Source organism: Heloderma suspectum, chromosome 3 (genome assembly GCF_057233095.1).
Source record: "Heloderma suspectum isolate Gila_16-S chromosome 3, 16-S_ref, whole genome shotgun sequence".
NCBI lineage: Eukaryota > Metazoa > Chordata > Lepidosauria > Squamata > Helodermatidae > Heloderma > Heloderma suspectum.
The window spans coordinates 147,263,086-147,335,174 of NC_139460.1; positions in this window are offsets into that span (position 1 = coordinate 147,263,086).

Below are 72,089 nucleotides of genomic sequence, written 5' to 3' on the forward strand. Positions count from 1 at the left end.
TATGTCCAAATTTCAAGACAGTGTGGAAAAAGCATGAGATACATAGTATTTATATTAATTGTCTTCCTATTCCAATAACACTCCACTGTGTAGCAAAGCAATCCAGTGCAATATGAGGCATCTTCGGGGTGTTGGCTGGGGCAGAGGTGGGCGACGTGCTGCTGTCACTAGCAGCACCATTAGGCCACCTGTCTGTCCCCTAATCCAGATAGTGCATCCCGGTGGAGTAGGACAGCAGAACGCGGAGGCCAGTTGCAGTGCTCGGTCCCTGTTCGAGGGGGACGGCATGGGCAGGTGCAGTAGTTGCACTCCTTCCCAAGGCAGAGCAGCATCTCCTTCTGTAGCGGAAGAGGGGAGCCCATTGATGGACATTAGGTCAGAGGTGTCTGATGTCCTCAGCATGGTGGAGGGCGAAGAGGAGGAGATCCTCCAGGGTGTGTTGGAGGAGGAGCAGCAGGCAAAGGCTCCAGCACCTGACCCCTCTTCCATTGTTCCCCCTTCTCATGAGGTGTGCCCCAGAGTCAAGGCAGGCAGTCTGCATCTCCTCCTCCCCAAAACCTCAGGGTAGCATTGTATGGGACCACTTTGAGTTGGGAGCGGATCCCAGCACTGCCATGTGCCGCCACTGCAAGGCAACTCTGAGCAGGGGGAAACAGCCCCTGCAGCCCCAGTAGCCTGCTCCTGCACTTAAGGAGGCAGCACCAATTGGTCTTGCTTGGGGAAGAGGCCCCCAGTCCCAGCAGGCCAGCAGCAGGGGCAAGCATAAGGCGGGAAGTGCCTCCAGAACTCCTGAAAGCTCTCCATCTTTCACCCCCAAGAGGCTTAGGCAGGCCACCATGGAGGAGATGGGGTGGGGGGAGTATAGGTCCACTGGTGGAGGTTTCCAGTGTTCAAAAATCAGTGGCCCTTCTGGGCTAGGCACTGACCGTGTTCATTTGAAATACATTCAAAATACTCATTTAGTGTGTGCTAGAAATAAACAAAAGCAGATAAAAAAATAACCTCCTCCAGCCTGCCTGCCAGGTAATGTGTGTATTCAGCCATAGAGAGGCTGAGCCCTGCGATTTCTCCAAATGCAGGAAACTGGACTGCATAATTTGTGGTATTCAGATTCTTCTGAATAAGGGTTGTTTTGCACTTCAAAGAAACCTGCAGCAGAGATTAGGGATAGTGACCTCTGCTAACACACCTTCCTGCCTGAGTTTGGTCTGAGTTTCTGGGAATATCAAATTCAACCTGTGCCTAGCACACAAGTCAGTGGGCCAAACTGCCTGGGCTTTGGTGGGTGGGATGCCCTCAAGGGAGGCTGGGGACAGGCCCAGGTTTCACACATGTCTGTGAAACAGAAGTTATGGCTCTTTGTTTTGGGAGTTTTTGTGGAAAAAAATCAAATTTCACCAGTGCCTTGCACACAAGCCAGTCAGTCAAACTGCCTGGACTTTGGTGGGTGGGTTGCTCTTGAGGTGAGCTGGGAGGGGCCCAAGTTTCACATGTGTACATGGAAACAGGGAGAAGTTACAGCTCTTTGCTTTGGGAGTTTTGATGGAAAACATCAAATTTCACCTGTGGCTAGCACACAAGCCAGTGGGCCAAACTGCCTGAAATTTGGCAAGTGCGATGCCCTTGAGGGGGGCTGGGCGGGGACCAAGTGTCATGCACATCCATGGAAACAGGGAGAAGTTATGGCTCTTTCTTTCTGAGTTTTTGTGGAAAAAATGAAATTTCACCAGCACCTTGCACACAAGCCAGTGGGCCAAACTGCCTGGAATTTGGTGGGTGGGATGCCCTTAAGGGGTGCTGGGAGGGGCCCAGGTTTCACACATGTCCGTGGGAACAGGGAGAAGTTATGGCACTTTGCTTTGGAGGTTTTGGTGGAAAAAATCAATTTTCACCTGCGCCTAGCAGACAAGCCAGTGGGCCAAACTGCCCAGGCTTTGGGGTCTGTGATGCCCTCGAGGGGGCTGGGACAGGCCAAGGTGTCACATCTGTGTGTGGAAACAGGGAGAAGTTACAGGTCTTTGCTTTGAGAGTTTCTGTGGGAAAATCAGATTTCAATTCCATCTAGCACAAAAATCATTGTGCCAAACTCTCTGAAATTTTGGAGATGGCCTCCTCTCCAGGTGGGTGGAGAGGTCTCCAAATTTCTTGCCTGCATTTTGAAAACTAAAAAAGTTATGACCATTTGTGTTTCCCCATGCAAGTCTACGGGAAAATGCCAAAACTGGGTGATCCGGATATCCGAATCTCGCTTCGGATTCTGATTCAAGTTGAAGCAGAGGTGGTCCAAATTGATCTGAGGTGGATAGGGGTTATTTTAGAGGATCCAAAGTGGCATCTGAAGTGGGTCCATGCACAGCCCTATCACAAACCACCCAACAATCCTGAAACAGCCCTTGGGTTCTGGGTGGTTTGTTAACTACCCCAACCACCCATCCTCACTGGGTTCAGATGTCACAATAAGCTACACCACGAGGGGTAATTATGCAAATCCAGCTAGCATGTGCAAGGGGGTTAACAAGCCACTGTGGCTTATTAACCACCTTGTGATCGTGTGCACCAGGTCACTGTCTCTGTATATGGAGGTTACATTTAGCTAAATAGCCTTTGAAAGAGTTATTCTCCATGATTTTGTATACATCTTTTATTGAAGTCATGTAAATTAGTTTTATTTATTACATTTTTATTAATTTATTACATTTATATCTCACCTTTTTTCCTCTTGCAAGGAACCCAATGTGGCTTACATGATCCTCTCCTTCTCCATTTTATCCTCACAATAACCTTTTGAGGTAGGTTAGGCTGAGAGTCAGTGACTGGCCCAAAGTCACCCAGTGAACTTCATGGCCAAGTTGGGACTAGAACCCAGATCTCCCGACTTCCAGTCCAGTACTGTCCCATTAAATCTTACCCTACGTTGCCATTTTACTTCATATTTCACTCTCAGTTCAATAAAATGAACCTTACCATTGCTGCTGGGCTCCTGTGAGTTTCTTCCTGCTTACATATTTAACATATATAATATTGTAAGTGCATTCTGCATTTCTCTGTCTTGAATATACCACAAATCCATGTGACTGGGTCATCCAGTGATTTAATATCATGCAGAGATTTAGTATTAGTAACTATGCATCTGTAAAAGCCTTACAATACTTAATATGCAATACGTGGAATACAAATATCAATTTCATGGCAAATGCATAGCCTAACCATCAGCACTCTAAACCAAAATTCAAAACAGGAGAAGAGTTCATCTGAAGAGCTTCTGGCGGCCAGCAGCTCAAGGCTTTATGACATCCCCTGGTCTCATTGAAGACTCTTTGGCTCACTGCTATGCATCATTCTGTCCCAATGCAATTAGATTGCTAATAACAAAGGCCTACTGGCTCAGGATTGCTGTCTCAAAACAAAGCATAAAATCCCATTCCTAATAGGCAAAACAGCAAGCCAGTTGCCAAGGGTTGTTCCAGTGTCTTCTTTTGGAAAGGGTCATGGGAATCAGCATGGATGTAGTAAATCTGCAATAATTAACAGATGTCATAAGTTTCACAATAGCAGTAATGCTGTTTCATATACATGCAGATACTGTATTTTGGTGCTGAAGGATAGTATGGCTAGATCTACACTACTGCTTTATAGCAGTATTGAAGTGCTCTGATAACTGTTGGGGCACATTGCACATTTGATAGATTCCTTTTGTAGTGTTATTTCCACTTTTTATTCCACATTATCCAGTATATCACAACAAATGTCATGGTGTGTCCTAGGAGGAATAAATGCACAAGGGGGATATAGCATCACCATGATGGGATTGTAATGATATGACACAAGGTGTAGATCTGGTCTCTGCCTAAACAGATAAGACAGGATCCAGCAAAGAGTAAAATAAGCACTTGTAACTACCCCGCAACTTTCCTATTTCAGCACTGACTGCCACATTTTTCAGAGCCATGTTCCAGGGAAAACCTCACCTACTAGGAAGCAACTACATTTATATCTTTGTCTCCCTGCCACCTCTTTCCACCATTTTTGTAATACAGATGCTTAATGCTGAAGCTCAGCATACACATGTGTCATGGACTTGCAGTGCCCTGTTCCTTGGGTGGAAGGACAAGATAGTGTGCACACCCTCCATTTTGATTTTCCCTTCCTGAAGCCTTTCCTGCTGCAACCAAGTGGAAATCTTTATTTCTCTGGCTACCTCCACTAAACCAGCCTTAAAACCCTCTGGGTCACAAGTATCTACTTCAGGTAGTGTGGGGATTGGCTCTTAGAGGTGGGGTGGGTAACCCCCTAAAAGGGGCCACAACATTTGAAATAACAAGTTTTTACTCAAGAAAAATGTTAATAGGAAAAATGTTTTAGAATATGAATGGGTACGCGCATGAACAACACAAAAAGACATTGCATGAGCAATAGGGTAATAAAACAACCAGGGATAAACAGAAGGCTAAACTAATGAGCTCTTCAAGCTAAACTAATTAGACTATTTTATTGAGGTTCCTTAACCAAGCAATATCTTACTGTCACTGGTCCAGGTCTCTCACTCAGTTTGTCAGTTCCAGCAGCTCTTTCATCTAGGACTCCGGCCTTCTTCCCTTCCTTTTCTCTCTCATCTTCTCTGCCTCTTTCTTTCTTTCTTTCTTTCTTTCTTTCTTTCTTTCTTTCTTTCTTTCTTTCTTTCTTTCTGCCTTTGGCTTTTATCTTCTAAGGCTCAAGACCCAGAGAGAAATTGCTGTCTCAGCCCCCCCGGATGCCAGTCCACGGATCCCTCGCTTGCCTGACTCAGCACATGCCAAGTTCAGAAAGCACGGGAATCCCTGATTCCTTGCCAAGCCACAAAATGGCAGCTTGCCCTTTTTCATAAAGGGTGATTTTATGTAAATGGCAGCCATAAAGTGGCCATTTACGCAAGATTACAGGCACAAATTTATGAAAAAGGCCAAGCTGCCATTTTTACACAAAATGGTGGCTTGGCAAGGGATTGGGCAGTTGCACGCTGTTCGCGGATGGCGAGCAAGGGCAGCCGGTCGTTCGGTGGGAGTCCAGTGAGCGGTGTGTGACTCGGACTGTAGTGAGTTTGCTAATCCCCTATCCTATACCCATGTATTTGGGAGTAAGCCTTATTGAGTTCAATAAGACTTACTTTTAGATATGTAGAAGACTGCACTGTAAAATGATTTTGAAGACCTTCTGTTGAATTTTATAATCTCCTTGCTTCTTGAGCTTATCTTCCTGACTTCTATAACCTTTTGACCTCTAAGAAAGCAATGCTATGGTCCCAGGGAGAGAGTCCCAGGGATCATAGGAATGCTGAGAAGAGAACCCTTCTGAGGTTGGAGACAGTGCTCTGACCTCAGAAGAGGACATTGGAGATCCGACCCCCCTCCCCCAGTCCTCACAGCAGGCATAGAAAGTACCACACCAGCTGCTCTCTGAGGAGGATGGAAGGGGGTGTTCTGGTGGATGGGGAGGGGAGGAGACTGGAGAGGCCAGGATCCGAGTTATCTTGAGCCTCCTCCACCCTCCCCCACCAAAGTGGCCTCACTAGAGGAAAAAGTCAGGAAAGATGGGGGATGGAAAGGCAAAAATCACTTCCACCGCTCCTCCTGCCCTGACAACTTCACCGGAGCAGGGCATAGGAATCTCTGAAGCCTCTGAGTTTGGAGGCTTCTGAACAGTGAGGGCATAATTGGTAGGCTTGTGCCCTAAACTATTAACCTTTTGGGTGAAACTGACACACAGACACACACACACACACACACACACACACACACGATTTAACCCCATAATATGCTTCAACCAAACTAAATGTAAAAAAATGGAGGACAGTTCTGTTCCTTCATAGCATCTCAGATCAAGTTCCTGGTAAAGTTGCTCAACTATCACTAGTTGTGATACCTTGGGCTCAAATGGATTTCCCCCCTTTTTTTTTCTTTCCTTTGGGGCCAAAGGACTGCTATCTAGTGAGTGTTGATTTTATGCAGTTGTCCACAAATTATGGGTAGGTTTGGTGGCCAACAATCACTCCTTCTTCTGACAGGGAGTTTAGGTGGTGAGTGCTATTAGGACGGAATAACCAAAACAGGGCCACCAAGAAACAAGAGGGAAGTATTAGCACGTTCAGGGTAAATTCTATGGTTTTCAGAAAAACAAAAATACTTAAAAAAAACCACATAAGGGGCAACTTCTTCCTCAAAGTGGCTCAGTGAGGACTGAGCATGGTACGGAGCCACAGAATGGAGACTAGGGATGGCCAATCTCACTCCTGCCCGTATTATGTGCTACTCGCCTGACCTCTGCCGGCCATCTGGCACTGTTTGCCCTGGGCGGCAAGCTCCCAGGTGGTCCACAGGTGCCCAGTGAGCAGTGAGTGGAGTCCCGCTGTTCTGCCAAGCCACCATTTTGTGGGAAAAAGCAGCTTGTCCTTTTATGTAAAGGGCCCATTTGTGCAAATGGCGGCCATAAATAGTCTCATTTACACAAAATTACCATGGTAAATGTTCTAAATAGTCTAAATGGTCTAAAAGTGGCCTGTAATTTTGCGTAAATAGGCCAATTTACAGCCACCATTTGCACAAAGGGAGCCTTTAGGTAGAAGGATGAGCTGTCATTTCCCACAAAATGGTGGCTTGGGGGAGCAGTGGGGACTGCTGCACTTGCCTGATTTGGCATGCACCGAGTTGGGCAAGTGCAGGGTTCCATAGATTGGTGTCTGGGGGGCTGAGCCGGTGAGAAATTGCCAGGCCTTGAGCCCAAACTGGACACCTGCGACATCCCTAATGGAGACTGACAGATAAGAAAAAAAGTGGAAAGCCTTGCTTGACTGGCTGGAACTCTGCACAGGAACACTCCTTTTAGGAGGGAGGACAGACTTTGTTGCAGCTCCCACTTTGTTTTTCTAGTAGTCTGAAAGGCTCAACTTTCTTGCTTCCTGTTTCATAAGAATCAACATAAGATTCTAGAAGAATTACAGCCATGCTGCAGCAATTCCACTGTGGCTGGGGTGAAATTTCAGTGATCCCATGGAATCACATTTTCCCATGATCCCATGGGAAAGGCTCCCATAATCAGCCTCCATCATGAAATAATGGAGGCTGATTATGGGAGCCTTTCCCATGGGATCATGACCCCCCCCCCCCCGAAAAGCAGCTCCCACATGAATTAAGGTAATACTTAAAGGGCCACTAGGTCCATTCCTTTTGTAACTGCCGAGGAGTAGAATCTACAGGGGCTAAGAAGAGGGTGCTGTGCCTGTGTGTGTATGTGGATACGGGCGCACAGAGCAACACCTTTCTCCTCACCATTGACACTGTCACTGTGTCCTAGCATAAGATGTAGTCTGGTGCTTGTTTGAAAGAGCCACTCTCTACCTCCCTGCATTGCTGACAAGTTTTTTAAAAACTTAATACTCCGATGATGGAGTATTCTAGAGGTTTTCCCTGCTGATTGCTGGAATTGAATTTATGGTTGCCACTGGTGACCTGGTGACTGTATTTGTGGATCCCTGATTTTATGACTGTAGTGTGTTGATTATTTTGCAGTATTATTGTGTTTTTATTATGTTTTGTGGTTTTTATTGTTTTATTGTTTGGCTGTTGCTTTGGGTGCCATTTGGCAGAGGAACATGACTCATAACTTTAATAAGTAAAGCGGGGGGGGGGGTAATTGGGTGGATTTGCACCACAAAATAATTTTCTTTTGGGAAGATTCAATAAATATGCAGAGACAGTGCAAGACATTGAAGGCACAGTCCTAGGCATGTTTAGACAAAAAAAAAAAAAAGTCCTACAACTCGCAGCATTCCCCAGCCTGCATGTAGGACTTTTTTCTGTCTACACATGCATAGGATTTAAATGAGACCATAACCTTATTAGCAGAGAGCAGCAGAAACATCCAGAGCGCAGGGGAAGAGACTGATCACTACCACACTTGTCTCTTTGGGAGCCTTGAGAACTTCACCAGCATGAGAGAGTGGACCATGGGAGAGATCTGCTGCAGGGTTTAGAAACCTGGCTGCTATTTTCTGAACTTTGTTTTCCTGGCGCAGCTGTTGTCATTCGTAGTGTTTATTAAAGCATTAATGCATAGGAAAGATTTAGTTTACTGGGCTGTGCCTTACACACTACTGAAAGATAATAATTGACATTGTGTTGCAGTGTTTGATTTTGCCTATTTTGTAATTAATCTGAAATGTTATTATGTTAGTATCAGTGAAATGGGTGTTTATGATCGTAATGAGGTCCTATTTTAATGATGTATTGGTATGATTTTTTGCTGTTGCACTGCTGTTTTGTTAGTCGCTTTGGGCACTTTTTGTGGAAAAGCGGCATATACATTAAATGATGATGATGATGATGATGATGATGAATCAAGTAATGCTAATAAAAGGATGATGCACATGCTCCCCCACCCCAGGTTTTCATGGAATGTACAGAAGGCATAGTAGGAGTTGAAGTCCAAAACATCTGGAGGGCACCAGGTGGGGGAAAGCTATCTTAACACAATCCTATAACTATAAGGCAAGCCATAGTATTATCTTCATATTATGGATAGGAGTATTAATTTTTCCAAAATCATTTGTACCAAACTAGATTACAAAAAAAAGTCACTTAAAAAACTCAATTGACTGTGCATCGAAAAGATTCCACTTGAATGCCTTTGCCATAAAACTGCTATAGCTTTTGAAAGATAGTCCTTTTTAACATCGCATTTATGCATTCATAGTTTATTAATGGCATGGAATTACTGAAGGGTAAAGATATACAAAACGGAAATGAAAACAGAGTGGGTGAAATACATTTACAAAGTACATCGTTCCCAGAAATAACCTTAAACAACCTTTGGGGTGTTTTTACTAGTGTTGTTACTGCACAGGCCTTCTGCTGTCTCCTAAAACAGAGGATTTAAGATTACATTGTTACCTAGAAATATATGGTCAACAATTAGTATATACATCATCAGGCTTTGTATTCAATGGTGCCACGGGTAATCTGTGTGAGAAGGCAGCGAAATTCAACATGAAAGTTGAAAGAATCCGGTAGGAAGAATAAACAGAACTGTTTGCTACACACTTGACTGACCTGAAATGCACACCTTGCTCCAACTGTCTTCAATATTAGCACAATCTTATACATGTTTACTCAGATGTAAGCCCCACAGTTTTCAGTGGGGTTTTCTCCCAGGTCTAAATATGGACAGCATTCCAGCCTCAGTGGTGTGGTGTCCCCACCACTAGCTGAAGTAATGATGAGTCTGCAGTGGACTTCCCCAATGTGGGAAATGTGCCCATCAAACCTTTTGGAATGCAACTCCTATCCAGCATGACCAATGATCAGGGATAATGGGAACTGTAGTCTAAAACATCTGGAGAGCACCCACTTGGGTAAGGTTTTGTTATAGTTTGGAGCTAAGGTTCCTAACTGAAGGGGGGGGGATGACCCAGTCTGTTTTTGAACTCTTGGTTAGTTGTCAGATATTTTGGCATGGGGTAATGGAAGGACAGAAATGTGGCATGCTTTCAGAATTTTATTTTCTTTCTTTTTAATAAAGCAGAATTATTTTTTTTATTAGTCAAACAATGTTTTCACTTCATGTGCTTGATTAAACAGTGTATCTAGCCCATGCATACTGAGATAGGGATGCCTGAGGAATTTGATCTTTGAGAATTCCAACATAAACTGACTTGATCTGCTGCACCTCTCAGATTAAAATGTATTTTAAATGCATATTTTGAGATGTAAATATATTAAGAAATGTATATTTAAATAGCATTTAAGTTCAAATTTCATGCACGTTTTGTTAAAAAAAATCATTATGCTCAAATTATAACATATCATGTACCAACATCAAACATATTGAGAATAAGTCCTGCATCCAAATGACCAAGCAAAATGCTCATCATTGTAATGTTCTCCAAGAAAACGAATAGGCCCACACTCCTCCCATCCAGTTGCTGGTGTAGGTCATCCAGGCCCAGCAAGGTGACCAAAGCACTCTCAGTCCCATATCCCAGCTGAAAGCCTGATTGAAATGCATCCAGATAAGCAGTTTCATCCAGATGGATATGGGGTTGCAATGCCACTACCTTCTTGATCACCTTAGCCAAAAATGGTACATTTGAAGCCTATAGTTAGACAAATCTTCTGGGTCAGGGAAGGTTTCCTTAATAAAGTTCTTATTACTGCTTCTTTTAATGAAGAAGGAACAAGCCCCTCCACAAAGAAGTATTAATCATTTCCCTTAGCCAAGGCATCAGTCCTACTTTTGCTGATTTAATCAGCCAAGAAGGACAAGGGTTGAGTACAAAGGTGGGGGCACTCACCACTCCTGATACCCTGCCCCATAATGTTTTATGTACATGTGTATGTGTTGTTAAGTTGTGAACATTCAATGTAGAACTGCAAACTGATCTGGAAGTAAACCAGAGATCGTTCACACTGTGACTGGGGGATGTACAAGATGAACAGAGCAAGAGATTCTCTTGTTGTTGTTCAGTCGTTCAGTCGTGTCCGACTCTTCGTGACCCCATGGACCATAGCATGCCAGGCCTTCCTGTCCTCCGCTCTCTCCCGGAGCATGCTCAAGTTCATATTCATTGCATCGGTGATGCTATCTAGCCAGCTCATCCTCTGCCGTCCCCTTCTCCTTTTGCCTTCAATCTTTCCCAGCATCAGGGTCTTTCCCAGGGAGTTTTCTCTTCGCATTAGGTGGCCAAAATATTTGAGCTTCAGCTTCAGTATCTGTCCTTCCAAGGAGCACTCAGGGTTGATTTCCTTTAGGATTGACTGATTTGACCTCCTTGCAGGCCAGGGGACTCGTTAAGAGTCTTCTCCAGCACCACAGTTCAAAAGCAACCATTCTTCGGCGCTCAGCCTTCCTTATAGTCCAGCTCTCACAGCCATACATTACTACTGGGAAAACCATAGCTTTGATTAGACGGACCTTTGTCGGCAAGGTGATGTCTCTGCTTCTTACTATGCTGTCTAGGTGTGCCATAGCTTTCCTCCCATGGAGCAAGCGTCTTTTAATTTCATGGCTACTACAGTCACCATCTGCGGTGATCTTGGAGCCCAAGAAAGTAAAATCTGTCACTGCTTCCATTTCTTCCCCTTCCATATGCCAGGAAGTGATGGGGCCAGATGCCATGATCTTCGTTTTCTTAATGTTGAGTTTCAAACCAGCTTTTGCACTCTCCTCTTTCACCCTCCACAAGAGGCTCTTGAGATCCTCTTCGCTTTCTGCCATTAGGGTGGTATCGTCTGCATATCTGAGGTTGCTGATAATTCTCCCGGCAATCATAATTCTGACCTGTGATTCATCCAACCCAGCATTTCTCATGATGTACTCTGCATATAAGTTAAATAAGCAGGGCAACAATGTGTAGCCTTGTAAGGGCATCTCTACGCCAGCCTAAAATCCTGCATTTAAAATGGAGCTTTCTGCTTCTGTTTTAAATGCAGGATCATGACTCCCTTTTTCACATGCTTCCTTTCCCCGCATCCCTTCCCCCTCCTTCTCCCTGTTTCTGAGTCTTCCATTATCTTTCATTGATCTCGCTCCTCTTCTTGCTGCTTTTCCTCGTTTCACGGCGGAAACTCAAGCAGAACACAACGGGATAATTTGATAGCTCATTATCTGCAATCTATTTAAAAATGGAACAAAGGGCATTTAGTGCAGGAGACACCTTGAATGATCACAGCAGCATGTAAAGAGCCCACAAACTCCTGTGAAGGAGCCATCTCAGTCGCAGGATAAAAGCTCAGTGTGAAGGAGCCCTAAGACATTTGAAAACAGCTTGGAATTAGGCCAATAGAGAAAGTAAACTGCTGCTTTTAGTCTTTGTTTTTGTGTTCTTTGGTTTGCTGGCTTCACTTTGTATTTATCTCAAATGGTTTTGATTGACTAAATGCCCTGCTGCATTTCAAACTCTGATCACTTGATTTCGATGTTGCATTCATTAATGATCTTGTCTGTCGATAGAGACTTCCCCTTTCAGTGTAGGATAATGTCAGGTTTTGTTTTGCTTTTTTGCTACTGAAGAATAAATCAGACATGTACATCACATGTGAGCAGAAGATTCCTATTGATGTGTACATGAAGACAGCACATTTGTCTGCGGCTTGCTTAAGTACAGTCTTAAGAAATGCCCTGCTCTAGAATGCCAGCCTGAGGCAATTCACAAAATCTGCATGCAAATCTGTCCCTTTTGCCATTCTAAATATGAAATCCTGGCCAACTGCATTTATTATGCTATGATTCCTGACAGCTTTAGTACATCCAAACAGACAACATTAGTATTGCATCCACAATAGTATTTGGGGGAATATCATTCATACAAATTACTTGTGCCCGTTATTGTCAAAGTTAAAAATTCCTTTTGCCTTTGATTTTTTAAAAGTGTTTGGAAATTTCCTCTGGTGCACACTGTGACATGTCTGGGGCATGTTTTTTGGAGCTTATAATTACTGAATTGAACCATTTGCACTGGTTACCAGTTTGTTTCCAAGCACAGTTCAACATGCTGTTTATTCCCTAAATTAGCTTTCCTTTCAGAAGTATTGAATGGCAACTCCCAGCATTTGTGACCATTGGCCATGCTGGGGCTAATGGGAGTTGAAATCCAAAACATTTGGAGGGCACTCTATTGAGGAAGGCTGGCCTTCATGATTTGGGATCAGGATATTTGAAGACCACTTCCTCCACATGAGCCTGTCACCCTGTCCACCCTCTGTGATCATCATCAGAGATCTCTTTCATGTTGCCATCAGACTCAGGTTGGTTAGGACCTGAGACAACTCCCTGTCCCAGGACAGCCGATTGGTCTCTCTCTATTGGCACTTTGGCATGCCATTAACCCTTTTTGTTCCTCCATTCCTTTGGTTTAGCTTCTCTTCCCCCCCATCCCCCCACTTCTGTGATTTTAATATCTGTCTTCTGGTTTGTAGCTTGGTCTTTGTTATGCGGTCTGGACGCTGCAGTTGGTTGGTCCAGAATAAGGTTATTAACTGGGAATGGGCATTTTGACCATTTTATACCTGTGCTTTGTCAGCGACACTGGCACCTCCTTCTGGGCCTAGTTTAAACTGCTGTCTTTTTAAAACCCTTAATGGCTTGGGACCAGATAACTTGAAAGATCAGCTTTTCCTGTATATGCTTACCTGATCCTTAAGATCCTCTTTAGACCTGCTCTATCTCCACCATGTGAAGTGCGGCAGAAGCTACTACAGTTAGTAAGGGCCTTCTCAGTAATGGCACCATGGCTATGGAACAGCCTCCCCAGGGAGGACCACTAGCACCATCTGTATGGTCTTTTCAGTGCCAGGTGAAGACTTTTTTTATTCATCCAGTCCTTTTAAACAACCTGCATGTTTACAACCTCAGTGTTTCAATTTATGATTCATGTTTTATTGCACATCTATGCTATTAATTGTTTTACTTCTTCCTCTGCCCCAAAGACGTTTTATGCTTCCTTTTACTGATGTGATATTGTATTTTAATACTGTACTTATTATTCATTTAATTTTCTATAAGCCCCCCAGAGAACATATGTTTCTGGGTGTCATGCAAATATAATAAAATAAATACATAATATTTATTGTTTATTGTATCTTAATTTAATTGATATTGTAAGTTGCCTTGACAAGATATAAATGTCATGATAAATCAGTAATTAGTGAATAAAAATCTAAGAATCAACTTGCTGCATCAGGCAAAGGTCTATCTAGTCCAAGTTATACAGCAGGGGAGGACAGCCACTTTCACTGGGGGGGCAGATTACCCACCCCAGACCAAGTCAGGGAGCCAGATGATGTCATGGGGTGGAGCCTCACACCTGAAGCCCCACCCCTCCCATGATGTAATTTGCCCCCACCAAACTTTTTAAAAACCCTCCACACAAAGACAAAGGTAGGCATGGAGTTTCATGCATCTCTCTGTATGGAGAAAGGGCTAGGGCCAGGGCTTGCAGGAACCGACTCCTGGAAGCCCTGGCTGGCTGCTCCTTCTCATGCTGCATGCCTCCAAATCAGGATGTTAGCAGCATGGGAAGTGGTGCAAGGGAACCATTAGCTGATTGGAGGTAAGAAAGTGATTCCTCTTTGTGCTGCTTGCTCTCAGGAGGTGAGGGTTTGGGAGGTAGAGATGGCAGAGAATTCCGCCATGGATCTTGGTGAGGCTGAATGCCAGTGCATTCGGCCCCCTGAACTCCGTGGCAGGACGGCCTGCCATTCCCCCACCCCCCCGCGGATCCCCCCCGGGATGAGACTTACCTGGGGCGGATCTTCCGGGCAGTGTCGGCTCCGGCGGCGGCTTTGGCGGTGGCAGCTGCGGCAGCTGGTCTTCCGACCGGCTGCCGCCGCCATTTGCAGTGTTGTAAAAAAGAAGAAGACAAAAGACGTGATAGGCTACGTAAATCTTTACGTAGCCTATCACGTCTGACTTAAAAAAAAACACAAAACGCGTGTAAGCAAATGGCGGCGGCTACAGCTGCCTCCATTTGTGTTCCTTATCTTTGGCCGTCTTAGTCTACGTAAATATTTACGTAGACTAAGATGGCCCAAAATAAGGAAAGCAAATGGCGGCGGCCATAGCTGCCACCATTTGCGTACGCGCTTTTTTTTTTTTTTTAAGCCAGACGTGATAGGCTATGTAAGGCTTTACGTAGCCTATCACGGCTGACTACAGGGACACAAACGGCAGCGGCTACAGGACGCCATTTGTGTCCCTGCTAGCCAGCAGTCGGATGTCCGGCTGCTGGCGGAGCTGGCCGGTGGCTCCGCGGAATTCCCGCGGAGTGGAGCCGGCCGGCGAGGATTCCAGGGGGAGGGACGGAGCGCCTCCCCCCCCACAGTGGAACCCAGCAGAGCCAGATAAGAGCACTTCCGTACATCCCTATTGGGAGGGCAGAGCCACGGAGGGTGCTCAACCCGTCATGGCCCAGAGTTTGCCCTCCCCTGTTACACAGTGCCTGCGATGGCCTTTTTAAAAAAAGGACTAGCAAGTTCATGGGGGATAATGTCTGAACATGAATGGGAACTCCGTATTCATAAGAAGTCTGCCTCTGATTATCAGATGCTGGAGACAACCATGACCAACAGGCAATCTTCATCATGCCATGTTTGTGAGTGCCCAGAGGCATTTGGCTGGCTGCTTTTGGAAAGAGAATGCTGTCGATATTGGTACATTTCTGTCAGTTCTGATACACTACTCAGTCACTACTGATACGTTTCTAAACGAGGTTTCCAAGAGTGAGATCCTGTCTTGTTTTAGCAGAGGATTAAATTCCTATATTTAGAGAGAAAGGAGCTTTAATTGCTTCTGTAGAACTGTACAAGTTTGTTATCCCAATCTGTTATTCAGTTCAAATGGTAGCAAAGCAAACGGAAATTAGTTTTGGAATATATATATAGTGGTTATATATATATATATATACACACACACACACACACACACACATATAGTGGTGTGTGTGTGTGTGTATATATATATATATATATATATATATATATATTGGTGTGTATATATATATATATATATATATATATAGGAATATATATATAGTGGTATAGTGGTCTGTGCACACCCCATGGGTCAAAGTTTTGACCCTGATGCTGTGATTCAGAAAACATCCTGATTTGGCTAAGATTGATTCAGAGGCCACCAGCTTCGACTCAGGTCTGTATCCAAATTTCAGTTTAAAAATCCACATCTTAATGTCTCCTATTGACTGTCACTGGAACTCTATAAGCCGGTTATAGTTAAGCTATAGACAGTTGCTGTTTTTCAGAACTGGATGAAATCTGTGGGCATAGTAGTCTCTTATAGAATCATAGACTAGTAGGGTTGGAAGGGGCCTACAAGGCCATCGAGTCCAACCCCCTGCTCAATGCAGGAATCCAAGTCAGACTCGAGGATTCCCGACAGATGGCTGTCCTCCAGCCTCGTCTTGAACACCTCCAGTGTGGGAGAGCCCACCACCTCCCTAGGTCATTGGTTCCATTGTTGTATTGCTCTATGAGGGGATTATGCCTGCCAAATAGGCGTAGGTTGTTTTGTGTTATGCAAATTTATTTATTTATTTATTTATTTAAAGGGGGCTGCTAACCTCTTTTTTTTTTTGCAGAAAAACAACCCCTATCTCTGTGGGGATAGTTTCCCCTTCAGAGGGGATCAAATCTGCCCAGTTTCAGGTGAATAGGCGCAAGGAGTTTTGCGCAAGAGCTGTCTTCACAGTTTGGGAGTCCCCCCCCTCACAAGAGTTCATTTATCCCCCTACTGTGTGAGTGTGTGTGAGCGAGTGTGTGAGAGAGGGTGCATTTCTCAGCTAAATATGTATGACATCTTCTAAATCTGAGCATCCTTTTTTTAAAGTTATCTGTAACCTTTCTCTGCCTAATGTGCCTATAAGAAATAAACACATTTACAGGAATGAGAAAGTAAGTCTAAACTAATTAAAAAGTTTGTGAAATGACTGGAAGATTAAAAGAGTCTCAAAAGTGATATCATTAATTGGACATTGTGCATGGCTTTAGCACAATTTGTTTCTTCTCTCTTTCTCCTGGTCCCCTTGTACACCAGGAAAGGGCATTCAAATGGGGTTATGGCAATGTCTGGTGTAAGCCATATCATGAAGTTAATTATCCCCAGCCCATGTCATTAGTTTGGCCCAAGGACAACTTTCTCTCTGTTGGGGAAGATGTCCAAAAGCAATTAAAATAAACCTGATAGGATATATTACTGAATTCATATACTCTGGTCTCCAAGGCAAAATTTGGACACCATGTAAGCATTTATAACTTGACATTCAGAGGCTCAGAATGCATAGAAATCTTAATCACAGGACGTGTGTGTGTGTGTGGGGGGGGTAGTAGTAGTAGTAGTAGTAGCAGCAGCAGCTAATTAGTGCAATCCAAATCACATTTACCACAGAGTAAATCCCATTAAATGGAGAGGGACTTACTTCCAAGTAAACATGCACTGGATTACGCTGTAAGCCTGCCAACGTAAATCTTGAGAATAAAGAGTGTATTGGAAGATTGGGCTATTTAGGCTGCAATCCTATCCCCACTTACCTGAGAGTAAGCTCCATTACACTCAATGGGACTTACTTCTGAGTAGATATGTATAGGTTTGCACTGTTAGTAGCGGGAAGGTTCCTATGGGAGAAGTCATTTCCTAAGGGCCAAAACAGACATTACTTAAATCCCTATGTAGCACCTAAGTATTTTTACAATTATTTTAATTCTAGAGTAGATGCAAGGGGCCTGATCGAGACTGCTACCCTCTACACCTACTCTAGAAAGTGAAAAAAAAAATAGCTGCTAGATAAGGATGTAAAGTAATGTCTGTTTTTTTTGGCCCCAAGTATACCGGGTAGAAGATTTAAGTCAGGATTGCACAGCTTGTGACTCCTCAAGGTGAATGTAGCCCTCCAGCTAGGTATATAGGAAACACTTACCTTATTCCGCGCCGGGGCATCCGTGGTGGGGAGGAGGCACTCCATCCCTCCCCCTGGAAACCTCCCTGGCTGGCTCCGCTCTGCAGCGACTTCATGGAGCTGCTGGGCTGCTGCAGCCGCAAATGGCGACCATCGTAGCGGCCGCCATTTGCATCCTTGCAGGCAGCTGTGATAGACTATGTAAGTATTTACATAGCCTATCACAGCAAAGAGCAGGGACGCAAATAGTGGCCGCTACACCATTTGCGCCCCTGCTCTTTGCTGTGATAGGCTACGTAAGTATTTACATAGCCTGTTTCAGTAAAGGCAGCCACGCAAATGGCGGCTGCTACTCCATTTACGTGGCTGCCTTTACCATCATAGCCTATGTAAATACTCACGTAGCCTATCACAGCAAAGAGCAGGGGCACAAATGGCATAGCGGCTGCCATTTGAGTCCCTGCTCTTTGCCGTGATAGGCTACGTAAATACTTACATAGCCTATCACAGCTGCCTGTAAGGACGCAAGTGGCGGCCGCTACGATGGCTGCCATTTGCAGCCGCAGCAGCCCGTCCACGGCCAGCCAGGAGACCAGCCGGAGCTGCCGGAGCCACCACCAGAGCCGCTGCCGGAGATGCCGGAGCCGCTGCCGGAGCCGCCGCCGCCACTGCCACCTCCGCCCCAGGTAAGCTCCATCCCGGGGGGATTCTGCGGGGTGGCGGGGGGCGGGAGGCCATTCCGCCACGGATTCCAGGGGGCTAGATTCTAAAGAATCTGGCCTCACTGGAGTCGATGGTGGAATTCTCTGACATCCCTACCTCCAGCCATGTATAGCAAATAATCCCCTTGTATTTGCAATCCCAGATAGGTAGCAAAACCCAAAAGATATAATGAGCCCCTGGTGGGCCACTATACATGGCTGGTAGGGTGTGTTCAGCTAATTGTGTCACAAATTATACAGGCTACGTTTAACATTTGAATTGTTAATCTCTACCACCAGCCAAAACGAGGACAAAGAGCCAAATATTGGGGACAGAACTTGCCAGAGGATAGGGGCCCAAATTAGGAGGTTGATACTCTTTGTGGAGGATAAGGCTATCAATGATGTGTATATATTACCTCTGGTATTCCCTAAATACCATTTGCTGGGGAACATGAGCAGGGGGCACAGTTGCACTAATGTTCTGGTTGTGGGCTTCCCAAGGGCATCAGTCAGGTCACTGTGTGTATTTAATGCTGGATTATGTAGGCCTTTGGTCTGATCCAGGAGATCTTTTTATGTTCTTACCCTGTACCTTTCTTAAACTGGATATGGAATGCCCAGGATGCATTCCATATCTCACTCACCTGGCTAGATCTCGCTTTGTCTTTCAATCCATAATCAAGCCTTTTCTGGTTCATGAAGTTTTCTTTAAATATTTTTTCTGATGCTGATTTCAGGGACTATTGCTGCTGCTGTCATATTTGTGTGTTACTAGTGGGAGACGTTGAAAACTGTCGGAGAATTTTCCAGTTAAGGTACAGCTGATTGATTTGCACTGGTGATATTTAAACAAGCATACTAATCTACAATACGGAAGGACAAATCCTGCGTTATTATTTTTTAAAAATTGAAGTTCTTTCCATTCCATTTATGGAGACATTATGAATTTTGGTAAGTTCTTATAACTGAACAAATTTCTTAGCCTTCTGCACTGGTCAACAGTTATTCTCAACATGGAGAGGACCATATTTTACCTGCCTGCCATATAGCTGTTAAAGATGAGGAACCTGTCCAAAAAAAGAGGTGGCAACCCTAATTCAGTGCCACACACAAAAATGGTTGAACACATAGGAATTCAAATCCAGGCAATATCAACGGGACCTTCTCAAACTGGGGAGAGGTAATGAGTGGGGTACCGCAGGGCTCAGTCCTGGGCCCAGTGCTCTTCAACATTTTTATTAATGACTTGGAGGAAGAGGTGCAGGGAATGCTGATCAAATTTGCAGATGACACCAAATTCGGTGGGATAGCTAATACTTTGGAAGACAGAAACAAACTTCAAAGTGATCTTGATAGACTGGAACGCTGGGCAGAAAACAACAGAATGGCATTTAATAGTGATAAATGCCAAGTTCTGCACCTAGGAAAAAGAAACCAAATGCACAGTTACAAGATGGGGGATATGTGGCTCAACAACACTACAAGCGAGAAGGATCTTGGAATTGTTGTAGATCACAAGCTGAATATGAGCCAACAATATGTCGTGGCTGCAAAAAAGGCAAATGCCATTTTGGGCTGCATTAATAGAAGCATAGCTTCCAAATCCCTGGAAGTACTAGTTCCCCTCTACTCAGCACTGGTTAGGCCTCATCTGGAGTACTGTGTCCAGTTCTGGGCACCACACTTTAAGAAGGATGCAGACAAACTGGGGAGGGTTCAGAGGAGGGCAACAAAAATGATCAGGGGACTGGAAACAAAGCCTTATGAAGAGAGATTGAAAGAACTGGGCATGTTTAGCCTTGAGAAGAGAAGACTGAGGGGAGATATGATAGTGCTGTTCAAGTACTTGAAAGGTTGCCCCAGAGAGGAAGGCCAGGATCTCTTCTCGATCATCCCAGAGTGCAGGACACAGAATAATGGGCTCAAGTTACAGGAAGCCAGATTCTGGCTGAACATCAGGAAAAACTTCCTGACTGTTAGAGCAATACGACAATGGAACCAATTGCCTTGGGAGGTGGTGGGCTCTCCCACACTGGAGGCATTCAAGACGAGGCTGGACAGCTACCTGTCAGGGATGCTCTGACTTGGATTCCTGCATTGAGCAGGGGGTTGGACTCGATGGCCTTGTAGGCCCCTTCCAACCCTACTATTCTATGATTCTATAATCCTATGATATCCTTCTGCCTGGATTGATGAATTTGTCAGTTTTGCTTTTCCCCACATTCACTGATTTTTGTTTTAATCTCAAGTTCTTTTTGTCTTGTTTAATGGAGAAATGTGTGAATGTTGGTAAGTTCTTACATAAATCAAAAAACCAATCAAAATTTTCACCCATCATCCCTAATATACAAAATAAGCAACAGTAAATATGAATCAGTATTGCATATAAAGCAAGTTTTACCACTGACTGCAGTGCCAGTTTGATGCTCTACGGTTCTAGAATGCTTCATTGTAGAGGTTACTTACACCTTCAAGGGCACTTGGGATAGCAAAGGATTCATAACTACATATATGCTCCAGTGGTCATTGATTGAGTAATAAATCCAAACAAAACATTTTATGCTTTACAGAACTATTTTAAGATAAGGTCAGAGTTTAGAGTAAAGGCCCAAGCCTTAAGGTCACAAATGGACTCTGTGAGACAAATGTACACTACGTATGAAAAGACCGTGGATTCAATACAATTGTTAATAAGCATGGATAGGAACTTTTGTATCAGAACATGAACCATGGTGGCCCAGTTCCAGCTAACATGAATTCATTGTGGTTAAATCACATTGGGTTGGATCCAGACTTAATCATACTTAGGAGTAGATAGACCCACTAAAATCAATCGGACCTATGTTAGTCATGACTAACTTAAGTTTCCTTGATTTCAATGGATCTCCTCTAAATATGACTAAATCTGCATCCAACCAATAAAAGCAATGGACAAACATAACTTATACTGTGGGATAGTAACTGATCATGCCTTTTATTGTTGCAGATTTGTAACAGACAGTTCTTTACCCCTGGATGTGCCTGCATGATTGCTTCAGGCTTTGTAGCATTTAACCAAAGGAGTCCCATTGACTTTGATAAGACAATGCAAAGTAATTTTAAAGATTTATAGCTTATGTGGACTTACAATGTTTACTTTTGGAGGAGAAAAGAAATATAGGTGTCAGAAACCTTTCCATTCCAGAATGGAACATTCAAGGAGGCTACACATCATATAGTGCAAACGTTAGTGCTGTGCTGAACTCTGTTTCCTATTTTGTGAGTTTTTTCCTCTCCCTGTAAAAGAGGCATTGTTTTTCTGCCTCTTTTGTAGGGAGGAGGGGAATTTTGAATAATCGTCGCATTGGGGCAGGGGGCAGGGTTTCCACTTACCTTTTCAAGTGTAGGAGGTGGCCGAGGGGGGATGTTTTCTTTTTATCTTTTGACTTTAAAATCACCCTGTGTGCTGTTGCAGCATTGCAGGGGGTTTTGCACAAAGGCTTTCAGCCTGGCAGCACTTCATGAACTCCCATGAGACCACACAACATTGTGCTCTTTCATAGGCATTCAGGAAGAGCTGCTAGGCTGAAGAAGCCTCTCTGTCAAGAGGCCCACCCTGCTGCAAATGCACTAGTGAAAAAGAAACATTGATCAATGGGTAGATACTAACCTATGTGGCTGTTTCTTCAAACATGATTAGTTCGTTGAAGGACTTCAGAACACACTGTTACACTGATTGGTTTAAGAAACAACTAAACAACTAAGGGATTAAGTGATAACATTCCACAAGCATGAACATTGCATGAACATTTCCTTCAGAAAGTAAAATCAGGCCATGGGCAGAAATGGTTGAGTTTAGATGCTTTAGGGAGCAATCCTATGTCCCCTAGACAGAGGCTGGGGGACATAGGATATTTCCGTTTCCTGGCTCTGAGCTCAGAGAGGGCTCCGAGTGCCGAGCCAGGAAATCATGCTCCCTGCACCCTTGCAGCCAGTGTGGAAAGAACCATGCTGGGTGCTGCTACGAGCTTGCAAACATAAGTTCGTAGGCAGTGAAAAGGGACATTCCTGGGGCAGGGAGAGGAGGAGACTGGGGATGTGGGACTGTGAGGTATCCCCAGCTGTCCCCAGCCTCCCCCTTCCCCTCCCTGAAGCATTATTATTATTATTATTATTATTATTATTAAATTTATTAATCGCCCATCTGTCTGGTCACCCAGCCACTCTGGGCGATGTACAACATACAATAAAACAGTTTAAAACAATAAAATTCTACAATAAAAACATTTTCTAAAATACCCTAACCCACCCCAAATGCCTGCCTGAACAACCACGTTTTTAATGCACGATGGAAGCTCATTAAAGAGGGGGCATGATGGAGTTCCCTAGGGAGGGAGTTCCACAGAGTGGGGGTCACCACAGAAAAGGCCCTCTCCCTCGTCCCCACCAGTCTAGCTGTCCTGGCTGATGGGACAGAGAGAAGGCCATCCGAGGCTGATCTTGTTAAGCGGCCTATCTGGTGCTGCTGGAGGCGCTCCTTAAGATAGGCTGATCCACTAGCATCCACTAGGTGGGTGAAATCACCCATCTAGCTAAAATGAAGAGTGGGAGGCATCACATGTCTGCGCTGCATATTCATCAGCCTCCAAGTTGGAAGCTTACGAGCACCCAGGATTGCATCCCTAGTCATGCAGAGGGTGCAGGTGCTTGTAATCAATGTCAGTTTGAATAACAAAAATACTAATGTTGGTTAGATAGCAATCCAAGCTCAGTAGATATATGAGCGTTACGCACATAATAGATTCTACCAATGGACAACTGAATTCTGAGTTTCAGTGGCATCCCTAAACAAAAGCAGCAACAATACATCAAACTGCAGTGCCAGAGGAAGAAAATAACTCATATAGAAGTCAGGCCAAAAGTCTGCCCAAATAAACAAACAAAGAAATCTTCACATGGTGACAGAAGACTATCACAATGGGCCAAGATTAATCTTTTGGGGCAAGCGATTCCACATGACACACTCTGCCACAGAGATGACCCTTTCCCTCTTTTTCACTAATCATATATCGGAAGGTGGAGGGACACACAAAACAGCCTGTCTTGCTCACTGCAGTGGATAGGCAGGATCATACAGGAAGAGATGATTCTTCAGGCCAGATCTACACCTCATGTCATATCGATACAATCCCATCATATATCCCTGTTGTGCTTTAGCATGCACAATGACACCTGTTGCAGTATTTTTGAATAATACGGAATAAAAAGTGGGAAATAACACTAGAAAAGTGGTATACGGAAAGCGTAGTGTGCCCCAGTGCACTTAAATTCCGATAAAAAGCACTAGTGTAGCTCTAGCCCTTGTTCCAATGTCTGGGTGTTAGTGGGTCATTAGGGAGGGACACATCATCAAACCCACTTTCATCCATGGCTTCCATCAACTGGAGAAGCCCAGAATGCTTTCCACCAAAAGCTGTTTATTGCAGTTTCAGTCTAGTTACAGCACTGGCTTGACTATTATAAGGGTCTGTCTAGTTTCCCTGTGTAACATTTTAAGGCACAGAGTCCTTCCAGACTTAAATAAGCATGGGCCAGTTCTGCCCCCTCAGGCTTGGTTCCTCTGGCTAGCCCATAGGCAATTAGCTCCTCTTCCTAGAGTTCTCCTTGATGCTTTTCACCTAGCAAGACATCTCTTCCCACTTTCTACCATCTCTACCCTTGGCTCTGATACTCTCCAGAAGGATAGAGGATCTCGCATCTGGGAAGCTTGCTCTTCAAGGAGTATTTTGTATGTGTGTGTGTGTGGTGGTGGTGGTGGTGGTGGGGTATATAGCACTGCCTGTGCAATTGTCCAAGAATTCCCCAGACTCTTGTAATCTTTCTTGAATGGTGGGCATCCAGCTTAAAAAATGTCACATTATGGCTGTCCATTTACTTGGTACAGGACCTAAACATTTCATACAGTGCTGGGTTACCTGTTTTCGTTGGAGAATATCGTATGGCTCTAAATTGTGCTTCAGCTGACTTAGAGCTGGATAGATCATGCTTTTCTTTTTGCTTAGGGGAATGTAAATGATTTTGCCTGGCCTTGATTTCAAGTGTCATCAACCAAAAATCCACTTTTAATATACTACTCACAGTATTTTCTTTCAACCGCATCACTCATATTTTCCATGTGTCGCTTTCTCTTTGAAGTGTTGCCCTAATTATTGACCTGAACAAAACCCCCAAGAAATATCTGTTGAAAGTCTATTAAGGTATATGCTTGAAAGCTACAAACTGCCTTCCCCCTTTCCCTTTGAATTTTGTGACTTGTTGAATCTTTTCCTCCTACTAGATAATAGGAAAAATGTTAATGTCGGCAAAGTATGTGCACAATAAATAGCCAAAGCTTTAATCCAAATCCATCAGCTTTGCTCTCCCTCCTCCTCTTTTTCCTTAATTGTCCTTCAGATGCTGTTTATTGCCTCATCTAGTCTTTTACCATGAGCATTATCTTCTCAGTAAATCATCCAGTCTAATCATTAAAACACAGAATTAGATTCAGCAATACGACTAATGCATTCATCACCTTCACTTTTATGACATTTGCCTGGCTTTTGAATGGATGTTCCTGAGGATCAGCTCTACATCTTTATCAGTTGTTTATCTAGAAGGATATATTATGGGTGATTTTGGAAACATATCTCAAGTGCTGGGCTTAAAGCTCTCGGTGTTCATAAAGCACGAGTGAATAGCATGTTGAAGTGTATCAGGATACTCAAACCAGCACTTACTTATTGGACTCACAATAATTTTATAAATTATTATAATTATGTTGACATATCACACACAACTGACATTTGAAATCCCTGCTCTCCCATTGATGAATGAGCAGCAAAAAGCAAATGAATTCACTAAAGCAACAATTACAATACAAATGAGTATTTCTTTTAACTCCGCAGATCATATATATAATTCAACATTTTAAATGTTAGCTGGTGTATGTGATCTTCAAGTGGAAAAGGAAGAATATGTAAGACAGATAGAATGCCTTCCTAAAAAATGGGTTGGATCCAGATTTAGTCATAATTAGAATAAACGTATTGAAATCAATGGAACAATCACCTCGTAAAGTAGGCCATTAATATGATCTCCATATCTGTTGTATGGGTAGAGGAAATGCTGTAAGAATCAGCAGGACGCAAACACAACTGTTCTTTATTTATCACACACAGAAGTGAAGAAATTAGCAGAAGCTCCAACCACTGTTGCTACTACAGGAGCTGTCAAGGTTCAAAACAATAACTAAGCCACAGTAACACCCCCCCCCCCCGAGATACATATATTTCTCCTCCCTTAGCTATCATAGTCTTCCAGCCAATGAGGAGGTACCCTTTTACGGCACGGTCTCTGCACTCAACTAGTAGGTGTACCTTGCTCAGATGACTTGCTTTCAGTAACTGCCATAGGTAAGGAAGGAGTGCTCCCATCACTTAGTGGTTCCAGTGCTTCAGCTGGTGGTGAGAGAAACACATCAGTTCCAGATAGATCTTCAGCTAGGGATGGCGGAGAATTCTGCCACGGACTTTAGTGAGGCCGGATTCTAAAGAATTCTCTTGGGAAGGCTGGATTCTCTTGGAGTCCCTGGCAGAATGGCCTCCCCCCCCCATGGAATCCCCCCAGGATGGACTTACCTGGTGGTGGATATGGCAGCTCCGGTGGTGGCTCCAGCAGTGGATGAAGTGGCGGCGGCAGCTGCTGCCGGGCTGCCGTGGATGCAAATAGAGGCCATTGTAGCAGACGCTATTTGCGTCCCTACGCTAGCCCGTGATAGGCTACATATATATTTACATAGCCTATCACGGCTAAAGCAGGGACACAAATGGCGTCCGCTATGCCGGATGCCATTTGCGGCTGCCGACAGGCAGCAGCGGACAGCAGCGGATGGCCGGTGGCAGGTAGGACCTGGCCGGCACGGATTCCCCCGGGTGGCGGAGGTGAGTCTTTCATTCTGCTGTCAATTCTCCGCCATCCCTAACTCTCACCAGAACACCTTCAGCTCGTCAACATGGTGACACCACACTGACCCATCTGCACACTGGACCTTTTATGACACAGGTCCAGTGACCTCAATGATAGAGGAAGGAACCCACCTTGGTCCAGCACCATAGTTCCTAGCAAACACCTGATCTTGTGGAGCAAATGAACGGAGAATTGGAGCTGAGAAGGCAGCATCCAGAGCTCGCTCCAGTTTGCTTTGTAAGTCTTCAGCTAAATCTGGGTGAAGACCGTCAAGGTAAACTTTTAAATTGCCACCCCATAAGTAACTCTGCAGGATTGACTCCTGCTGTTGCAAAGGAGTAACATGTTGAGCAACGAGAAACTTGGCAAAGAGTGTTGGCCAGTCTCCTCCCGCAATGCTCTTCAGGGCATCTTTTGTTGTCTGCACCATCTGTTCTGCTTGGCCATTTGCTTGGGGATGATGAGGTGCAATGGTGACAGCCCGAATAAGGTTCTTGTCTGCAAATGATTTAAATTCAGCAGATGTAAAAGCAGTCCCATTGTCTGAGACTTAGGGATGTCCAAGAATTTCACCACGGACCCCAATGAGGCCGGATTCCAAGAATCCGGGCCCATGTTGGAATGGAGCACTCACCTCTGGCTCCCCTCAGAATCTGTACAGGTCGGCTCCCTCCCTGCGGCGATCTTGCAGAGCCAGCTGCCAGCTCTGCAATGCTGGTAATATGGCCAGCTGCCATTGCCGTGCCTTATCGCTATGTTAAGTATCCGGATGCAAATGGCATATTGGGTGCCATTTGCGGCCATGAAGCTGGTGGATTAGCCTAAACAAGGGATGGCGGAGAATTCCACCATGGATTTCAGTGAGGCCTAATGCACTGGCATTCGGCCCCCTGAAATCCATGGCGGAACGGCCTGCCCCCCCCCGCCCCCCCGCAGATCCCCCCCGGGACAAGACTTACCTGGGGCGAATGTTCCGGACGGCGGTGGCTCCAGCGGTGGCTTTGGCGGTGGCTGGTCTTTCAACTGGCTGCTGTGGCCGCCATTTGCAGTCTGGTCTTAGCTGTGACAGGCTACGTAAGTCTTTACGTAGCCCATCATGTCTAGGTAAAAAAACAACAACAAAAAACGGCATACGCAAATGGCGGTGGCTACGGCGGCTGCCATTTGCGTTCCTTATTTTTCACTGTTTTAGTCTACGTAAATATTTACATAGACTATTACGGCGAAAAAAAAAGGGGAACGGAAATAGCATAGTGGGCGCTATTTGATTTCCTTTTTTATTCACCGTTTTAGCCTACGTAAATATTTATGTAAGCTATTAGGGTGAAAAAAAAGGAATGCAAATAGCGTCCACTATGCTATTTCCGTTCCCCCCCTTTTTTTCCCACTGTAATAGCCTACTTAAATATTTATATAGGCTAAAACGGCAAAAAATAGGGAACGCAAATGGTGGCTGCTGTAGCCGCCGCCATTTGCATACGCTGTTTTTTTTTGCTTGCTGTGATAGGCTATGTAAATACTTAAAACCTGCACTCAGCATCCTTGAATCTCCACAGAGAGCACTGATGTGGTCCTCCACAGCCTGAGCAGGAATAGGTAAGCCAGGGCCTACCTTCAGATTTTATGCATTTCTTGTGTTCTGTTGACCTTGCTGTCCAGAATTCTCAGCCTGCTTGCTCTGGCATTGACATCATCTACATCTGTCTTGAGTTCTATGACATATAGTGATGCAATCTCACTGGCTAATGCCTTTTCTTGAGCCATTGCAAATGTCAAGTTTGGCTCAGACAGGAGGCGTCCTAGTGCTTCATCATAAACCCCACAGACAAGGCGATCCCTCAACATATCCTCTAGAAAATCCCCAAAGTTGCAGTGTTGAGAAAGATGACGCAGTTCTGCGATATAAGTGGCAATGCCCTCTCCAGGTTGCTGCATTCGTTTGTGAAATTTAAATCTCTGCACAATAACTGATGGATCTGGTGAGAAATGTATCTTCAGTAATCCTAAAAGTTCATCAAATGTGCTAGTTTTGGGTGAGGCTGGAGCAGTGAGAGATCTTGTTATGGCAAACATCTGTGGCCCACAAATGATTGAGAGCACAGCTCACTTTTGTTCAGTATTAGCTTTCTTATTTGCTTCAAGACAGAATGGAAGCCATTGCATAAGAATCCCAGGAAGCAGGTTCACTAACATCAGACTCGTCAATATGTCCAAAGCAGCCATTTTGATTTTAATTCTCTCTCTCTCTCTCTCTCTCTCTCTCTCTCTCTCTCTCTCTCTCTTTTTAAATGCAGGAGTTCCTCAAGTTCTTAAGTGGGTCTAGCTGACTTTACCAGCTAGCCGTGTAAATGGATTCACAGTCCTTGCTGCCTGTATAGCTCTCAGGATCCCACCTTCGTTGCCACAAAATGTATAGGTAGAGGAAATGACTGTAAGAATCAGCAGACCGCAAACACAACTGTTCTTTATTTATCACACACAGAAGAGACAATTTAGCAGAAGCTCCACCCACTGTTGCTGATCCCAACTCTACAGGAGCTGCCAAGGTTCAAAACAATAACTAAGCCACAGTACCACCCCCCCCCCCGATACATAACAATATTGTAGATAGGAATGGATAGGGATGGTAGAGAATTCCACCATGGATTCCAGTGAGGCCGGATTCTTTAGACTCCAGCCCCCCGGAATCCATGGCAGAATGGCCTCCTGTCCCCCTGCCCCCCCACGGAATCCCCCCGGGACAGACCTTACCTGGGGCAGATGCGGCGTATTCAGCGGCAGAGGAGGTTCAGGCGGCAGTGGCTCTGGCAGCGGAGGCTCCAGCAGCTGGTATCCTGGCCGGCTGCGGCCGGGCTGCTGCGGCCGCCATTGTCGACCTTGCAGCTGTGATAGACCATATAAGTATTTACGTAGCCTATCACGGCTATCCCCCCCCCCCAAACACCTAACCTACGCAAATGGCCGCTACGGCGGCCGCCATTTGCATTCCCTATTTTCCGCCATTCTAGCCTACGTAAATATTTATGTAGGCTATTACAGTGAAAAAAGGGGAATGCAAATAGCATAGTGCCTAGGGATGTACGAAACTCACTTACCTTTTACGTAGCCTAGAACGGCGAAAAATAGAAAACGCAAATGGCAGCTGCCATAGCTGCTGCCTTTTGTGTATGCTGGGTTTTTGGGGGGGTTAGCCATGATAGGCTACGTAAATACTTACGTAGCCTATGACAGCAGCCTGGCTGGAAGCAAATGGTGGTCGCTATGGCGGCCTCCATTTGCATCCGCACCAGCCTGTCCACGGCCGGAAATCCGGCTGCGGACGGCCCTGGCCAGCTGCTCTGAGGAGCCGCCATGGAGCGGAGCCAGCTGGGCAGGATTCAGGGGGGGGGAGGACCGGATCACCTCCCCCCCCATTGAGGATTCCGGGGGGAGGGATGGAGTGCCTCCCCCCCACCGCGAATCAATCCGCGAAAAGGTAAGTGAGTTTTGTACATCCCTAGGAATGGAGGCTGAGGCTGAGAGAGAATATCTCTGCCAGGGCTAGTTAGTAGTTCCTATGCAGGTCTAAGATTTGAACTGAGAAGTTTCATACCTTCCACTGTTTCACAGATGGAAATAGGTGCATGGTTGTAGCAGCTTTATTCTCATGACAAAGATCACTACCTGAAGCAACCCATTCCCAATATACACTGCTAAGGTGCCACTTTGTTGTTTGATCTGTTCTGCCTAGTTCCCTCCATACGTGTTAGGCTGCAACTCTCATCAATAGCTGGGAATGATGGGAGTTGTGGTCCCAGGCATATGGAGGGCACCTGTTTGAGGAAGGTTACTGTGTTCATTTATTTTGGAATACCCTAACCTCCTCTGATTTTATAACCCAAGACAGTAGCCATGTTCTAGAATTCCATGACTATTCCTGAGCTGCTTGCTGGAACCTTTTGCTCCCACTTGGCACCTCCCACTAGTAGGAGTGGCTAAACTAACCAGCAATCAAAAGCTTCATGTGCTACCACCACCCATGATAATTATCTGCCACCTTCTAATCTGCCTCTTTTGAGTAAGTTTTAATTGGTTTGTGGCATCGCAATTTGAGATTTTCTTGGATGAAATTGATTATCTGGATCCTTTTCAATCTAGGTTCAGCCTGGATTTGAGATAGAAACAGCCTCAGTTACCTTGGTGGATTAGCTACGCTGGAGTGATCCAAAAATATACTAAGGGTGCCTATGCATATTTAGAGAGAAAAAAGCCCTAAATCTCCCAGCATGCCCCAGCCAGCTCTAAACATACATTGGATTGCATCCTAAATAAATAGAAAAAAATGGCTACTCAAAAGTAAGCCCAATGGGACTTAATCCCAGGGATGTGTGCGTGAGATTGCAGCCTTATTCATTTTCTAAGTCCTTTTCATTTAATTTAATTTGATCTGTTTTGTCTTAGCTGGTACTTTTGTGCTGCTCTAATAAATTCTGTTGCTTTTAACTTTTTTAATTATGTTTTGACATTCTGTAAGCCAGCCTGGGAATTTGATTGAAGGGTGGGGTATAAATTCTTTAAGCGTGTAATCCTATGCATATTTAGATATAATATACATAGAATTGCACTCTAACAGTGCAATCCTATACATGTCTATTCAGCAATAAGTGCCATTCAATTTATTTGTACTTATTCCAGGTAAATGGGTATAGGATTGCAGCCTTAACAAATAAACGAATAAGTGAATAGGATTGGCACAATGTGTTTATACTTTATCCCACATTATATTTCCAAGATTTCAGTACACCAGATAATGATGGTTTTCATTATCTGCTTGAACTAGATCCAAATTGTTTTCTAACTGCTAGAGCCAAAAAGTAATCCCCCAAGTACCATAAGTTCTAGCTTGTTCAATTTTATATGGGCTAGTTCACCATGTATGCTACGAAGTTCAATGTCCAAGGACACTCACTTTTGTTCTTGTCAGAATTCATACTTGATATGGTGTTATTTACAAAAGCTTTCCCAAATAGCTAACCATCACAACCTACACAACCCCACTGGAGAAAAATTAAGTACAAAATTAAATTTAAAAGAATTAAAAAGAAATTAAAGAAGTGTAACATCAGTCCAATAGCAGACTGAGCTCATGAAGACTAGTCCTCCACAACCTTGATTACATTGTCTGAAAGTTATAAATCGCATTCCCAATTAGCTTTAAACGTGTACAAGTGGGACTGCAGCAAAATGTTGCATGTGGAGTGTTCTTGTTCATGGATCTCTCCTGACAGTCATGCCCTCTTCCAGAATATTCCATCACATTCCCCTCCTCACATCTTTCTGTTTCACCCTCAATAGTCAGTCAGCACCCTCGGCCCAGTGAACATGTTCAGTCTTCATTGGACTAGTTTTTTTGTGACTCCACCCTTTAGGGTTGTTTTTTTTTTTTTTTTAAGAGCCAGTGTGGTATAGTGGTTAGGATATTGGACTGGGACTCAGGAGACCTAGGTTCTAGTCCCCAGTCAGCCATGAAGCTCGCTGGGTGATTTTGAGCCAGTCACTGACTTCCAGCCTAGCCTACCTCACAGGGCTGTTATGGGAATAAATTAGAGAGGGATTATATTCATGGTTTTGGGCTGTTTGGAGGAAAGGCAGGATAAAAATGTAACACCTTTTTTGGGGGGGGGATTTCTAAAAACCTTGGAGTTCCCCTGCTACCTCCATCTTGTTTGTTGATGGTGCTGTTTTAAGTACATAAGGATCAGCACTCAGAGAATAAGTTTGCTATTAGTATATAGGATATACTTAGAAAGAATTCAGAGCCTTTGGAGCAGTCCCTTCTCATCAACTTCAAATGAGTCTGCTTCACAGAATACAGTTTGGAATAACTCTAGTGGAAACTAAGCAATCAAATGTTGAATTACTTATTTGAAAACAACAAAGTTTGAGTGCAGTATTTTTGATAAGAGTTGCAGTACACTGGGCTGTATGGAATGATTAGAAACAAAAAAATCCATTAGATTTCTTTCTACTGGAAAGGTTATGAAGTTGCTAATGGGAAAGATATAACTGTAGGAAGCCAGTGTGGTATAGCGGCTAGAGTGTTGGACTGGGAGCCGAGAGATCCAGGTTCTAGTCCCCACTCAGCCATGGAAGCCCACTGGATGACTTTGGGCCAGTCACAGACTCTCAGCCCAACCTGCCTCACAAGATTGCTGTTGTGTTGTGAGGATGAAATGGACAGGAGGAGGATTATGTACGCTGCCTTGGGTTCCTTGCAAGAGGAAAAAAGGTGGGATATAAATGTGATAAATAAATAAATAAATAAGCAAGCAAGCAAGCAAGCTATTATGAAGGAGGAGTAAGGGGGTTAAGAGGGGTTGCCCCCAAATGCCCTACTCCCTGTAGTGTGGGCAGCAGCAAACAAATTACCCAGTAGAGCTCCACCACTGCTTAACATCGAAACCCAGCCTGAGCCACGGGATACTCAGACTTTCAGGACACACTTGGGGCACAGAAATAAGGGCTCAAGCTGACACCCTCTATTTCCCACCCCAAGCCCCGAGCTCCAGATAGTTGCAAAATCAAAGAAGGAGGCTCTGAATTCAATACTGAGGCTTAAGTGGAATAAAGCACACACAATCTTTGAAATAGATGGTAGGTTTATTAACAACAATAACCATAACCAATAAGGAAGGGGGAAAGGGGCAAACAGCTGTACCAATATCAGAGGAAATCAGAGAAAAACCAAAGCTATCAGAGAAACCCTTTAAAAAACAGAGAAGCCTTTTGAAGCAATGCTACAGGGAAAAACAACACAGTACTACCTATCCTATCCTTTGCAAAGTAAATGTCTTCCTATAGGACAGATCCAAAAGTTCCCAGGGCAAAAAGCCAGTTAGTAGATGAAGACAGAAGATCAAAATGAAGAACAGATTGAAGACCAAACAAAGACGAAGACCAAATGGCAACAGTAGCCCCCCTAGGGGGCTAGCCCACCCACCGAGCCCTTGAGATATGTGAGGCGAGCTTGCATAGCCAATCACTGTTGAGCTGGGTAACTATCTTGGCTTCCAGGATGGGGTGGGGAGTGAAAAGGTCTCACTGAAATCCAGCTGAGATCAGTCCGTCTAATTTTGGCAGAAATTATTGAAGGCCTCGAGACTACAAAACCTTATGATAATGCATGCGGGTGGTTTTAATGAGTGTGTGCCAGCCCCTCCCCATGAAATGGAGCTTGTTATCAGAAGCTAAATCTCAAAAAGAAAATGGATTTCTCAACAACTGTCTTGGTCTTAGAAGTGTCACCCAAATTTCACTCAGAGTAAAACTCAGAGGAAACCTGGGTGTCCCTTCTCCATGAAACATCAAAGGAATTTTGAAGGAAGCCAAAGAATTTCAATAAGAGCAGTGGACCAGTGGTGAATTTTGCACGTCTTTGCCCTCAAGTGGATATATTCAGGGAACCCTTGGCTAACCAGTGGAAGATATTTAGCAGGTACAGAATGGTTTCTATCATGACCTTTAACCTCTGCGACAAATTGGGCACTTTCCTTCCAAATGACATCCATGATAGATTGTCTCCTGGCTCTGTATTGATTTCTACAATTGTCAGGAGTTTGCTTTCTTTGCTGTTGAATATAAGGGAACCAGACTGCTAATTTCAATAAGCATGCATGACTGAATGTACCATTTTATTACTATGTAATATTTTTTGCCTGGTGGCATTTAACTTGAAGCCAGGCCATTAAAGATTCTAGATTTAATCTGCTTGTCAGTGTGCTTTATGTTAGGTTAGTTTGCACTGCAAGATTCAATAAGGATTAGGGATATCTTTCATTAGCTTTTCTCCATATACCGTTAACTCCCATTTTATTAACATGGTGTAATATTGTGGTGGTGAAAGAACCCCACAAATGTAACATGAATTTCATACACACACACTCCAGTGCAAATTAGAAGTATAAATATGGATGTCCAGATCTGGGAAATCTTATAACTACCGCAAGTGCTTCTGTAAGCCAGGACCAGGGCCTGGGTTGGCTTCTGCCAGGTGGACACAATTCTCTCTATTCTCAAAGTCAGTCCCCAAATGGTAATATGGAGACACCAATACTCTTAGGACAGTATCCAACCAACGGTGTCACTCTGCAAATGCAAATAGTGCTAGCAGAGCTCTGCTGAATCTTTCCATTGCTCACCTGCTTGAACATGATGCTTGTGCAACTGGTTGTGCAACTGCTTGCACAACTGGTTGTGCAACTGCTTGCACAACCACTTGTGCAACTGTGTTTGTGCAAATGAAACTTTAGTTGGATCCTTCTCTTGTGCATAGTTTAGAACCCACTTTCCATTAGCACAATGTCATTTGTGCTAGCAGAATGACTCGGTTGGATACTGCTCTTAATGTTGCATCTCTCATGGTGCTTTTGTAAGGATTGTTAATGTATTATGGCCCGATCCATCGAAAGCTAGTCATGATCACTAGGACATAGTCATTGCTGAAACAGTCAACCTCCTTCTGGGCTGCACATCTCATTCAGGTGAAAAAAGTAGGTCCAGAGTGTGTTCTGCAGAATGCGTCAGGCTGACAACATGTTGAGATAGCCCCATGGTTGTCAAGGCAGACATGAAGCCTTAAGCAGGGCCTACTATTTTATTTATTTATTTATTTATTTATTTCATTTCATTTCTATACCGCCCAATAGCCGAAGCTCTCTGGGCAGTTCACAAAAATTAAATCCAAGCAACACACAATAAAACAATTTAAAATATACAGAACATTAAAACCACAATATAACAATACAACCACAATAAAACCTAGCAGCAGTGCAGGAGTTTAAAATACAGATTTAAAACAGCAAAGCTAAAAATTTAGAAAGCTAAAATGCTAAAATGCCTGGGAAAATAAAAAGGTCTTCACCTGGCGCCGAAAGGAATACAATGTAGGTGCCAGGCGAACCTCACTAGGGAGCTCATTCCAGAGCCGGGGTGCCACAGCAGAAAAAGCCCTCCTCCTAGTAGGCACCTGCCTCACTTCCTTTGGCAGGGGCTTACGGAGAAGGGCCACTGACGATGATCTTAAGGTCTGGGCAGGCACATATGGGAGGAGGCGATCCTTCAGGTAACCTGGCTCCAAGCCGTTAAGGGCTTTAAATGTTAATACCAGCACTTTGAATCGGGCCCGGAAATGGACTGGCAGGCAGTGCAGCTGGAAAAGTACTGGCGTAATATGAGCTCGCAGGCCAGTCACTGTTAACAATCTTGCTGCCCTATTTTGGACCAGCTGAAGTTTCCGGACCGTTTTCAAAGGCAGCCCCATGTATAATGCATTGCAGTAATCCAGATGAGAAGTTATCAGAGCATGGATAACTGTAGCAAGGCTATCTCTGTCCAGATAAGGGCGTAGTTGGTATACCGGCCTAAGCTGATAAAAAGTGCTCCGTGCCACTGAGTTCACCTGTGCCTCAAGTGACAGTTCTGGATCCAAGAGCACCCCCAAACTACGAACCTGATCCTTTAGGGGGAGTGCAACCCCCTCCAGAACAGGTTGAATATCACCTAGCCGGGCAAACGAACCACCCACTAACAGTACCTCCGTCTTGTCTGGATTGAGTTTCAGTTTATTAGCCCTCATCCAGTCCATTACCGTGCCCAGGCACTGATTCAGAACAGTCACTGCCTCACCTGGTTTTGATGTAAAAGAGAGGTAGAGCTGGGTGTCATCTGCATATTGATGGCACCTCAGCCCACACCTCTGGATAACCTCCCCCAGCGGTTTCATGTAGATGTTAAACAGCATGGGGGATAAAATAGAGCCCTGTGGAACCCCATGGCACAACTGCCATGGCACAGAGCAGTAATCCCCCAGCACCACCTTCTAGAATCGGCCATCCAAGTAGGAGCGGAACCACTGTAGTGCAGTGCCTCCTAGTCCCAACCCAGACAACCTATCCAGAAGGATACCATGGTTGATGGTATCGAAAGCCGCTGAGAGGTCCAGGAGAATCAACAGGGTTGCACTCCCCCTGTCCCTCTCCCGGCAGAGATCATCCCACAGGGCGACCAAGGCAGTTTCCATTCCAAAACCAGGCCTGAAGCCCGACTGAAATGGATCTAGATAATCCGTTTCATTCAACAGTGCCTGGAGCTGTCCTACAACCACCCGCTCAAGCACCTTGCCCAGGAAGGGGATGTTGGCCACTGGCCTATAATTGTTAACATCCTCTGGGTCCAGGTTAGGCTTTTTCAGGAGTGGTCTAATTACTGCCTCTTTTAAAGCGGCAGGCACCACTCCCTCTCTCAAGGAGGAATTTACAACCTCCTGGACCCAGCCAGACATCCCCTCCTTGTTTGATTTAATAAGCCATGAAGGGCAAGGGTCAAGCACACAAGTGGTCGATCGGACTTGGCCAAGCACCTTGTCCGCATCCTCAGGCCTCAGTAACTGAAACTCATCCAATAAAACTAGGGAAGCCCTGGCATGGAAACTGAAATCCCCAGTATACTTTTATAACATCACATAAGAGACCACCTCAGCCAGCTCAGGCAGGGAGACTGCTTGGCAGCAGAGTGGTCAGTACACCAGCCAAATCCCTGATCTGTTTCTCTGCCCTGACATCAGATACAAACTAGGGATGGCGGAGAATTCCGCCACGGATTCCAGTGAGGCTGGATTCTTCAGAATCCGGCCCCCCGGAATCCATTGCGGAACGGCCTCCTGCCCCCCCATGGAATCCCCCTGGGACAGCACTTACCTAGGGCGGATGCAGCGGATGCGGCGGCGGTGGTTCTGGCGGCTGCGGCAGCGGCAGTGGCTCCGACAGCTGGTCTCCTGGCCGGCCGTGGCAGGGCTGCTGCTGCTGCCATTGCTGTCCTTGGACCATGATAGGCTACGTAAGAATTTACGTAGCCTATCATGGCTAACCTCAAAAAAACACAAAAATGCAGCGTATGGAAATGGCGGCGGCTATGGTGGCCACCATTTGCGTTCCCTATTTTTCGCTGATTTATCTTACGTAAATATTTACGTAAGATAAAACGGCAAAAAAAAAGGGGGAACGCAAATGCGTAGTGGAACGCTATTTGTGTTCCTTTATTTTTCGCCGTTCTAGCCTACGTAAATATTTATGTAATTTATCTTACACTGATTTTATGCCGATTTATGTTACGTTATTCTGCTGTAGCCGCCGCCATTTGCATACGCTGCGTTGTTGTTTTTTTTAGGTTAGCCATGATAGGCTACGTAAATTCTTACGCAGCCTATCACGGCTGTCTGGCTGGCTGGCCATTTGCATCCGCACCAGGCCATCTGCGGCTGGAAATCCGGCCGCGGACAGCCCTGGCCGGCTGCTCCGCGGCCTGGCCGCGGAGCAGAGCCGGCCATCAAGGATTCCGGGGGGGAGGAACGGATCGCCTCCCCCCCCCATCGAGGATTCCTGAGGGTGGGACGGAGCACCTCCCCCCCCACCGCGAAAGATTCCGCGAAAAGGTAAGTGACTTTCGTACATCCCTAATACAAACACTCAAGCCCAGCATATGATTGGACACATCTCCTTTTGAGAGAGATTCCTTATAGATAACAGCAACCCTGACCTCTCTAGCCTATGTTGGTACTGCACTACATAGTCAGGTGGACAATGCTGGGATAGATCCACTCTATCCACTTCATCCATCTAGGTCTCGGTGGTACATTCCAGGATGGCCAACTCTCCCATGACTATATCATGGATAACAGATGTCTTATTTTGGACCAACCTGGCTTTCAAGAGCAGGACCAAAAGGCCAGAGGACAGGTTGAAACTTGACAGGGCAACCCAAAACACCTCTGGTTACTTACAATAAACCTACGCAATCTGGTTGTCACAAAGGAAATGTTATCACTTTACAATTCAGCTACACACATGACCTTAAAAATAAGATTTAATTTGCGTCTGAACATTGAATAATATCAGGAGAAATGTCTCCTGATGGAGAAATGCCAACAGGAGAAATGCTGTCTCCTACTAGACTCCCTCAAGCAAGCAATATGCTACTACAACAACAGTTTCACATGAAAATGTGATACGGGCATCCAATCTAAGGAGCCAGAAAGCCCCATGAGTGACCTGGACCTGATGACAGAATCAGTTAGGGATGGCGGAGAATTCCGCCACAGATTTCAGTGAGGCCGAAAGCACTGGCATTCGGCATCCTGAAACCCATGGCAGAACAGCCTCCCACCCCCCGCCACTCCGCGGAATCCCCCCGGGACGAAGCTTACCTGGGGCGGAGGCTCCGGCGGAGGCTCCGGAGGCGGCGGCGGCTGGTCTCTTGGCCTGCTGCTGCGGCCGCAAATGGCGGCCATCGTAGCGGCCACCATTTGCGTCCTTCCAGGCTGCCGTGATAGGCTACGTAAGTATTTATGTAGCCTATGACGGCAAAGAGCACGGATGCAAACAGAGGCCGCTATGCCGTTTGTGCCCCTGCTCTTTGCCGTGATAGGTGTGTAAGTATTTACATAGCCTATCACAGCAAAAAAAGGGAACGCAAATGGCGGCGGCTATGGCGACAGCCATTTGCGTTCCCCTTTTTTTTTTTGCCGTGATAGCCTACGTAAATATTTACATAGGCTATTACGGCAAAAAAAAAAAAAAAAGGGAACGCAAATGGCATAGTGGCCACCATTTGCATCCTTTTTTTTTTTTTTGCCGTAATACGCTACGTAAATATTTATGTGACCTATTACGGCAAAAAAAAAAAGGGGGAACGCAAATGGTGGCCGCCATAGCTGCCGCCATTTGCGTTTGCTGTTTGTTTGGTTTTTTTGCCATGATAGGCTGCGTAAATATTTCCATAGCCTATCATGGAAAAATATAGTGATGCAAATGGCGGCAGCTATGGCAGCCGCCATTTGTGTCCCTGCAGGCTGCCCAGCGGCCAGATGTCTGGCTGTGGGCGGCCCCGGCCGGCTGCTCTGCAGAGCTGCCACAGAGCGGAGCCAGCCGGGGAGGATTCCGGGGGGAGGGACGGAGCACCTCCCCCCCACCGCAGATGCCCCAGCATGGAACCAGGTAGGTGTTTCGTAAATCCCTAGAATCAGTGTTTGTGATTAAAATAAACAAACAATCCCAAACAGGTTCTGAATGGTGGTTTGCAATCACTGCTGATTATAATTGTGAACAAATGAAGTTGGGCAAAAGGAAACTAAAATGTCCATTAATAATGATTCATTTGCATTGGTGTAGGATATTGGTAGGCAAAGTTCCTAGCATCTCAAAACTCATCTGCTATAAAACCCCATTGCTCAAATGCTGCTCATCTACCATAATCTATCTATCACTATCATAATCCTCCATGGATTTTCAGTGTGCTTTTCAGAACTATTGTATTCCAGGTTTCAGTACATATTAAAGACCTGTGCATTAATTCAATTTGTCCCTTATGCTGATATGTGTGTGTGTGTGTGTGTGTGTGTGTGTGGTGGAGGAGTTACATTTGGCCTTCTCTTTGCAGCTGGTAACAATAATATAAGCTGTCATTTTCATTCAAATCTGATATGCTGTGAGAATGTTTAATTTTCAAATGCTGTTCCCCCAGGGATATATCTGTAATTACGAGCTCTAGCACATGATGAGGATTGCTTTCTATGGGTCATTCTATTGCCTGATTTTTTGTAACCTTTTCATTCATTTGTCATTAGATAAGAAAGCTTCTCATGAATCTCTGAATACTAAATTTATCTCTTTTTTCCCCTAAAGAAAAGCCATTGACTTTATAATATGTGTCTTAGATTAGCTATCCCCCCCTCCCCACTTATACTTGAAAGGATATCCAGAAAGGATATTTCGGGATATAATTATGCAAGCACATAATTCAAAGCTCATACTGTACTTCAGTTCTCTATAACTTTGCGTAATTGCTTTCAATCTTAAAATGCTGAGAGCCAATTAAATTGGAACATTACAGGAATGTTATTAATTCACTTACAGCCATGCAAGCTGTGAGATACCTAAACTGTCCAAGAACTTAAAAATGCCTCAGGGCAGCTTTTGCAATTCTCATAATACTTTTTGGATTCGCATTCCTGTCTTGAGCAAGAAATCCATTAATTATAAAACTTAGAAAACAAGATACAGGGTAAAGAAAGAAGTTGCTGAGGTCACCGGGGTCAGAAAACAGGTTTAGCGGCTGTGCCAGGGTGTCCTAAGTGCCCCCACCTTTTACTTTATGCTATAGAAGTGAATAGTGGGGGGAGGAAGGACAGGTGAAGCAAAGTGGCCAGGTCCCCTTTGCTTCTCCAATGAAGAAGCAAAGGGGGCCTAGGGATGTCAGGATGTTAGGTTGTGGGACTTGGGCTGTGCCCAGGAGAGCAGCTGCTCTCTCCCTGATGCAGGTGGGTCTCATCATCCGGAAAACGGTCCGGAAACTTCAGCTGGTCCAAAATAGGGCAGCAAGATTGTTAACAGGGACTGGCCTGCGAGCTCATATTACGCCAGTACTTTTCCAGCTGCACTGGCTGCCAGTCCATTTCCAGGCCCGATTCAAAGTGCTGGTATTAACATTTAAAGCCCTTAACGGCTTGGAGCCAGGTTACCTGAAGGATCGCCTCCTCCCATATGTGCCTGCCCAGACCTTAAGATCATCGTCAGCGGCCCTTCTCCGTGAGCCCCTGCCAAAGGAAGTGAGGCAGGTGGCTACTAGGAGGAGGGCTTTTTCTGCTGTGGCACCCCGGCTCTGGAATGAGCTCCCTAGTGAGGTTCGCCTGGCACTACATTGTATTCCTTTTGGCGCCAGGTGAAGACCTTTTTATTTTCCCAGGCATTTTAGCATTTTAGCTTTCTAAATTTTTAGCTTTGCTGTTTTAAATCTGTATTTTAAACTCCTGCACTGCTGCTAGGTTTTATTGTGGTTGTATTGTTATATTGTGGTTTTAATGTTCTATATATTTTAAATTGTTTTATTGTCTGTTGTTTGGTTTTAATTTTTGTGAACCGCCGAGAGAGCTTTGGCTATTGGACAGTATAGAAATGAAATGAATGAATGAATGAATGAATGAATAAATAAAATCCCCCATTCTGTTTACATATAGGGCTGGCCCATGGATGTGTATTTGTCACTTGATGACTGGCAACATCAAGTGATCTCGTGTGAATGGGCAACTACAAACCATCTAGCACCAGAGATGGAGCTTTCATATCTCCTCATCATATTGCCTTGGACTCAGTGCTGCTTTTCACTGGAATCAGTTTACACATTTCACTGCTGATTACTAAAGTTTGACCTCACGCATGTGGACCAGCCACATGGTAAAATTCAGCACAGTGTTAATTGCCAGTCACTGCAACTGAACTGAGCTCATACACACTCTGATCCAACCCCTATGTAAACGTCCCACTTGTGTGTATTTCTTTCCCTCAAAAAAGGATTGGTGCTGGACAGGATAAATCATGCAAACAGGGCCACATTGCAAACGAGTGCCAATATTAATTCTAATTTCTTATGCTTATTATTTTCAGCATCAATGCTAATTTTTCTCAAACAGGGTAAATTCTTTCTTTCTCTTGTACGTGTCCAAGAGACATCTGCTGCCTGTAATGGGGATATTCACACCCATGTCTGCAGCATAATATTCTTTCTGTAATTTTTCACCAATTCTACACAGTAATTCCACTATCCAAGAAATATCACATCCCTGTGACCTTTGCATCTTCTCCTCTTTGTTCTCTCCTCACTGATGATTTCCATGCAATTTACTGTAGTTTAGACGTCATTATTCCACTTGATAGCTCCACTTCATTACAAAAGATGTAGATTTTATTTTAAACCACACACAGCTTTTATGCAGAGCTGCCCAGAATGTTTATTTACCCATTTCAGTTTTGTAGGCCAAAGGTAGCAGGAGGTTGTGGTGGGGAGGAATATTTTTCCCCACCAAACATCTTACATGTGTGAATGTTCATATTTTCCCCAAAAATATGTTCACTGCCATTTTCCCCCACCCCTGGCCCCATATCTGCTGCTGTTTCTTTCTACACCTTTTTCTCCCTAGCTGGGGTATATTTCTTCTTCCTAAAATGATCTCAGCCAAGCAGGAACCACACAATGAACATAATGATGTCACATGACTCACAAGGCTAGATAGCCAGGCCAAGATGGCTTCATACTGTTATCACAGAGGGCAAATAAATCCTATTCAGTGCTTCCTAGAGTTATCACACCGGTGTTCCTGGCCAATCAGGGAGCACATAGTGAATATGGTCACGTCACCAATGGCAAACAAAACCTATTCAGCGTGAAAGCATTGCCTCATAAATAGGTATATGTCTTTGTTGCCTTTTGCAGCAGTCCCTAAAAATAATAAAAGTCATGGGCTCAGTCTTAATTTTTTGTGACACATATTTGTTCTATAGCATGCAACTGTTCACTGCTAGTTACCTGTTACACCAAGAGTAATTTTAGGTTAATAGTAATGAGTCTTGCACACTTAAAGGCAGGATGAGGCAAAGAGAGAGGGGAGTAAGGCAAAAGCTGAAGGATTGTTGAGAAGGAGAGGACTCCTAATTCCTCAGATTAGCAATTAGCAAAGGGATCTTGGGGTTGTGGTGGACAGCTCAATGAAGATGCCAACCCAGTGTGCAGCCACTGTAAAATAAGGCAAACTCCATGTTAGGCTGGCATAATTAGAAAAGGAACTGAGAATAAAACTGCCAATATCATACTGCCCCTATACAAATCTATGGTTCTCACTAAGGCGAGAAACCAGGCAAGACAAATTAATTTACAATGTCACATAAAATAGCCTACCACATTTTGCATTCTCTTTGAAGGCCAGATGAAAAAGTTTCTAAATCATGAAATGGAGGAAGCTTGGCTTGTTGGTAAAGCATAGGAGACATCTTCTTCAGTCCCATGAGCTGGGAATGTATAAACAATTATCACTTGTCTGTTTGTTTGGGTTACAAGATCCGGGCAGTATGCCAGAGATGATTGTTTACATATATCTGTTTCCTCCCTCCCTTCTGTTTTCTTTTATCTCCTTTTTTTATATAATAGACATGATATACTGTATATAAAATTGCAGTTTGTCGGTGTATAGAAATGTACACACTCATATATATATTTAGAAATGATAAAAGATTGCCCTGCTTATTTAACTTATATGCAGAGTACATCATGAGAAATGCTGGGTTGGATGACTCACAGGTTGGAATTAAGATTGCCAGGAGAATTATCAACAACCTCAGATATGCAGACAATACCACCCTAATGGCAGAAAGTGAAGAGGATCTAAAGAGCCTCTTGTTGAGGGTGAAAGTGGAGAGTGCAAAAGCTGGTTTGAAACTCAACATTAAAAAAACTAAGATCATGGCATCTGGCCCCATCACTTCCTGGCATATAGAAGGGGAAGAAATGGAAGCTGTGACAGATTTTATTTTCTTGGGCTCCAAGATCACCGCAGATGGTGACTGTAGCCATGAAATTAAAAGATGCTTGCTCCTTGGGAGGAAAGCTATGGCAAACCTAGACAGCATAGTAAGAAGCAGAGACCTTGCCGACAAAGATCCGTCTAATCAAAGCAATGGTTTTCCCAGTAGTAATGTATGGCTGTGAGAGCTGGACTATAAGGAAGGCTGAGCACCGAAGAATTGATGCTTTCGAACTGTGGTGCTGGAGAAGACTCTTAACGAGTCCCCTGGCCTGCAAGGAGGTCAAATCAGTCAATCCTAAAGGAAATCAACCCTGAGTGCTCCTTGGAAGGACAGATACTGAAGCTGAAGCTCCAATATTTTGGCCACCTAATGCGAAGAGAAAACTCCCTGGAAAAGACCCTGATGCTGGGAAAGATTGAAGGCAAAAGGAGAAGGGGATGGCAGAGGATGAGATGGCTAGATAGCATCACCGATGCAATGAATATGAACTTGAGCACACTTCGGGAGAGAGTGGAGGACAGGAAGGCCTGGTGTGCTATGGTCCATGGGGTCATGAAGAGCCGGACACGACTTAACGACTGAACAACAACAACAACAAATAAAATATACTAGTGATTGTTGTTGCTTCCCCCCCTTTTATCCTTAATAATTTCCTTCTTTTAAAAATAATAATAATAATAATAATAATTATTATTATTATTTTGAGACTATGATTAGTAATATTCTTGGTTGGTTGATTTTAGCTTTACCATTATATGTTAGTTGAAAAGCATTTTATGGCTAGGGGAAAAGAATTGTATGACTGTTTCCTTGCTATAAGTCTGAGGATATGTTACTGAAATAAGACGGATTACCTAGGCTGTACTGAATTGTAATATTGGCAATGGCATAACCTTTTAAGTAGAGTGATACTTGAAGTTTATGTGTAATGGAGTTTAAATTTAACCCTTTTATGTAACTTTAAAAAAAAAAAAACACTTTTTCTTGTTCCCTTTGTTTTCCTGTTCTTTCTCTGTTTTCCTTCTCTTTCCTTTTTATATTTCCTTTTTTTGTTATTTTTGGTTGTTGCTGTGTCCTCCAAAGAATACCGTAATGTTGGAAACTGTAGATGGTGATTATGTTGTTGGTATTCTTTATTTCATTTATAAAGATAAAAAGTAGAATAAAAAATATTGATCTAAAACCCCCAAATCTATGGTGTGACCACACTTGGAATATTGCGTACAGTACTGGTCACCACACCTAAAAAGAAAAAAAGGTATTCTAAAGCTGGAAAAAATGCAGAAAAGTGCAGCTAAAATGATCAAGGGACTGGAGCATCTCCCATAATAGAGAAGGTTACAACAGCTGGGATTGTTTAGCCTGGAAAAAAGGAGGGTAAGGGGAGATATGATAGAGGTCTACAAAATTATGCATGGTGTGGCGAATGTGGATAGGGAGGCGTTTTTCTCCCTCTGACCCTCTCTCACAACACTAGAACCCAGGGTCATCCTATGAAGCTGATTGGTGGGAGATTCAGGACACATAAAAGGAAATACTTTTTCACACAGCAAATAGTTAAACAAAACTATGAAATTTGCTACCACAGGATGTAGTGATGGCCACCAGTTTGGATGGCTTTAAAAAGGGATTAGACAAATTCCAGGAGGAAAAGGCTATCAATGGCTGCTAGTCTTGATGGCTACAGTGTTACCTCCAGTACCAGAGGCAGTGAGCCTATGTACACCAGTTGCTGGGGAACATGGGTGGGAGGGTGCTGTTGCATTCATACCCTGGTTGACAGCTGGTTGGCCAGTGTGTGAACAGAATGCTGGACTAGATGGACCCTTGGTCTGATCCAGCATGGCCCTTCTTGTGTTCTTAGTGAACCTGAGCAAAGTTAACCAGGATACTTTGAGAGGGCCCAAGACTATCACTTGACTCATGCTGGCTATTGGGAAAGTTGGGTGGTGTGGCTGAACTTCCTGCAGTTTCTTCCTTTGGGGGGTTTCACGCAGGCAGGCTGAATTCCCACCCGACATCCCTCAGGTAGCTTGTTCAGTTTCTGCTGTGGGCTTGAGTTCTGAGTTCTGACAAATGATAGGAACTATAAGGTGACGGTACCAAGACCTCAACATACTGTGTTGTCAGCAGTATACCCATATCTGCTCATATATCACAGGATGGAATCCAAAAAAACATTAGCCATTTTTATCAAGAACTCATTTTTTCCTGAGAAAGCCAAGGGAGGTATACGATCCACTAATGGGAAGTACATTTTCTCCTGTTTTAATTAGGACAAACAGGTCAACATGTAACAATGGGTAGAGGCCAAATGGGTACAGGTCTGGGGGATTAAAATGCAGTTCCTACCATTTAGTCTCTTGCGTTCCAGTTCTCCATGACAGTGGGTAGGAGAATTTTTTTTACTGTGAAATGGGCAACCTTAGCAGAAATGTTTGTGGCATTAAGAATAAGGGAGGGCGAAATTCATCAGATGCCCTGGATCACTGAAATAGCTGAAAGCACCTTTTGTTTGATGTGAAGAGATGCCCATCCACAAATAGAGCCACCAGCTGTTAGTGCATGATAAGCTGCAACTGGATTGGGGTCTATGTGCTTATCCATTATTGTAATATTCTAAATGTGCTTTTTAGACTATCAGCCTGGGCAACACAGTGAAATTGAACAGATAGTATAAAACATTAGTTTGTCAGAAAGGAAGTGTATGTTTCTCTGCTCACAATCCTGATTCAGATCTAGTTGGGCTGCGGTTTTGTTGTTGCTTAAAACCTAGATTTATTTTTTGGTAAACTTGCCCCCCAAACTGATTTATTCTCTGCTCATATTCAGTGATCATTATCAAAGGCATAAAACATGAAAAAGTCCATGTTCAGCGAAGTAGCTCCTTTCTCAGCAGTAAGCCAGGGACAATAAATTGGTTTGGTGAAGTCAGTCACTTTGAATTCGCATTATGTGTCCCCGGTAGTTCTGTGAGACTGTCCTTTCATAATTTTACTAGCAATTTAAGTGTTTTCATACTTACTAACTCAATTTAGATGTTGTAAGCTTGCAAAACTTTTGGTTAAGAACATAATCCTTGGCTTTCTTAGTAATCTATTAAAAGCAAACCCTAGAGGATATTGTCGCCTGGTGTATCAGAAAATGTGGTCAGAATATAAATGCTCAACCATTTATTCAATGCATGTGTGTGTGTATTCTGAATAACTAAAAGAAAAAGATAGGATTTTTAAGTATGCATATCTGTCTGTCTGTCTGTCTGTCTATCTGTCTATCTATCTATCTATCTATCTATCTATCATCTATCACACACACTTAGAAAATTCGTGGCAGCTGCATTTACTTTGATATTTTATAATTAGGGCTGAATCTACACATAGCAGTTATACTGTTTTCATGCCATTATCATAACTATTGGTGCCCATTTGTGTCATGTGTACCAATAGTTATGATAATGGTATGATAATGGTATAACTTCTATGTGTAGATTCAGCCCTAGGTATATGCAATATTTCACAAATGTTTCTAAATTGGCAAGAAGTGGCATTGGGGGATTTATATATATAGAAAGCAAATATGCAATTTCTGCTTGGGAAGGTGTGATGTAACCAGGGGTCTCCATTAACTCCCTGGCTCCTACAGGTCACTGAGTCCAGACTGTTCCCAGGACTCCCCCAACCACCAGCTGCATATTGATTTATAGAGAGCAACAGGACTCTCCTCTTTACATCCTTAGCATGTGGGGTGAGATATGCCAATTTTCAAATCCACCAGACCAGAACATAGGTATTTAAAAGTGTCAACACATATTTATTTAACTGGTCAACCTTCAGAACAAACAAAAACAGATAGATGATGGTGATGGTGATGATGAAAATGGTTCTATAAACCTAACACCACATATCTGCTTTCAGTAGCTTCTCTCCCGCTCTTCTTCTTTTACAACCTGTCTCTGATTCTATTCATGAACTTACTCTGGGCCCTAATTCATCTCACTATTTCTCTACATCCTAACTCAACTCTGTCCTTCCCTGATTTCCCCCTAACTTTCCTGACTTTCTCCAACTGTCGCTAGCTCTCTACCCAACATTCCATTCTGGTCTTAGCTGTTAATCATGACCTTCACTCACCCTTCTGTTACAGAAGGATTTTCTCATTTGTACATTCACATGATTGTTCAGATTCTAGCATTATGGTGAGCAATTTGATCTGAATGATTTTGAGAGCTGGGTTTTGAACACAGGCCAGCACTCAAAGATGGATAAGGAATATTTACAGGAGGAGGCTACTGTGTTAAGATGGAGAATGTGTTTTTGCAAGCCTGAGCAGTTTAAAATGTCAGGCATGGAAAGTGAAAGAATGAATGGTTTAATACCAATTGGTGACACCTATCCTGGTGGGTATGCCATGAAATGGTCAATAACTATACAATCTGCCCCTAATCATGTGGGATGGAATGTGCAGAGTCATAATGTGAGATCGTATGGCAGTGACCATGAAGGCATCTACTCTAAGATATGTGTAAAGCAAGGCTGAAACTCAAATAGGTTTTGTACGGGGGAAAAAACTAGAAATGCTTCCATTTGCTTTTATTTGGAAGCATTTATTTTAAAATGTGAAGCAATATTTATACAATTGTACATGTTATCCAAAGTGGGGACCATGACAGATGACATTGCTCATGGGAAGCACAACAAATTATTCTTACTGTACAGAGACCATATGACTGAGTCTCTGTAAGTGTAATCTTCCCAGACATATACGTTTTGCACCAAACACTGTGGTCATGATTTCTGTCTCCTCTAGCATAGCATAGCTATTCTAAAGCTGGATTACTAAGTCAATTCCAAGTTAATTAGCTGCTGAAGGTTAGAAACAGGTTAATGCATCAGGATTATAATGAGAAGGTATTAAGACAATCATTGCTGAATAAAGAGAAGCTTGCCACATGGAGTTATAAAGTCAGGATTGCAGAATCTCCTTTGTGTGCGTGCGTGTGCACACACAAATAACCTATCACGTCAGCACACAAATGGTGGTTTTGTTGAATTTTGTGGTCTATAGTTTGACATGAATAATAGAGAAATATTTATTTATTACATTTCTATAATTCCCAACAGCTGAAGCTCTCTGGGCAGTCCACAACAATTAAAACCATGAAATACAACACGATAAAGCCTAATATAAGACTTTAAAAGTTTAAAAGTAGCATGTAAAACCAAAGTAAAACCCAACAGCAGTTACAACCCAGGGAAAGCGGTGCATTTTTAGGTGGTGCCTGAAAGATGCCACATTTTCTGCCTCTGGAACTGAGCGGGGGAGGGTTTTCCAGAGGGTGGAAGCTCCACTGAGGCATATCTCCACAGTAACTTCTTTTTGCCATATGTATAATGTAATTCAAAATTGGGCATTTGTCCAAACTGGAGTTGGGCTAGTTGTTACACTTCCTGTATGGAAAACAGCCCAACTCTGCCTCTTCAGAACTTTAAAGTAGTATTTATTATTATTTTATGTATTTATTTTAAGTGTTTTTTATCCCACTCTGCAAAAAAAAAAAAAAAAGGCTCCTGGAGAGGCATACAAACCATCAGTTCAGCAAGACGGTTCCTGCCTGCAGGCTTACAATCTAAAAAGACATGGCACACAAGGAAAAAGAGATGACTAAGGAAGAGGCAAAATGAAGTAGTCTTTTAGCAGGGCTGGTAGAATGGCCCTGCTTCCCTTCTCATCTCCCTCTGTTGCAGCCCAGTGGAATGGCTGCTGTTGGTACCATTGAGGGAGGCCTTTCAGCAAGGCTGGTGGAATTGCCCCCTCTCATTTCCTTCTGTGGTAATGTGAGAAGCCCACCTCCACCTCACGTCAAAAATAGGGATGGACAAAAGTCCCTTACCTGATCCCACAGCTTGCTTCGCGGTGGTGGGGAGGCGCTCCGTCCCTCCCCGCCAAAATTCTGGCCGGTGGGGAGGTGCCCTGTCCCTCCGGCCGCAAAACCTCTTCTCCTGCCAGGACGCAAATGGCGGCGGCCGTAGCCGCCGCCGTTTGCATCCCTGCAGTCAGCCGTGATAGGCTACGTAAATGTTTACGTAGCCTATCATGGCTGACTTTGGGAAAAAAAAAAGCGCGTACGCAAATGGCGGCGCCCATGGGCGCCGCCATTTGCGTTCCTTATTTGGGCATGTGTAGTCTACGTATGTGTAGTCTATGGCGAAAATAAGGGCAACGCTATTTGTGTTGCCCTTATTTTTGCTGTAGTCTATGTAAATGTTTACGTAGACTACACGTGCCAAATAAGGAACGCAAATGGCGGCGCCCATGGGCGCCGCCATTTGTGTACGCGCTCCCCCCCCCCAAAGTTAGCCGTGATAGGCTATGAAAACTTTTACGTAGCCTATCACGGTGTTTTTTGAAAATCTAGCCGTGATAGGCTACGTAGATCTTTACATAGCATATCACGTTTGTTGTTGTTGTTTTTTTTTACTTGGAAATGGCGGTGGCGGCAGCCGGTCAGAAGACCGGCTGCTGCCGCCGCTGCGCCGCCGCCGCACTGCCGCCACACTGCTGCCAGAAGCTGCCGCCGCCAGGGACATTCGCACAAGGTAAGTCCCATCCCGGGGGGGGGGTGGCGGGGGGGGTGGCGGACCATTTCTCCACCAATTTCAGGGGGCCGAATGTGTTGGCATTCGGCCTCCTGGAGATTCGTGGAGAAATTCTCTAACATCCCTAGACTCAAAAACCATTTGGGCTCTTGGAATGTTCCTTTGTGATGCTCCAAAATGTTGAGCTGTTTTTTAAGCATTCAGCAAGAAAATTCAGAAAACCCCACAGAGTTTTGTGTAGCTCTCCTTCCTTGCCAGTTCCTCCTAGCCAATTTCATCAGTAACAAATAAATAAATACTTTACTAAGGAGGTGGGAGTGGCCAAGGATAGGGAGGACTCACAGATAGGTGCCTGCCTGACTCTAAGTTGAAAATGCTCCTGAGTGAATCACAAATAGTGCTGTGCCAAATCCTGCCCCCTATTTTTGATAATTTTTTCTCTCGCCTTGCAAAAGAGGCATTGTTTTTTCTGCCTCTTTCACAGGGAGGGGAAGAATTTCAAATAATTTTTGCCTTGGTGAGGGGGACTGAGTTTCTACATATCTTTTTAGGTTTGGGAGGTGGCTGAAGGATCTTCTATTGGGGGGGGTTAACTTGAAAAATGCCCCCAGCATGAGAGTATTTCTAGACAAGCTTCTCCAGCTGGGCAGCAGTTCTTGAACTCCTATGAGACTATGTGACCATGCCCTCTCCCATAGGCATTCAGGAAGAATTCCCAGGTTTCATATAGGGATGTTAGAGAATTCCGCCACGGATCCCAGGGAGGCCGAATTCCAGTGAATTCGGCCACCCGGAATCTGTGGCAGAATGGAGCAACCTGCCCCACCACCCCACGGAAGCCCAGCGAAATGGAGCCTACCTGGCTGCGGCTGTGGCGGCAGCGGTGGCAGCGGCAGCTCCAGCCACTGCCGGGCTGTGGCTGCAAATGGTGGCTGCTACGCTGGCTGCCATTTGCATCCCTGGCAAGCCGTGATAGGCTACATAAGTATCTATGTAGCCTATCATGGCTCAGGGCAGGGACGCAAATGGCGTAGCGGCCGCCATTTGTGCCCCTGTCTTTTGCTGTGATAGGCTATGTAAATATATACATAGCCTATCACGGCAATAGGAAGGAACGCAAATGGCGGCCACTATAGCCATCACATTTGCGTCCGTGTCTTTAGCCATGATAGGCTACATATATATTTATGTAGCCTATCACGGCTAAAGACACGGATGCAAATGGAGGCTGCTATGGTGGCCGCCATTTGTGTCCCTGTGCAGCCCACCGGCCGGATGACCAGCTGCAGGCAGGGAGCTGGTCCCTCACCGGCCAGGGAGGATTCCGGGGGGAGGGATGGAGTGCCTCCCCCCCACCACGGATTGCCTGGTGCGGAGCCAGGTAGGTGTTTCATATATCCCTAGCTGCATAAGCTTCTTTGCAAAAGAGTGTTGCAAAGAGACCCGGGCAAACAAAAACAAATGGGATGTTTGGAGCTTTAGAAAAATTCTTATCTTGCTTGTTCTGTATTGTTGCAAGGAAGAACAGAGCTTTTCTAAACCTCGAAAAGCTCTGTTTGCTCTTGCTTTGCAGAAAAGCTTCTCAGACTTGGTAGTTCTTCCTGAATGCCTATAAGAAAGGGCAAGGTCTTGTCGTCTCATGGGAGTTTAGATAGAGCTGCCGGGCTGGAAAAGCTTCTCTACAGAGTCCTGGGCTGCTCAACAGCTTTTAAAGTTGTGTATATATAAAGGAAGACTGCTCAGCTATTGCCTACATTTTAAAAAGTAAGCAGAAATCCTGTTCTCCTCCCCTGGGAGAAAGTTATTTGAAATTTTCACCTCCCCAGCATTTTTCACCAGAGTTTTCATCCCCCCCACACACACACACATACACACAAAATGCCAAAAATGGAAGAATTGAAATCTTCAGCACACCACTAATCACAAACCCCATGATTCTGGAAGGAAATGATGTTCCTGAATATGGTAAGCAGTGCCATTTTCAGGTTACAATCAGATAGTTACTTCTCCCTGAGCCTTCTCTGCCACCAGGTATTCCCTCCATCTTTGCAAAGTGTCATGAATATTTGCCCCAGAAGACTCTTGCACTAGCCTGCAAAATAGGGTGTCTAACAAATTTAGGGTGCAATCCTATGCATGTTTAGACAGAAAAAAACTCCAACAACTCCCAGCATTTTGGGAGTTGTAAGACTTTTTTCTGTGTAAACATGCACAGGCTTGCACTCTTAATCTATATTTTTTTCCTATATCTCTCATAGAAAAAAGCTAGATAATCTCTCATAAAAGCAGATAAAATATTAGATATATTCCCCTGTCATGACTGAATCATTTTGATTCTAGCAAATGAATTCACTCTGACATGCTGTAACTTTTCACTGTATTTTTTCACCCCTTATCTCTTAGCCTACCATTGTTAACCCAAGCAACGAGTGAAAAACAAGGCTTAACATGAACTCGGGGAAAAAATACCATAATTTGGGGGCACATTTGTCACAAAAGATAAAGAGATTTTGTTGATGAAAGGGGTGAACTGGGAGGAGGGGGCTAGTAGTGATGAAGTAGTGGACAATTCACTTGAAGAGCTTTGGAGTCAACCCAAATCAGAAAGGGGCACAGATTTGGAGTCAACCCAAATCAGATTTGGAGTCAACCCAAATCAGATTTGGAGTCAACCCAAATCAGAAAGGGGCACAGATTTCCAAGCAGGAGTGTGAGGACTCTGTTCACCACCAACCCTGCAAGGTAGGGCTACTTGCAGTGCCACGGAGTTCCGCCACGGAGTTCTGGGGGCTGAATGCACTGGCATTTGGCCTCACCGTGATCCGTGGTGAAATTCTCTGCCATCCCTACCCATTTATCTCTCCATCCACTGTTCTCCATGTGTGACCTCAACTAGGTTGTTGACATTGAAAATGAATGAATGCTCCAAAGCAGTGGCTCTGAAACATTCTGTCTTCAAGGAACTCTTTTCACATTGACTTGTTGGCCCAGGAACCCCTGCATATCTGCGATGGAACCCCTGTGTGTTACAGAGGAGTTTGTGGAAAATTCTAGGCTTCATATTCAGTTCTTTCTAAAAAAAAAAAAGAGAGGGAGAGAGAGAGAGAGAGATGGGCTTCTTGGGCTTTACTATTGTCTTGTATGATCAGGGATGTCATGGGAGTCTGAGAGGGGGGTGGAATCCAGCAGACTCCCCCCGCCCCCACTCAGCTTCCAGGAATCTAGTCTGCAGACTGCCGTGCTTGCCTGACTCGATGTGCACCAAGTTGGGCAAGCACAGCAGTCCCTGTTCCCTTGCCAAGCTGCCATTTTGCACAAATGATGGCTGTAAAGGGCCATTTATGCAAAATTACAGGTGTAAATGGTCATTTACGCTGTAATTTTGTATAAATGGCCCCTTTGTGGCTGCCATTTGCAAAAAAAGGCCCTTTACTTAAAAAAAAAAAAAAAAAGAGCCACCATTTTCCACAAAATGGTGGCTCGGTGAAGGAGAGGGTGTCTGCACAATGTTCGCCAGGCACCCACAGACCGTCCAGTGGCCCGCGTGGTGAACAAGGTCGGGCAGCCAGCGGGGGTCCGTCAAGCGACGTGCAAGCTGGACCTGGGTGAGTTCGCCCATCCTATGCATGATCTAAGCGGGTGCCCTGGAATATTCCCAACACTCCCTAGTGGTGGCTTGCCATTGCCATAGAAGTTCAAGAATGGCAGGCAGACACATTGTCTGTCAGGGAAGCTTGTCTATGATTGCTGATATTCCAATTAAGGAACTCCTCATACACTTCTGAGGAAGCCCCACATCCCCCAGAAAACAACTGCTCTCATGGGAGACCTTCTTAAATCCCCACTTTATGGCCTCTACCCATTGTTACATGTTGACCTGTTTGTCCTAATTAAAACAGGAGAAAATGTACTTCCCATTAGTGGATCGTATACCTCCCTTGGCTTTCTCAGGAAAAAATGAGTTCTTGATAAAAATGGCTAATGTTTTTTTGGATTCCATCCTGTGATATATGAGCAGATATGGGTATACTGCTGACAACACAGTATGTTGAGGTCTTGGTACCGTCACCTTATAGTTCCTATCATTTGTCAGAACTCAGAACTCAAGCCCACAGCAGAAACTGAACAAGCTACCTGAGGGATGTCGGGTGGGAATTCAGCCTGCCTGCGTGAAACCCCCCAAAGGAAGAAACTGCAGGAAGTTCAGCCACACCACCCAACTTTCCCAATAGCCAGCATGAGTCAAGTGATAGTCTTGGGCCCTCTCAAAGTATCCTGGTTAACTTTGCTCAGGTTCACTAAGAACACAAGAAGGGCCATGCTGGATCAGACCAAGGGTCCATCTAGTCCAGCATTCTGTTCACACACTGGCCAACCAGCTGTCAACCAGGGTATGAATGCAACAGCACCCTCCCACCCATGTTCCCCAGCAACTGGTGTACATAGGCTCACTGCCTCTGGTACTGGAGGTAACACTGTAGCCATCAAGACTAGCAGCCATTGATAGCCTTTTCCTCCTGGAATTTGTCTAATCCCTTTTTAAAGCCATCCAAACTGGTGGCCATCACTACATCCTGTGGTAGCAAATTTCATAGTTTTGTTTAACTATTTGCTGTGTGAAAAAGTATTTCCTTTTATGTGTCCTGAATCTCCCACCAATCAGCTTCATAGGATGACCCTGGGTTCTAGTGTTGTGAGAGAGGGTCAGAGGGAGAAAAACGCCTCCCTATCCACATTCGCCACACCATGCATAATTTTGTAGACCTCTATCATATCTCCCCTTACCCTCCTTTTTTCCAGGCTAAACAATCCCAGCTGTTGTAACCTTCTCTATTATGGGAGATGCTCCAGTCCCTTGATCATTTTAGCTGCACTTTTCTGCATTTTTTCCAGCTTTAGAATACCTTTTTTTCTTTTTAGGTGTGGTGACCAGTACTGTACGCAATATTCCAAGTGTGGTCACACCATAGATTTGGGGGTTTTAGATCAATATTTTTTATTCTACTTTTTATCTTTATAAATGAAATAAAGAATACCAACAACATAATCACCATCTACAGTTTCCAACATTACGGTATTCTTTGGAGGACACAGCAACAACCAAAAATAACAAAAAAAGGAAATATAAAAAGGAAAGAGAAGGAAAACAGAGAAAGAACAGGAAAACAAAGGGAACAAGAAAAAGTGTTTTTTTTTTTTTAAAGTTACATAAAAGGGTTAAATTTAAACTCCATTACACATAAACTTCAAGTATCACTCTACTTAAAAGGTTATGCCATTGCCAATATTACAATTCAGTACAGCCTAGGTAATCCGTCTTATTTCAGTAACATATCCTCAGACTTATAGCAAGGAAACAGTCATACAATTCTTTTCCCCTAGCCATAAAATGCTTTTCAACTAACATATAATGGTAAAGCTAAAATCAACCAACCAAGAATATTACTAATCATAGTCTCAAAATAATAATAATAATTATTATTATTATTATTATTTTTAAAAGAAGGAAATTATTAAGGATAAAAGGGGGGGAAGCAACAACAATCACTAGTATATTTTATTTGTTGTTGTTGTTGTTCAGTCGTTAAGTCGTGTCCGGCTCTTCATGACCCCATGGACCATAGCACACCAGGCCTTCCTGTCCTCCACTCTCTCCCGAAGTGTGCTCAAGTTCATATTCATTGCATCGGTGATGCTATCTAGCCATCTCATCCTCTGCCATCCCCTTCTCCTTTTGCCTTCAATCTTTCCCAGCATCAGGGTCTTTTCCAGGGAGTTTTCTCTTCGCATTAGGTGGCCAAAATATTGGAGCTTCAGCTTCAGTATCTGTCCTTCCAAGGAGCACTCAGGGTTGATTTCCTTTAGGATTGACTGATTTGACCTCCTTGCAGGCCAGGGGACTCGTTAAGAGTCTTCTCCAGCACCACAGTTCGAAAGCATCAATTCTTCGGTGCTCAGCCTTCCTTATAGTCCAGCTCTCACAGCCATACATTACTACTGGGAAAACCATTGCTTTGATTAGACGGATCTTTGTCGGCAAGGTCTCTGCTTCTTACTATGCTGTCTAGGTTTGCCATAGCTTTCCTCCCAAGGAGCAAGCATCTTTTAATTTCATGGCTACAGTCACCATCTGCGGTGATCTTGGAGCCCAAGAAAATAAAATCTGTCACAGCTTCCATTTCTTCCCCTTCTATATGCCAGGAAGTGATGGGGCCAGATGCCATGATCTTAGTTTTTTTAATGTTGAGTTTCAAACCAGCTTTTGCACTCTCCACTTTCACCCTCAACAAGAGGCTCTTTAGATCCTCTTCACTTTCTGCCATTAGGGTGGTATTGTCTGCATATCTGAGGTTGTTGATAATTCTCCTGGCAATCTTAATTCCAACCTGTGAGTCATCCAACCCAGCATTTCTCATGATGTACTCTGCATATAAGTTAAATAAGCAGGGCAATCTTTTATCATTTCTAAATATATATATGAGTGTGTACATTTCTATACACCGACAAACTGCAATTTTATATACAGTATATCATGTCTATTATATAAAAAAAGGAGATAAAAAAGAAGCCCAGCGAAATGGAGCCTACCTGGCTGCGGCTGTGGCGGCAGCGGTGGCAGCGGCAGCTCCAGCCACTGCCGGGCTGTGGCTGCAAATGGTGGCTGCTACGCTGGCTGCCATTTGCATCCCTGGCAAGCCGTGATAGGCTACATAAGTATCTATGTAGCCTATCATGGCTCAGGGCAGGGACGCAAATGGCGTAGCGGCCGCCATTTGTGCCCCTGTCTTTTGCTGTGATAGGCTATGTAAATATATACATAGCCTATCACGGCAATAGGAAGGAACGCAAATGGCGGCCACTATAGCCATCACATTTGCGTCCGTGTCTTTAGCCATGATAGGCTACATATATATTTATGTAGCCTATCACGGCTAAAGACACGGATGCAAATGGAGGCTGCTATGGTGGCCGCCATTTGTGTCCCTGTGCAGCCCACCGGCCGGATGACCAGCTGCAGGCAGGGAGCTGGTCCCTCACCGGCCAGGGAGGATTCCGGGGGGAGGGATGGAGTGCCTCCCCCCCACCACGGATTGCCTGGTGCGGAGCCAGGTAGGTGTTTCATATATCCCTAGCTGCATAAGCTTCTTTGCAAAAGAGTGTTGCAAAGAGACCCGGGCAAACAAAAACAAATGGGATGTTTGGAGCTTTAGAAAAATTCTTATCTTGCTTGTTCTGTATTGTTGCAAGGAAGAACAGAGCTTTTCTAAACCTCGAAAAGCTCTGTTTGCTCTTGCTTTGCAGAAAAGCTTCTCAGACTTGGTAGTTCTTCCTGAATGCCTATAAGAAAGGGCAAGGTCTTGTCGTCTCATGGGAGTTTAGATAGAGCTGCCGGGCTGGAAAAGCTTCTCTACAGAGTCCTGGGCTGCTCAACAGCTTTTAAAGTTGTGTATATATAAAGGAAGACTGCTCAGCTATTGCCTACATTTTAAAAAGTAAGCAGAAATCCTGTTCTCCTCCCCTGGGAGAAAGTTATTTGAAATTTTCACCTCCCCAGCATTTTTCACCAGAGTTTTCATCCCCCCCCCACACACACACATACACACAAAATGCCAAAAATGGAAGAATTGAAATCTTCAGCACACCACTAATCACAAACCCCATGATTCTGGAAGGAAATGATGTTCCTGAATATGGTAAGCAGTGCCATTTTCAGGTTACAATCAGATAGTTACTTCTCCCTGAGCCTTCTCTGCCACCAGGTATTCCCTCCATCTTTGCAAAGTGTCATGAATATTTGCCCCAGAAGACTCTTGCACTAGCCTGCAAAATAGGGTGTCTAACAAATTTAGGGTGCAATCCTATGCATGTTTAGACAGAAAAAAACTCCAACAACTCCCAGCATTTTGGGAGTTGTAAGACTTGGATCTTGACTGGGTTGTAAGACTTGGCTGGGTTGAAATAAATGGAGCAAAGAATAAAAGGAACCTGGTGGTCGGAGTCTACTACCGGCCACCCAATCAAGGAGAAGCCAAGGATGAAACTTTTGAAAAGCAAATAGCCAATGTTTTAAGGAAGCATGATGTAGTAGTAATGGGGGACTTCAATTTCCCCGATATTTGTTGGGAGACAAATTCTGCAAAACATGGCCCCTCCAGGAAATTCCTGACTTGTGTGGCGGATAACTTCCTCCTACAGAAAGTAGAGGAAGGAACTAGAGGATCGGCTATCCTTGACTTGATCCTAACCAACAGAGATGACTTAGTGGATAAAGTAGCAGTTACAGGAACTCTGGGGGAAAGCGACCATGTTGTACTTGAGTTCTTGGTTCTAAGGGAAGCAAAAGCCGAGTGTACTCAAACGCGTACCCTGGATTTTAGGAAAGCTGATTTTAATAAACTCAGAACAATGATCAGTAAGGTCCCATGGCAAGCAATGCTAGCGAGAAAAGGAGTCCAAGATGGGTGGGAACTTTTAAAAAAGGAAATTCTCAAGGCACAATCACAAACAATTCCAACAAGAAGAAAAGGTGGAAGACAACAGAAGAAGCCAATGTGGCTTCACAAAAAGCTTAGGGATGACCTGAAAACAAAAAAGGACACATATAGGAAGTGGAAAGAAGGCCAAGTAACAAAGGAAGAGTACAGGCAGGTAGCACAGAATTGCAGGGATGGCGTCAGGAAGGCTAAAGCGGAGAACGAGGTGAGGTTAGCGAGGGATGCTAAAAACAACAAAAAGGCTTTCTTCAGCTACGTGCATAGTAAAAGGCAGAGGAAAGAAATGGTTGTTCAGCTATTAAATAAGGATGGCAAAATGATAACAGATGACAAAGAAAAGGCAGAGGTGCTCAATTCCTACTTTGGCTCAGTCTTCTCCCAAAAGAGGGTCTATGACCCCCCTGGCAAAGGCGAAGTACAGGCTGAAGGGGCAGGATTGCAGCTTGAGATCGACAGGCATATGGTCAAGGAACACCTCATTACTTTGAATGAGTTCAAATCTCCAGGGCCAGATGAACTGCATCCTAGAGTCATAAAGGAACTGGCAGAAGAGCTCTCAGAACCGCTGTCTATTCTCTTTGAGAAATCATGGAGGACCGGGGAAGTGCCAGATGACTGGAGGAGGGCTAACGTTGTCCCTATCTTCAAAAAGGGTAAAAAGGAGGAACCTGGGAACTACAGACCAGTCAGTCTGACATCAATCCCTGGGAAAATTCTGGAGCAGATCATAAAGCAATCCATCTGGAAGCACCTTGACAACAATGCAGTGATTACTCGAAGCCAACATGGATTTGTCAAAAACAAGTCCTGCCAGACAAATCTGATCTCATTTTTTGATCAAGTCACCTCCCTTGTAGACCGTGGGAATGCTGTAGACATCATATACCTCGACTTCAGCAAAGCTTTCGACAAAGTGCCCCATGATATCCTGATGAGCAAACTAGCTCGAAGTGGGCTAGATGAAACAACGATCATGTGGATCCACAGTTGGCTACAGAATCGGACTCAAAGAGTGCTTATCAATGGGACCTTCTCAAGCTGGGGAGAGGTAACGAGTGGGGTACCGCAGGGCTCAGTCCTGGGCCCAGTGCTCTTCAATATTTTTATTAATGACTTGGAGGAGGAGGTGCAGGGAATGCTGATCAAATTTGCAGATGACACAAAATTGGGAGGGATAGCTAATACTTTGGAAGACAGAAACAAAATTCAAAGTGATCTGGATAGACTGGAGTGCTGGGCAGAAAACAACAGAATGGCATTTAATAGGGACAAATGCCAAGTTCTGCACCTAGGAAAAAGAAACCAAATGCACAGTTACAAGATGGGGGATACGTGGCTCAACCACACTACGAGCGAGAAGGATCTTGGAATTGTCGTCGATCACAAGCTGAATATGAGCCAACAATGTGATGTGGCTGCAAAAAAGGCAAATGCTATTTTGGGCTGCATTCATAGAAGCATCGCTTCCAAATCCCGGGAAGTACTAGTTCCCCTCTACTCAGCACTGGTTAGGCCTCATCTGGAGTACTGTGTCCAGTTCTGGGCACCACACTTTAAGAAGGATGCAGACAAGCTGGAGAGGGTTCAAAGGAGGGCAACAAAGATGATCAGGGGACTGGAAACAAAGCCCTATGAAGAGAGACTGAAAGAACTGGGCATGTTTAGCCTTGAGAAGAGAAGACTGAGGGGAGATATGATAGCGCTCTTCAAGTACTTGAAAGGTTGTCACAGAGAAGAAGGCCAGGATCTCTTCTTGATTATCCCAGAGTGCAGGACACGGAATAATGGGCTCAAGTTACAGGAAGCCAGATTCCGACTGAACATCAGGAAAAACTTCCTGAGTGTCAGAGCAATACGGCAATGGAACCAATTACCTGGGGAGGTGGTGGGCTCTCCCACACTGGAGGCCTTCAAGACGAGGCTGGACAGCCATTTGTCAGGGATGCTCTGACTTGGATTCCTGCATTGAGCAGGGGGTTGGACTCGATGGCCTTGTAGGCCCCTTCCAACCCTACTATTCTATGATTCTATGATTCTATGACTTTTTTCTGTGTAAACATGCACAGGCTTGCACTCTTAATCTATATTTTTTTCCTATATCTCTCATAGAAAAAAGCTAGATAATCTCTCATAAAAGCAGATAAAATATTAGATATATTCCCCTGTCATGACTGAATCATTTTGATTCTAGCAAATGAATTCACTCTGACATGCTGTAACTTTTCACTGTATTTTTTCACCCCTTATCTCTTAGCCTACCATTGTTAACCCAAGCAACGAGTGAAAAACAAGGCTTAACATGAACTCGGGGAAAAAATACCATAATTTGGGGGCACATTTGTCACAAAAGATAAAGAGATTTTGTTGATGAAAGGGGTGAACTGGGAGGAGGGGGCTAGTAGTGATGAAGTAGTGGACAATTCACTTGAAGAGCTTTGGAGTCAACCCAAATCAGAAAGGGGCACAGATTTGGAGTCAACCCAAATCAGATTTGGAGTCAACCCAAATCAGATTTGGAGTCAACCCAAATCAGAAAGGGGCACAGATTTCCAAGCAGGAGTGTGAGGACTCTGTTCACCACCAACCCTGCAAGGTAGGGCTACTTGCAGTGTTACTTCTTTCTTAAGCCCTGCCACCACCCTCCTGTTTATCCTGGCTTTGGGGGAGAAGGGAACTGCAAAACTCGAAGATTAGATTTATATCTGTGAGGGGCCACTTTTAGCAAACTCTACCTGTCACCGCAGGGCAGTCACAATTTATTGTCCCTTACCTCCTATTAGTCTAAAATTTAGACCCAAACATGTAACCAGAAAGTCTAACTAATTTAGCACTTGAGATAGTATTCACTGGGTGATGTAGCCATATCCCATATTCCAATTAAGAAAATTTATTAAAGATAACTGATAAAAGAGCAATCAAATTGGTAGCACTGGAAACATAAAATAAAACAAATATCCTCTAAATAACCCTAAATTAGACTAGGGATGGATGAATCTGTTTCAGTCTGTGTCGGTTTCTCTGTTTGCAGTCCTACATTTCTGCATTAGTTTATGAAAGACTGTGTGAAAATACACATATTTTTGTACACAGTTCTCCTAAGATAAGCATTTTTGTATCCAATCTCCCCTAATATACACAATTTTGGTAAACAATTTCCCTAAAATAAGCATTTGGGGGCACTATTTCCCCTGATGTGCATGTTCTTTTTGTACACAGTTTCCCTTAATATGCACATTAAAAGCAAACGAACACCCAGAACTGTGTTGCAAACTTCAGAGAAAAGCAAAAAAGTGATGGACATTTGCATTCAGTATATTCAGGAAGTGCAAATTAAGTAATTTCTCATTAAGATGTGAACTGAATGAAATTCTTCCCCATCCTTACACTAGACAAGCTAACACAGGATCAGCAAACCTACTTGCATCATGCATGCAAAACACAAAGGTTCCCCTAGTTGTTCATTGGTAGATGACATTTCCTAGGAAAACAGACCCAGCTTTGTTCTCTGGAGTAAGGGGTTGGATTGACTGGATGGAATGTAATCCTCCAAGCAGATTTGATCCTGGTGCTGCCATTTGCGTGGCTGCCTTTACCGTGATAGGCTACTGGCTACGTAAATACTTATGCAGCCTATCACAGAAAGAGAAGCGGTGCAAATGGCGTAGCGGCCGCCATTTGCGCCCCTGCTCCTTGCCGTGATAGGCTATGTAAATACTTACGTAGCCTATACGGCAGCCTGGCAGGACGCAAATGGCGGCCGCTACAGCGGCTGCCATTTGCAGCCGCAGCAGCTGGCCGAGAGATCAGCTGCCGTCAATGCCACTGGAGCCACCACCACCAGAACATCTGCCCCAGGTAAGCTTTGTCCCGGGGGGGATTCTGCAGGGTGGCGGGGGGGTGGGAGGCCTTTTCGCCACTGGTTTTGGGGGGATGAATGCCATTGTATTCGGCCTCACTGAAATCCGTGGCGGAATTCTCTGCCATGCCTAATTTTAATGGGTGTTTTAGATCTGACAGGAGAACTCATGGAATGGGGATATGAGTTAATGATGTTAGAGAGATTCTTAAAAAGACAGGGCATGTTCTGGTTATCCTGTCTTGACAGTGGGGAATTCATATTTTGAGATCCCCTCCACTCAAACTTTGTTGGCATCTCTACTCTACAGGAGACGAAAGATGTCTGGGGGTTGTGCAGGAAAAGAGGAGCTGCTGGCCAGCCTTTTCCATTCTGCTATTTGTCTATGCCAGGCCAGCCTTCCCCAACCTGGTGTCATCCAGATGTTTCCGACTTCAACTCCCAGCAGCCCTAGCAGGATAACCAAATGGTCAGGGCTGCCAGAGCTGTAGTCTAAAACATCTGGAGAGCACCAGATTGGGGGAGGCTGAACGATGCTTATCTCTCTCATTGCAACTAGCGATTAGGAGGGTGTTTTGAACCAGAATTTCGAACCCTTGTCCTCAAAGGATCCAAATGCCTTGTCCTCAGAATAAGAGGCTTCAGAGTTAATGGGAAAATACTTGGCCATGGAAAGGAATCACAAGGCTTCCATCTCTCCAGAACACAGTTCTCCTGAAAGGCCCCAGGGCTTGGCTCCCTTGCATTGAGAGGTTGCATTACCATCCTCAGATTCTGAGGACTTGGGCCATGGGGACACCAGCATACCACAGCCACTCCCATGTCATCACAGCCTAAGATTACTAAAATAGCCAAGTCCCCTTTAATAAATAAAGCCTCAGAAAGTATGGAAGTGGGGCCAACCAGTGTAAACGTCGCTACACTCTTATTTCGGGCTCAGTCTTGCTCTGCTCTTTGTGGAGCAACATACAGACAAGCCTGTATAGCTTCCAGCTCCAGCAATGCCCCGCCCCAACCCTCGGAGTTTTCCATTGTGCTGTTCTATTCCTGTTCATGAAACCAGACCTTGCTGACTATTCCTGAAACCTAACATTACTGAAAAACCCCAATCCATAAGTGAACCCTGCAATTCAGCCTCACCTAAACAATGCTAAGTCCTCAGTGCAGCAGAGGCAGAACGGAACAGAGGGGAAGGTGCTTATGTGTATGATACCAACCCCCCCCCATTTTCTTTGCCTATCAGAAAGGAGCTTTCTAATCCCTGAACCAGCAAAACCAGGCTGCATTTTGTGTGGTAAATGTAACATGTAGCTCAGCAGGGAGATGAGCTCTTGATTTTTGGAAAGAGCTTGAGTTTTAAAAACGTTAAAAACATATTGCATTGGATCGTATCCAGTTGTGTCCTTCTGTCAGCAGAGTAGATACTGCTGGGAGATCAAAACTGCCCTCCCCTGAAGCCACCTGTGCAAGCCCAAAATCTGCTTCAGAGGATTGGGGACCTTCCAGAGTAGATTTGGGGCATATGCAGGGGGAAGAGGGGAAGAGAAGGGAAACTCATGTTGCACAAGCAGATGTCTGCTCACATATGGTTGGATTTTACCCACTGAGGATAAAAGCATACTTCTTTTATTTATTTATTTATTTATTTATTTATTTATTTATTTAAAAAAAAACCACACTGTCCAATGCCAGCCTTAAGTTAAAGTCATGATTTGTTATTCCAATTTATATCCATATCTATATATTTCTCTCAGTTTAATTGCCTGATAAAGCATGCTCTTGCCTGTGATCTCTGAACTAGAACACCCATATCTGACGGCAGTTGAGCAATATCAGTCTATCACTTAATTTGCTCTCATTTCCCCCCCCCCCTGGCCTAGTTCAGTCAGCAGCTTTGAAGACCTTTCACATAAATGGCACTAATGCTCTTTCACACTGAATCATAGCAGATTGCACAGGCATCCATCAGAGTGGTTTTTCCAACTCCCATAGAGAACTTGCACAAACTACCCTAGAATATTTTCGACTTCATCACTATACACACTTCAGGAGGAAAGCAAAGCAAAGCAAAGCAAAGCAAAACAAAACAAAACAAAACAAAAACCATTAGAAGGAGACAGGTTTGTTTGTTTTTTAACCAAAAGGTCAGAAGACAGCTCAGATAATTAGTTCACGCATGCATGTACATCACTTGATAATCAACAGTTAATGACTCACAGCAGAAGGAACAGTTCAGCATTACTTTTAGCAGTACAGAAGCTACTGCACTGTTATGCTCTTTGATGAAGTTGGAAATCCAGGTTCACAAAAGAGGAATCCATGCCGTGGCTCTTCCCATATGAGCACTTTACCAATTCCTAGCCAATTTTGGACTTCTATCATCATCATCATCATCATCATAAATATTATGTATACAACTACATACCCATATATATCCACACCTGTTCAGTATAACACATCGGATTTTTATGCCACTGCAGTAGCTCCCACAGTGATGAAGATAATGTCAGAAGGTATCCTGACCCTGTGTGGCACACCCATCAGAAAGCATTGTGCATATGGTATTATGAAAGCTCTCTCTCTCTGACCTGTGGTGGAAGATTCACACATTCAATTCACATAGACATCAAGAGATGAACATGCATGCGTGAGCCAGCCTGTAGAAAGAGTAGCCATGTAACTTTCAGCACTGGACTTCTTTCATACTACTTTATACTATTTCTTTCTATTCTGTGACAGGGACAGCCCATCCCCCAATGAACTTCAGAAGTTCTCACAACTAGTGGTGGAGGATAAATTTGTTCCATCTGAATTTTTAGATGAATTTACCCACTTTGCACCTTCCAAACCTATACGTGAACTCGAACGACTTGCATGCCAAAATCTGTCATGCAAAATCTTTCAGAATTTTGCAATGTGGTTCACAACTCAAAAACTGTATATAAAATACTTAAATTAAGGAAAAGTGTATGCAAAAAATGTGCATATTAAGGAACTGTACACACAAAAATGTTTTATATTAAGGAAATTGCTTCCAAAAAGTGTGCACATTAGGAAAATACATACAAAAATATGTATATTAGGAGAAATGGGCAAAAAATGCATATGCATTTTTATGCTGATTTTTTTATTTGCCAAAACTGCAAGTTTGTTTCAATGCACTCAGTAATCAAATTTTACTTTGAAGGCCTACTACGTTAGAAAAAAAACCTTGATATTTGGATCTGGGTCATCCATAAAATTAGATGGAGATGAAATATGCTATGGTCATTTTGTAAAACTCTGTTGTGGTTTCTTGAACGAAGCTTAACCATTCTTCCATGCATAATGAGGCAGTCTCATTAAAAAGAAATCACAGTTAACTCCCCAAACATGGAACAGTTAATGTACAAACAGAAGAGAGAATGCCAACATTTGTAGCTAGTTAGCAGGAAAAAAAGAAAAAGAGAAAGTAAAACACATCTCTCCAGTTCTTGAATGAGGCTGACTCCATAAGTGTATGAATGATGATGGTCAAACATCAAAGCATATTTATTGTCTCTGGTCCAACAGAACCCACGTGGAGCAGCAAGGGCTATGTGTAGGAAGCCCATTTTTAAACACTGAAACCTCACTGAACAGCTGTTTGATATAAAAGGTGGTGGTAGTGGTGGTGGTGGTTGTGGTGTGTGTGTGTGTGTGTGTGTATATATATATATATATATGTATATATATGTGTATGTGTGTGTGTGTATGAGAGAGAGATAGAGGACTGAAAACACTCTCCTGCTCTGCAAGAAGATCAGCTAATCAGTGGGATTTCAGCTTTCTAAGCAAGGCTTTGAGACCATGTTACCACCATGCCAGAATTCAGGGTCTTGGGTTATTCCTAACTCAAAAGGGTGGCCAGATATCCTCTTTTACAGAGGATAGTCCCATATTTTACAGAGGATAGTCCTATGCCAGAAGACTGTCCTCTTTTTTGAAGGTGTCCTCTATTTGAAGGGCTGTCAAATTTCAGTTGAAAGATAAGTAACCATAAAAAGAGGGAGTAGCAGTGGCCTTGAAGTTTCTCATCAACAGCTGGAGAGAAGACTGAGAAGGCAGGCACGCAGGTGACCTGGTCACAGACTTCCACACTATGGTGAGATTACTGTATTTCTGTACATATAAATCAGCATATGCACATTTTATCCAAATTAGTGTCCTGTTTTGTCCTCTTTTTTGGTGGGGCATTTCCTCTTTTTTTTTTGGCAATTTGTAAATGTCCACTCTATAATTCACACATGTAAATCAAGTTGCTATATAAGTGTGTGTGGGAGAATTCCAAAGTGCAGCTCCCTCCTCTCTTCTAGAGACTGCCTATCCAAGTCAAAGTGGAGTCATTTCCCCTTAGACAGCAGCACCATAGAACAGAGGTTTTCAGACGGTGGCCCACAGATTCCATTCCAGTGGTCTGCAGAAATGTTGCAGAAGAGTTCAGACTATCTGTACTTGGCTCTCCCTTTGATTTATTTATTTATTTATTTATTTATTTATTATCTGATGGCAGAGATTAATATTGTTTTGACCAGGGCTGGCTTATTGAACAACCTATCAAAGCCCTGGCCTGGGCCCACAGTTTTCATAATATGGTATCGATGCAGTCTACTAATCTTTCCCTTAAAAATTAGCAGTTAAAAGGCTCCTTCTCAGCAGCCTGGCCCAGGGCTCACAATTCTCATCATGCAGCTTTGGTTTTGATGATGACAAAACTGCTGATGAAGAAAATGTTATTAAAATATGAGTTATGTATGTAATAAGTGTATTAAATAGTCCACGACACCCCGAGCAATTTTCAAGTGGTCTGTGAAAACAAAACACAAGTTGAGAATCACTGCCCTAGAGTGATCTAAGGCCCCATATTTTGATGTTTCTGTTGTGTGTGTGTGTGTGTGTGTGTCTGTGTGTGCAACTTTAGACTTTAGAAAGGGTTGTAGCACCACTTTCAGCCTGAGGGCCAAATGCAAGGTTAAAGTTCTTCCTGCCAGTAGTTACACCTTAGGAGAGGTGTTTCAACCTTTTAGAACGTGGAAAAGTTTGTGCAAAAGCTGGAAAACTTGATCGGTGGCCAGGGGAAATGAGCTGAGGTTAGGGGAAGGGGAGTTGGACTTATGGGGAGCCCTAGAGGGCTGGAAAGGGACCATGTAAGGGCCAGATTTGGCCCCTGGGCCTGAGGCTTTGCATCTCTGCTTTACACTGAGGCAACCTGGTGCCCTTCAGATGTTTTTGGACTTCAGCTCCCAGAATTTCTGACCATTGGCTATGCTAGCTGGAGCTGATAGGAGTTGAAGTCCCAAACATCTGGAGGGCACCAGGTTGGGGAAAGTTAGACTAAGGTAACATATTTGAAGTCAGTCGCCAAACTGACTGATAAGAGAGAGTATTAATTTTGAACATGGCCCAATAGTATGTGAATCTGAATTATAGTGACCACATCCCAGGTGTGGGTTATTATGATTTACATGAGAAACAACTGTGCTGTAATCTATACAAAATGATGTAATTATAATGTGAGGAAACTGTATATGCATTATGTATCCTTCTTCTAGAAACTGGCTATGCTAGGCAGAGTGGAGACACATCCCATCAGAGAGCAGCAGCACCCCTGTGTGATCTGAGGCCTGTTCTTCAAAAATCCCCACATTTTGATGCTTCGGACTGGAAAGAAAAAAGAGGGGAAAGCAGGTTCAGACCAGCATTCCAGATCTGAACTCTGTTATTTTAGTTTTGTTTACACACTGGAGCTATAAAATGTGATGACTCTGAGAGATTTCTAGGTCTAAGGACTATGGACGATCCCATATTGTCATGGGTTACATTTTATGGTGCCATGAGCCCTCTGATATAATCATCAGAGAACCACTCTTATTGCTGAACTAAAAAAAAAAATTGCTGTACTGACGAAAATTTAATATTGGAGTGAAAAGTAAGAAGAAATCACCAAGTGGGTACAGCAAAAATGGTGTCAAGCTGGATCAGGGTGGTGAAGTTGAACCTTAATGATCCCCTTCTCATTTAATATATTAATAGTAATTAATGAATTTCCATTTCAAAAGAGAAGAACTCATTACAGTGTCAGATGCTAAGTTTATCTGCGGTTGCTGCTTTGTTTAAGCAGAAGCTGCCTTCCAGACGGATCAGAAGCTGGAAAGCAGATGTCTTCAATTAACCACTTTCTGACTGGATCAAGGATTTTAGAGTGTGATTGCATGTAAAAGCTGCAATAGTTGTCAAAATAATCTCTTCTGAAAATGAAAAGTGGGGATTTAAGAAGGTCTCCCATGAGAGCAGTTGTTTTCTGGGGGATGTGGGGCTTCCTCAGAAGTGTATGAGGAGTTCCTTAATTGGAATATCAGCAATCATAGACAAGCTTCCCTGACAGACAATGTGTCTGCCTGCCATTCTTGAACTTCTATGGCAATGGCAAGCCACCACTAGGGAGTGTTGGGAATATTCCAGGGCACCCGCTTAGATCATGCATAGGATGGGCGAACTCACCCAGGTCCAGCTTGCACGTCGCTTGACGGACCCCCGCTGGCTGCCCGACCTTGTTCACCACGCGGGCCACTGGACGGTCTGTGGGTGCCTGGCGAACATTGTGCAGACACCCTCTCCTTCACCGAGCCACCATTTTGTGGAAAATGGTGGCTCTTTTTTTTTTTTTTTTTAAGTAAAGGGCCTTTTTTTGCAAATGGCAGCCACAAAGGGGCCATTTATACAAAATTACAGCGTAAATGACCATTTACACCTGTAATTTTGCATAAATGGCCCTTTACAGCCATCATTTGTGCAAAATGGCAGCTTGGCAAGGGAACAGGGACTGCTGTGCTTGCCCAACTTGGTGCACATCGAGTCAGGCAAGCACGGCAGTCTGCAGACTAGATTCCTGGAAGCTGAGTGGGGGCGGGGGGAGTCTGCTGGATTCCACCCCCCTCTCAGACTCCCATGACATCCCTGATCATACAAGACAATAGTAAAGCCCAAGAAGCCCATCTCTCTCTCTCTCTCTCCCTCTCTTTTTTTTTTTTTAGAAAGAACTGAATATGAAGCCTAGAATTTTCCACAAACTCCTCTGTAACACACAGGGGTTCCATCGCAGATATGCAGGGGTTCCTGGGCCAACAAGTCAATGTGAAAAGAGTTCCTTGAAGACAGAATGTTTCAGAGCCACTGCTTTGGAGCATTCATTCATTTTCAATGTCAACAACCTAGTTGAGGTCACACATGGAGAACAGTGGATGGAGAGATAAATGGGTAGGGATGGCAGAGAATTTCACCACGGATCACGGTGAGGCCAAATGCCAGTGCATTCAGCCCCCAGAACTCCGTGGCGGAACGGCCTGCCCCCCCCGCCCCCCCGCGGATCCCCCCCAGGACGAGACTCACCTGGGGTGAATCTTCTGGGCGGCTGCGGTGGCGGCAGCTGCGGCGGCTGGTCTTCCGACGGGCTGCCGCCACCGCCATTTCCACTCTTGTAAAAAAAAAGAAAGAAAGAAAGAAAAAGAAAGACGTGATAGCTACGTAAAGATTTACATAGCCTATCATGACTAGGTTTAAAAAAAAAAACACGACATGATAGGCAAGGTAAATCTTTATGTAGCCTATCATGGCTGGGTGGGTTAAAAGAAAGAAAAGAACTGCGTACGCAAATGGCGGTGGCTACGGCCGCCGCCATTTGCGTTCCTTATTTTTGCCCTCTTAATCTACGTAAATATTTACGTAAATATTTACATAGGCTAAAACGGGGAATCAAAAAGGGACACAAATAGCGCCCGCTACGCTATTTGCGTTCCCCTTGATTTTCGCCATCTTAGTCTATGTAAATATTTACGTAGATTAAGAGGGCAAAAATAAGGAATGCAAATGGCGGCGGCCGTAGCCACCGCCATTTGCGTACGTGGTTTTTTTTTTTACCCAGAGCCCTCTGCGGCCGGAAATCCGGCTGCGGACAGCTCTGGCCTGGCCAGGCCTGGCTGGCTGCTCCGCGGAGCTGCCGCAGAGCACAGCTGGCCACGGAGGATTCCGGGGGGGAGGAACGGAACGCCCACCCCACCATCAACATAATCTGCGAACAGGTAAGTGACTTTCGTACATCCCTATAATGGGACTGTGGCATAACCTCCGAGCCTCCGCAAGTGTAGCTCTGCTGTGTGTGCACCAGGCTAATTCATGGCAAGTAGAGGCCCTACCTCAACCCATAATGAAGCATCCCTGAAGCATCCTCCTCTCCAAATTCCTGGATATGGCCATACTCCTGTGTGCCTAGAGATTAACCTGCCCAACTTGTGTCCCACCAAGTCAAATGCAGTCAACTATGATGTGTTCGATAAACTTCTTCATTTTGATGCCTGATGGGAATTGCGACCTGGCAGATCACAATGCATGGCTGTGGGGTGCATTTGGTTTAGTGGGTCACATTGTGCAGGTCTGGGTGGGGAGAAATGGGATGCAAGAAGGCCTCAGTTGCTGTGCTTGCCTGGCCATGTTGCCCTGCCTTCAGGGTGTGTGTATGTATGTGTGTGTGTAACATAGGTGTCCATGGTCTGAGGATAAAAAAGGTGAAGTGAGCAGAAGGTGATGCACATGCGATATAATCTGTCTATAAATAGTAATATGCAACAGACATGTGAACGTGTTAATCCTAAGAAATTGTTGATTTATTGCTCCAAGGCACTGGAATGATTTCAGGGCAATGAGGGGGGAATATCACAACTCTGGAGTTCAAATGGTTTACTGTTCCATTTCCCATGGAACACTGGAAGTTGTAGTTCAGGGCAGGTGTTGGAACTAGGGACCTCCCAATGCCTCACCAAGCTCCCAGGATTCTTTGGGGTAGCATTGCCACATCTAAGAATTTGACCTGAAGCTTCAGGGTTTTAGCCTCATTTTAGAGTCTATAGGGGAAGGATTAAAATCCCAGAGTGAGTTTTTATAAAGGCTATTATTTGCTAGGCTTGTGGACTTTTGCTGTTATACTTGCCATGTTTATTAGGGGTCACCCAGAGCCACTAAGCATGGCCAGGTTCTTCCTTATCATCCATCAGGTGCCATTCTCCACTTCCCTTCTCACTATGTTCCACCCCCCAACCTATGAGGCACCTTCCAGCATCTAGGTTTTGAACCTAAGTCTCAGGGTCTGATCCTTAGGGTGTGATAACTACTCTAGGAGAGCCATGACAGTTAAAGTGGCATCAAGCCAATACTGGTTTGTACTTTGATAGGGTCATAATGTATTTATATTATGGCTGCAAATTTAGTGAGGTTTTCAGTGCCAGGAAACATCTTTTCAGATGGTGCATTAAAATATGCATTTATGGAATTTGTAAATTACTAAACTTCAGTGGACTTACTATATATATTTTAAATAATTCTGGCAAAATGAAGAATATTCTGTGTATGTGTGTGTGTGACAGCACGTGTGCATAGTGCACACACACACACACACACACACACGTATATATTGCATTCATGTATAAGAAATGTGACAGCAGCAGGAACGTAAGTATACACTTCAGATGAGCACAATGTGGGGGGCTTTGTTTTGTTTTTGTTTTACAGCATTTTAAATCATTTTAACAAATTAATGCTCTTCCAAACAAGAAAACACTACTGG